Source organism: Uranotaenia lowii, chromosome 1, assembly GCF_029784155.1.
Source record: "Uranotaenia lowii strain MFRU-FL chromosome 1, ASM2978415v1, whole genome shotgun sequence".
In the NCBI taxonomy this organism is placed as follows: domain Eukaryota; kingdom Metazoa; phylum Arthropoda; class Insecta; order Diptera; family Culicidae; genus Uranotaenia; species Uranotaenia lowii.
In genome coordinates this window covers 134,907,166-134,979,254 of record NC_073691.1, presented here as the reverse complement: position 1 = coordinate 134,979,254, position 72,089 = coordinate 134,907,166, and the positions used below count along the sequence as shown (strand labels likewise).

At 37.7% G+C, this 72,089-nt stretch overlaps 4 protein-coding genes across 4 annotated transcripts; 2 read left to right on the top strand and 2 right to left on the bottom strand.

The window, feature by feature from the left end:
* Positions 1 to 22,778: 22,778 nt before the first annotated feature.
* Positions 22,779 to 33,088, bottom strand: LOC129737952 (uncharacterized). Its single transcript, XM_055729124.1, has 3 exons — positions 33,064 to 33,088; positions 23,117 to 23,649; positions 22,779 to 22,982 (listed from the first exon to the last, which is right to left on the bottom strand). The coding sequence occupies exons 1-3, from the start codon at positions 33,086 to 33,088 to the stop codon at positions 22,779 to 22,781; spliced, it is 762 nt and encodes a 253-aa protein (XP_055585099.1).
* Positions 33,089 to 39,603: 6,515 nt separating this feature from the next.
* On the bottom strand, positions 39,604 to 55,392 carry LOC129738745 (uncharacterized). Its single transcript, XM_055730005.1, has 3 exons — positions 54,549 to 55,392; positions 44,204 to 44,388; positions 39,604 to 40,457 (listed from the first exon to the last, which is right to left on the bottom strand). Exons 1-3 carry the CDS (start codon positions 54,863 to 54,865, stop codon positions 39,682 to 39,684), a joined length of 1,278 nt encoding a protein of 425 aa, XP_055585980.1. The 5' UTR covers positions 54,866 to 55,392; the 3' UTR covers positions 39,604 to 39,681.
* Positions 55,393 to 58,408: 3,016 nt separating this feature from the next.
* On the top strand, positions 58,409 to 60,445 carry LOC129737951 (uncharacterized). Its single transcript, XM_055729123.1, has one exon. The coding sequence runs from the start codon at positions 58,409 to 58,411 to the stop codon at positions 60,443 to 60,445; it is 2,037 nt and encodes a 678-aa protein (XP_055585098.1).
* A 17-nt stretch (positions 60,446 to 60,462) lies between these two features.
* LOC129737950 (uncharacterized) lies at positions 60,463 to 64,347 on the top strand. Its single transcript, XM_055729122.1, has 2 exons — positions 60,463 to 60,906; positions 61,093 to 64,347. The coding sequence occupies exons 1-2, from the start codon at positions 60,463 to 60,465 to the stop codon at positions 64,345 to 64,347; spliced, it is 3,699 nt and encodes a 1,232-aa protein (XP_055585097.1).
* The last annotated feature ends 7,742 nt before the right edge of the window (positions 64,348 to 72,089 follow it).

Genomic DNA, 72,089 nt, shown 5'->3' with positions numbered 1-72,089 from the left:
TTAGCAAAATTTATTTTTTTCTTATGCTTGCTAAAATATGAGTAAAATCAAAAAATATTTATTTTTAATGGGAGAGTTTCAGATATTAAAAAAATGAGACTTGATTTTTTATCTTCTTTTTTTTCATTTTTATTCACATTTCGAAAAGTGTCTTCCAGGCTTTTATCATAACCATGATGTTCGAAATATCTCCACCACTGAAATCTGAAAAACAGAAATAATTAAGTTTAGTGCATTTTTTTTATTTTATGTTTCGAAGAAAACAGCTTTTCATTGCTACCCGATAGCAACCATTTCCCTTATTTTGATTTTTTAATAGAAAGTAAGATTATATTAAAAAAAATGCAGCCACTTCGAAATATTATTTTGCATTTCTAAATCGATTTAATGCTTAAACTAAATTTAATTTATAGGGCTGTTCATATAACGGGATGAATCATCCAATAGGATGAAAATCCCTGAAAAAAAATTTAATTTATCTGAAAGATAATAATTGATATGCATGTTTCATTGTAGATTAACTGTAAAATGAAGTTATATGTGGTTTATGGTGCAAAATCTGATTTCAAATGATTTTTTAGACAACCTATTTTTTTGTTAGCTGATAGCAACAATTTTCCTTATTTAGGTTTTTCTATACCAAAAATAATTATTAAAATAAAATAATGCAGCCACTTCGAAATATTATTTTGCATTTCTTATTTTATTTGATGAAGGTATGTTAAATTCAAGGGGCTGAAGAAAGCAAACATTTCCGTACCAAGTTTTCAGTCAAGAAACCCGCAGGAAGAAGAAAATTGGCAACATGGCCGTCTTTATTGCAAAAATTTCAACCAGAGGCAGTTTTTCAATAATCCTCAAAATGATATCTGCGGCTCGGGAATGTCAATCAAAATATTCTTTGGTAACATTAATAAATTATGATTGGGCACAAAATGCAGAATTTTCAGCAAAATCCTTGTTAAAATTGATTCTAAATCTGCAGTATGACAACAACAGATGCGTTTGGCAACCAAAATGTTACCCTATTTAGAGTCTGTTATGGGGTGAAGTGTTTAGTTTCGGGAACCACACTGACGTTCTGGTACCAAAAATTTGGTACGGTGCGTTTGTATGCGATTTGACAGCTGGTTCAGTCCTCTGGTTAAATTGGAAGAATACCAAAATCGTTTCACGACTTCCCTTACCCCACTAAATCACCTGGAAGAGATTATGGCAATCCCTCTCATAAGGCGTCGTACACAAATTACGTAACGCATGTAGGGGGGGGGAGGGGGGTAAAGTCTGCGTTACTTGCTGTTACATAGGGGTGAGGGGGGGTACTTGGTTCAGTTACGTAACAAATGAATGGAAAAAAATGAAAAAAATTGTAATTTTCTTTTTTTGGCGATCAAATCTACGCACCCTTTGTTCGAAAGCGTCAATGCTGGTTAAGTATTGTGTAAAAAAAGTTTGATTCAGAAAAACCGTTTATGTGTTTGTGTGCGCACTGCGCGAATGTAACGAAATGAGCTTTGCTGTTTTGTTCATTTTACTGTCACGTCACCGACTGCAGCTTATTCAGTGTTTATGTGCAGTGTAACTGACTGTGTTCAATTTCCTCAAATAGAAAGAAGTGAATGTGGTAGATATAGGTGAAACAACAATAATATCAAGAAAAATGTTTAAAACTATTCACTTTCATATTCCGCGAACAATTATTTATTATATTTTATAATTGAGTTTCTTTGGCAACCCGGAATACGTTTTATCAGTGGGTTGTTGAATGAATTCATTGCGGAATATTGAACGAAACCAATTCATTCAAGCAGCTTTGAGTGTGTGAGTGAAGGAAGTTGGATGCAATTGAATGGAAAATTAACAGTCATTCTTTCGGCGTCTTTTGAAGAAGAAAGTTGTGTTGTGAGTGAGTAAAAAAAGAAAATTAATAAACCAATTCACCACAGTGAGTTTCATTGTTGTAATACAGTGGTTTTCAAAGTGGTCCGTACCGCCCCCTTGGGGGCGGTGAAGACCTTCAAGGGGGCGGTGAGAACGATTTTGATTTTTGGGGGGCGGTGAAAAGGCTCAGGGGGGCGGTGAGATGATATCTTAACTTTTTTTTTTTCATATGTATATATCTGCATAACTCGAATTTGCAATCAAAAATGCAAATTTGTTTTTATTCAGTGTATTGTCATTGAATGAAATCAGCAACACTGCAATGATGAATGAATTTTGTTCCATAATGATGACTGTTGGAAGGAAGAAGTAAGATATACATCGAGCTTCCTTTACCTATGTTTCGGCTTCTGGTTCGCTTCTTGCAGAAGTGGGAAAGCAATATACATCTCAATTTCCGTGAAGAGAGAGTGAGCATAGTTTTACTTTTTTGTCAATCATTGAGGACATACAAATACAGATCTAATATGCAATATTCATGCGTTCAGTTGCGTTGAGTTGAAATAAAAGGTGCCATTTTATGAAAGCGTGAAGTGAAGTGAACGACTTTATTTTCTCTGTGGAGGCTCTTAGCATCGTTTGATTACATATTTTATGACAGGTGAGTTATATAAGGTGTTTGAACGAATTGGAAATACAATGTATTTTATTTCATAGAGAAATAATGGCAGAATCAAAAAAGAAATGTCGTCAATACCATGTGGAATATTTAAAATTCGGATTCATTCCATCGCCTCGAAACCAGCAGCTGCCGATGTGTTTGATATGTCAACGTACATTATCAAATGAAGCAATGAAACCATCACGTTTGGAAGAGCATTTCACGAAAATGCATCCTGATAAAAAGAACAACGATTTGAAATACTTCATCAATCTTCGTGACAACTTCAACAGGAAACCAAATCTTTCAGGTATGTTATTACATTTTCTAGTTTTGTCATTTAAAGAATGTTTCTAAGTGCAGTACATATTTTTAGAAATGTTCTCAATTTCTTCTCAAAAGAATACTGATGGAATTCGAGCATCATACAATATTTCACTTATGATTGCCCAGTCAGGGAAACCTCATACAATTGGTGAAGATCTGATCTTACCAGCTGTAGGAGAAGTTTTGAAAACAGTACTTCGTCAGCCTGCTTCCGAAATTCTTAAAAAAATTCCTCTGAGTGATAACACGGTTCAAAGACGAATCGATGATATGGCCAACGATGTGGAAAGGTCGTTGTGTGATTTTCTGCGGAAAACACGTTTTTCCGTTCAGTTTGACGAATCGACGTTGCCGGGAAATGAATCTTTACTTTTAGCTTATGTCCGTTTTCCAAAAGGTGACCAGCTGCTCCAAGAGATGCTTTTTGCCAAGTGTCTCGATACCGACACCAAGGGTGAAACGATTTTTCAAGTCATTCGTGATTTTTTTGAGGATAAGGAAATTCCTTTCCAAAATATCTTATCGATTGCTACTGACGGGGCTCCAGCAATGGTAGGTCGTCATCAAGGATTAATTGCACATTTCAAAACAGTGAATCCCAATTTAATAGCTATCCACTGCGTAATTCATCGTCAACATCTGGTGGCAAAAAATTTAAGTGAAGGATTGCATCAATCGATGCAGGTGGCTATTAATGCGATCAATAAAATTAAACGTAGTGCATTAAATACCAGATTATTTGCTGAGTTCTGTAGTGATGCCGGAGAAGATTTCACGCGACTATTGATGCACACCGAAATACGCTGGTTATCAAAAGGAAATTGTTTAAAACGTCTTTATTCACTTTTTGACTCAGTTGTGGAATTTTTGCAGAACAAAGACAGTCTATTGAGCAAAAATTTAAAAGAAAGTAAAGTAGATATCGCATACTTAACCGATATTTACGAGAAATTCAACGAAAATAACCTAAAACTACAAGGAGATGATACAAATTTGATAAAAACAAAAACAGTTGTTACGGCGTTTTTGAACAAACTTGTGCTCTACAAACAAAATCTGGGCCGCAGGGAATTCACCCAGTTTGATCATTTGGCATCGTTTTCTCAAACAAAGAGAGTTGAGGATGAAAAACTCTTCTTATACTGCGAACATCTTAGAATTCTTCAAGAAGATTTGAAAAAACGGTTCAACGACATACTCAACCTAAGTATTCCTGCTTGGATTTTTGATCCGTTCAAATACGAAGGACATATGGAAGTGGCATTGCAAGAATCAATTGCCGAATTAATAGCAGATGAAGAATTGAAACCAAAATTTGATAGAGGGTATCAGAGTTTTTGGCTACAGGAATCAGTTCGGGAAAAATATCCATTGCTCTGGAAAACGGTAGAGTTGTATTTCATTGCATTTCCTTCATCCTACCTCGTAGAGCGTCCCGAGCAGACATTGATACCCGAATTGATAGCAAACTGAGATCATAATAAGGTGTCTACAGCAAACTGATAGCATTTTTTGCTGTAGAATTTTGAACGAGAGCAAAATTAGGCATAATTAAGGTCTCATATAATTTTATTTGACAGCAAACTGAGACCACATGTAGGTATCAACAGCAAATAATGAGCACAATTTGGTGTAGAATTTTAAATGATAGCAAAACTAGGCATAACTAAGGTCTCCATATATTTCATTAATAAAAATCTGAGACCAATATTATAGCATAATTTGCTGTACAACTAACCCAACAGCAAAATTCGGCATAATTGAGGAACACTTAATTTAAAAAAAAAAAAAAAGAAATCAAATTTGTAGCCTCATCTGGCAAATAATTTATTTAATTTTTTTCTTCATAGAAAGAAAACATTGATAGCAAAAATAGGCAATGATAAGCTATATTATGTATTTTTCACAGCAAAAATAAAATCATTCTATTTCGCACAAATTTATGTTGTGTTTGGAATACACAACGTGGTTTGTAGAATGGCAAACAATGAAATTGACTATGCGTTGGAAGGAAAACCTTATTTTATGCTCACAGAAAGTCAATTCTTAAAGTCAATTTCTCTTATGAGAATCTGAGGTAACACCTTAAACTAAAAATTAACTCATTCATTCAAATCCATTCATACGCCCCCCATCCATTCATGTTACAGAATCCATCTCTGCGAACTCCGACACTCATACTAAAAAAAAACAAACTAACTGGCAACCTGGGGGAGGAAGACTGAATAAAAAAAGAAAAAAAATCTTTCAAACGTCAAATTTCTCTCATCAATTTACCGACCAGTGCGAAGGTTCAAAATTTTACTTTCTTATTTAGTGATTTTCAATACTTGTTTGATGCTGTAAGGCACTTGTTTTGCATAAAACAATGATTCAATAAGTTTTTTTTGCTCTGGCAAATTCTTGCATGATCAGGCGTATTGAGTCGCTCAAATTTCGTTGAAGTTTTGGAAGCTGATAAATAAAAATTGTTTGATTATTGGTTGTTCTAAAAATAGCTTAAATAACAGATTTAGATTTTGGGTTGATCCCTTGGACCGAACAACATTTTTATATAATTCAAAGTTTATATTTACGACAGAGTTGACAGAATGGTATTGGATAATCTAGCTGGTGTATTCAATATCGATGTTTACTTTTGAATCTGCAGCAATTAACTCAAAAGACTTGAATTTAGTACCTAAACAACTGAGTTACATGACTCGCTACACGAAACTGATCATCGTAAGTTAAAATTTGTACGATTACAAATCTTTTCAACAATTGCTGGCTTTTTGCCGAACAGTAAAAAAACGATACAGAAAACCTCAGAAAACGATACAGCGAATTTCAGTCTTCCTCCCCCAGCTGGCAACCACAACCCAAACGTCAAACCATGATGAATCTAGATATGGTGGTCTCACTTTGGCAAAAAGTAGGCGAGGGTTGGATGCGGCGGTGGGGGCGAAACGCAGCCGAAATTTGACAGTTGGCTGTTGGCTGGGCTGGCTGGGATGCCAGGTGCTCTGATTTTTGTAAAACACGTAGTTTTGCCAATCATCAATTACTTTTTTCAGTATGGCTGAACGTGCAATTCGGCATGTGAGACCACCATACTAGATTCATCATGCGTCAAACCAAAATCAAAACAAACTCGCGAAAACTCGACGTGCGTTTCCGGATTTTTCTGCTGTTTCGACTGAAAAGCTGGACGTTCCTCGTACGGTGGCCGATAACTCGACCGGTGGACGGATAAACTGGTGTTCGGGGCTGCCGACTACACTGGACCAAGGACTGTCAGCTGTTTGTTTCGTTCCAACTATGGGGTGTAAGTTTGTCTTTTCCCTTCTTTTTTTTTAGCAATCACTACTGTGTTGCTGCTAGCGGGATTGAATTTGCGACAAGATCCGGATGATGCTGCGTGCGATGATCCGCATCAGCTATACCCGTGCTGAGAACGGTGATCCGGGTTGGTCTGGGTTGAGTTTCCCCCAGCTGAGAACGGTGAACTGGGTTCGAGAAAAATCTGGGCGAAGGAACGGGAGAACGACGAAATCAAGAACGGTTCTGGTTTCATGTAGCGGCTTAGTTGTATCGTAGAAGGTAAGTAAATGAAACTATCGGACATTAATTTAGTTTTTCCCATCTCCCAGGTTGCACTTTCGACAGCCGTAAAAGGACCTACAACTCGTGTTCTTGTGATGAACCATAGGAGCTTCGAAAATCAACAGAGGTGATGGAGGATGACTGGCTCGATCTTCATGGCCTATCTGTTCATTCGACGCCTAAGGGAAAAACTCACTAAAGTTGATGATGGCTGGAACCAAAAATCATCTGGAAAAATCGTGAGTGTTTTCCTTTTATTATTACTTATCTAGTTTAAGGATTATCTTATTATTCAGAGTAAGGGAACTAGGAAATTAATACTTTTTATAACTATTTAAAATTTTGCTTTTGGTTTTGTGCGGTTGCTTGATTCGCTTTTTACAACTCGCGCTGTTATTTTCCGAGGTTAAAGGATGCCGCTTATAAATTTCCCGTTAGTTTCCGGTACTCTCCACGCGAATAAACATCTTTACCCCTCGTGGGTGTGTTGAGATGTCGTTTTGTACACTATCGGTGGTTTTGAGACTTGATTCTTCTCGCGAGTCCTTCGATATTGTTGTTTTCCCGTAGATGTTTTTTTGTTTGTTCGTGAAAATTAGACACAAAGCAGGAATAGATGTATGTATAAAGAAAACACATGCATTTTATAAACTTGGTGGTTTTTGCTTAGATAATCTGTTTCTCACGCGTTGTCCTGCCCAAAGGCGCATTATTGTAGGCAAATTCTGTTTTTTATGCCAAAATTTAGGATTTTTATTTATACGTTCAGGCGGTTGGTCGACAAAAGAAATTTTTCTTGTTAATTGACGATACTAACTTGAATTGAAATTTTTATTGCTAAACATATATTGCTATCACGCCTGGAAAGTCATATTTGCTCTTATTTTGCTCGACATAATGTGGTACACAGCAAAAATGAGAGCAAAGATCTTCATTCTTAGCAAAGTGATGCATATTTTTGCTTTTTTCGATACCTCGTTTTTTTAATCCTTGAGAGTATATTGAGGTCAAATTTTGCTTTCATTGGAAATTGTTTGATGCTTTATATTGGCATCATTGTGCTTTCCAAGCTCTCAAAAAATGAGGTGTAGTTAGGGTCTCAGTTTTAGCAAATTTTGGTATCACTTTGCTAACCAAGTATTGAAATCTTTGCTCTCATTTTTGCTGTGTACCACCTTATGTCAACCAAAATGAAAGCAAGTTTGGCTCTCAAGGCGTGATAGCAAAATTTGCTATAATTTTGCCATAAAAGTCTGCTCGGGGTGGTTTCAGTATTGTAACTGATCTACTCACGAAGAAACGGAACAGACTCTTAATATCACAGAGAGGAGATCTTAGACTACGACTTACTCAACTAAAACCGGATCTAGATAGGTTGATCAGTGCAGTTCAAGCTCACCCGTCTCATTAACATGTATCTATGTACCAAGAGTAAAATAAAATGTTACTTTATATGTTGTTTTAACCCCAAAAATTTCTATTGAACCGAAAATTCCTCAGGGGGGCAGTGAGGTTATAAAAGTTGAAAAAGGGGGCGGTAGGTGAAAAAAGTTTGAAAACCACTGTTGTAATATAATCGCGTCATTAATTGCATCTCATTCAGTTTCCAGAAGACTGCAAAATGGATAAAAACGACCTGTTTCAACGCCTTTACAACGCTATCGTTAAAGCTAATCCTGAGCGCAGCAAGAAGAAGTGTCAGGATGAGGCGGTGTTTATCTGGAACAAATCCAAAGAAAATCCGGATACGCAGCAACAAGTGATTTCTGAACAACTCTCCGAAATTCAAAGAAAATCAACTCTGCAGAAAGGTTCGCTGCTCAAATTCTGGGGGCAGGCAAGTAAAAGTGCACCAAAGCATAAGGAAGTGCCTGTTACAGTGTTGGAATCAAATGTTGAATCTCCCAAAGCACCTCAGCCACCGGAAAATGATCAAGATGACACACCGGAACCAGCCAGAAAGCGCCCTGCATATGTTCAGGACAAATTAAAATCGGACCTCGCAAACCCCAATTCTGAGATCGTAAGTATACTCAATCTAAAAGTAATCTTATAGCTGAGTGAAAATCGAAATTTTGTCTACAGGTCAAACTCAGAGAAATGGAAGATTGCGGAATGCTCACGGAGGAAGACAAAGCAAAATTGACCGGGCATTTGAAGGAAGCTGAATTGAAAACCAAAACCCTGGCTCAAGAGCGCCAGCAGCGGTTCCGGGACGAGAAAAAGAAGGCTATGCAAAACCTACTCGAGCAGATTCCCGAAGCCAAGGATCATTTAAAACCACAAATCTCTGCAGGTCGACCAACGCTAGAAGATCGGCAGCCAGATTTGCTTAAAGCAATCGTGGACATTGCAATGCACGGATCAGCTGCTGCGGAAAAGCGCCAGGATGAGCGATATCGTAGCGTGAAGACGCTTACAGAACTGTCTGGAGCTCTGAAAAGCAAAGGATACCACATTAGCCGAATGGGTACGTACTTACGTTTGTTGCCTCATCGGGCCAACAGTACTGAGGGAAAGCGTCATGTACATACAGTGCCGGTGAAACTTCTAAAAGCAAAGAACGATTGTCACAAGGTACACACAGACGGGAAAGTTTGCACTGCAAGTATTAACATGCTGGAGCAAATTGCGTCGCTGTTGGGACCCAATGAGGTTTGTTTTTTGAGTCAGGATGACAAGGCACGTGTAGTTATGGGTCTCACAGCTGCAAATAAACAAGCACCGATTGTAATGCATCTCGAGTATCGGGTACGACTGCCGGACCACGATTTTGTCGTGGCTCCGAAACACAAACTGATTCCCTCAGTAATCGCCGGATGCATAATTAAACCTGGACAATAAGGCAGTAGTGAAGCTGTTGGGTACAGCGGACTCACATGCTTGCGGTGCGTTCAGGGAAACACTGTTCATCAACAGCTTTTTCCCATGGACTGGATTTCAACAGGGTGTGTGAACTACCAGAGTTCGATGAGATCATGCGTTATCAAGGAGAGATCAAGCCCATTGTTATTATTATCGTTGACGGCGGCCCAGATGAGAACCCCCGTTATAAAAAGGTGATTGATATGGCGATTCACCATTTCCGGGAATTGAACCTTGATGCAATGTTTATTGCAACCAATGCTCCCGGACGGAGTGCATTCAATCGCGTTGAGCGGTGCATGTCACCCCTCTCCCGGGAACTCTCAGGGTTGATTCTCCCTCACGACCACTATGGGTCACATTTGGACGCAAAACTGAGAACGAATGATCCGGAACTGGAAGCGAAGAATTTTAAATATGCTGGTGAAGCTTTGTCAGATGTTTGGAATGATTTGATGATCGATGGACATCCCGTTAAAGCAGAATACATTGAGCCCACTAACTCACAAATTGATTCTGCAGAATTAGAGCAATATTCACCCGAGTGGTTTGCTCGTCACGTAAGGACATCACAGTACTTCTTGCAAGTTGTCAAGTGTAACGACAGGAACTGCTGCAAGGAGCCAAGGAGCAGCTATTTCTGGGTTAACCAGCATCAATTCTTGCCTGCTCCAGTTCCTCTCCTGCAAACCCCGGATGGATTGAAAGCTCCAAACCCTACAGACGTGAACGTAAGCTTCCCATCGCTGTTTGTTCGGAACACTGTAATCTTGTCGAACATTCTTCCAAGGGCACTACTGGCTTACAAAGAACTTCCCTACGATGCATATTGCCCATCGCAGCAGTCCGTTTTGAAGGCAAGAATTTGCAAAACGTGTTCACTCTATTTTGCATCTCAAGTAATGCTCAAAGACCATCAAAAGGTGCATAAGACTGGAGTGCTTGAGAAACGCCGACACACCAAGACGATCGCAAGTCGAGAAAATGAGATGCTGGTGGAGGAGAATGATGAACTTGTTTGGACCGATGATGACTCCGACGTTGAACAATGCATTACATCAGATGTGGCGGAGGATTCAAATACCTTCCCTGTCGTCACAGTTGATGAGCACATGAATCCAACTTGGACCGAGGCTGTTTTTTAATTTTTTTTTTCTTTTGATATTTTTCACTTATACTAGACGTTTCAGAATAAAAATGCATCAAATAAACTTTTGTGTACTTTTACTGTTAATTTCAAAATTGAATATGGGGGGGGGGGGTATTTAGCGTTACGTAACTATAGAAGGGGGGTTCGATCAAACGTTACTTATTGTGACATAGGGGGGGGAGGGGGTCTAAATTCTAGATTGTTTGCGTTACGTAATTTGTGTACGACGCCTAACAGAAATCCGGTGCTTCCCATTACGACGTTGATGGTTTAATTATAAATTGTTGGAATGAAAGTGCAGATTTCCTGCGTTTTTTTCTATCACCGTACTGAAAACCGTACATTTTTACCGATTGGTGTACACTGATAAATCATTTCACACATTTTGCAAATTATTCTACACATTATCGGCAAATATATGGAGCTGTCAAAACGGTTTGTGATTTTTACACACCATACAGATTCGAAATTTACACATTATCCGGATCAGTCTTTATAAGATGAAAGTGTGTGAAATCACACTTGTTGTTTTCTCAATCAATTTGGTGTCAACCATAATACGTCGAAGAATTTATACGGTTGGATCGTCGTAACAAGTGAAATGTAAGTTGCCGCCATTATTCAAATCTATAAACATCATACTAATCAATTATTTTGTTCCTTATTCTAGATTTCGGACTCAGCCAACTGCTTGCTGTCAGTACCATTTGGCGAGGAATTGTTCGACAGAAACTTAAGAGGAGTTTTCAAAAACACAAAAAAAATATTTAGAATCCTCATTTAAATAAATAAAAGCACTTTAAAAATCACCAGCATTTTATTCGGTTCCAATCATTCATAAAAATAGCGGCCTTTTTCCATATTTCTTGATTTTACACATTTTCTTTTCTAAGCCCTCATTATTTCACACATTTTCCCGTTTTAAACGCTTTTTGCATAATGTGTGAAACGCTCACATTTCGTTTCTTAAGCGGTGTTTCACAAAAATGTGCAGCTGTACCTTCACACATTTAATGTGTTGGTCTACTTATTTCCAAAATGTGTGAAATTGCACACACTAATGTGTGAAGTATTTTGTCAGTGTAACCATCGCAATCAGATGAGCTGCTGCTTTCCAAAAAAAAATATTTTTAATGTTATGATCACAAGACAAAACCAATTTTTTTTAATTCACTTACCAGGAAAAATCAATAGAATATTTTTCGCTCCGCATTGGTCATGTTTGATTTCTCCGCGTCGTTTCTTTTGGCTCAGCGCTGCGGGTTGGCCTGGTAGTTTAACAACTTGAGACTTGAAGATGCAGGAATCAGTGCAAACATTCGCCCCAAACGATTGGTTTTCTCCCAGGAACAATCCGAACACACCATTCAAAACTTGGAATGGAATCGGAATAATAATTTTCCCGCATCCACCTACATCTTGGTGATGGGCCGGGAGATGGATTTGGATTGATAAAAACCAGCGAAATCTGCTTAGCATCTCGGGGAATCGAACTTTTGATGCCTTGACGGTAGTTTTTCATGTCTAGAAAACAAAATTTTATGTTGTTATCACATGACGAAATTTCGCTTTTGTTCAATCTGCACTTACCGGAAAAAATCACCAGAAATTGTACCAATCTTGCCTCTTGCCATACATATTTCCTCCTTGGCCTTGACGTTCATCTTCAGTCGGTACTGGCACGGGAATCGGAAAACTTAAATGCAGTTCCGGTAGAAAAAGGCAAAAAGGTGCCCCACACGAACATTTATTGTTGTCCTCCCGGTAGCGAACAGACCAGGTCAGTTTTAATGTCACTAACAACGACTGGTGGTAAACGGAACGCACCGGAACCGGATACAATTACGACTGCACAGATTCGAAGGAATCGGAATGGAAAACAAAACTTTTTCCACGCACCAAAATCGCGACCGATAGAAATGATGAGGGGAAAACAAAACAACAAACGACCGCGGTTTGTACCCAGAATAATTGTTTGAGTCCATGCTACTGTAAATGCTAAAGTTAGTAGCAAATGGGTGTTTTTTACTCAAATTTAGCTAAAGTCATGACAATATGGGAAAGTGCTAACTGAAGAGTAAAAATAATTTTTTGCTAACAGAAAGTAATGGTATATTTTTGCTAAGTTTAGCCTCGAAAGTTTTGTGTGTAGGGTTTTCATTTTAATATGCTAAATTACTCAGGATTGATGCATGGCTGATTTGGTTCAGAGAGCAAGGGCGCTGATGTATTGTAAGTTATGCTTAGTCAAGAGTTCGATTCCGGTTGAATCTGCAAAGAACCATTCGACAAAATAACATCAACTTAAGAAACGAGGAGTGAGGGAGAGATAGCGTTGGGGCAAAAAAGACGAAACATGAAATTATTTTTTTATTTGTTTTAGTTTTTCATCCAGTGGGTTGTACCCACTGAACTTTTTTTTTGACATTTCCGCATGGTTGTGTTTCGAAAGTAGGGTCAAGCCGTATATCGGCCGAAATACACGCCAAAAGTGGCCCTTGGGCAACCCTTTAGGGCATCCGCAGCAATCGCGAGTAAAGTGAAAATGCTCACGAATTTAATCACTTCCATACCGCACCGGGGGTTAGTATGAAGGTGAGCAAAATAGGGCCGTTGCCGTCGGGACCGACAAAATCTGCAAATTTGCTCACTAGAAAGGGGCGAGAGCAAACATGCACTGAAAAAATTTTACCGTTTTAAGCAGAATTGAACAAACGACGTCGCAGCGTGTAAATGTTAAAATTTGTATGAGATTAAAATTGAGGATGGACTTTTTTTTTAATAACCAGTTGAATTCGCAATTTCGTTAATTTTTTTCTGGTAGGAATTGAACGAGAAAGTGCAAATGCTGGTTCTGATGGTGAGTTATTTATTTTGTATTTTATATTGTTTTGGACTTTTTTCTTCCCTACCGATTCGGCTTTCGAAACGAGGTCTCCCAATAAGTTTGCAACTAACCCAGTCATTCGGAGCAGCAACTATTTCAGCCAGCACGTTGGATAGAAAAAGAAGTTGAAGATTTTTTAGAAAAGTATGTATTTTAATATAAATATAATAAACAAATAAAGTTGAATTTTAATTGAATTGTTTAGTTTGTTGAATATTGTTTTTCGGGTCCATGTGTTAGGAAATATAAGTGCCCGGTGTTTTGAAAGCAAAATCGAGCTTAACTCGAAAATATATTTTTATCTGAACTTATTTTATTCAGTCAAGTCGTCCTACAATTCAATAAGTTTTTAATCACAATCCAGCAAACGGGTGACACGGAATTGGAAACATCGGTAGGGAAACTCAAAAGCGGTGTCCTATAGATATGATGACGAAGTAAAGCGAAGCAAACATCCTGCTCGGAAGTTCTTGCTGCATCCGTCATCGGACCCGATTGCTGGTCGTCGAAGCCTTGCTGCTGCTGTACGGCATGTTCAACCAGGATGTAGACTTTGACGTCACGTTACGGATAGCAGCTAACCCGTCGAATAACTGCCAACAACCCCCAGGCCCTTTTAGCGAAAAAACTGACGACTCCGAAAATTTACTCGGTCCGTATTGATTTATAATTAAGATTTTCTTCAAAAGTTTTCTCAGTGCAATGCTAAATTTAAAAATAATTATGCTACCGCCCGGTGCGCGAAAGAGTGTTTATCCTAAAACCGGTCCGCTGAAATGAGCAAAACCGGGCCGCGTATACTCACTTATTGGTGCGTTTGCTCTTAGTCGAATATATTAAAGCCCTACAGTAAAAGTGCGGCAGACTGAATTTAGTACCGATTCGGCAGCACTGAAAAAGCTTCTGTAATCCTTCAACACTGCCAATAACGAAAACATTCGCATGACTTCTTGTTGATGTGCAACTGTGTCGCAGATTGTGAAGTTGATTTTCGTTTAGAGAATATTATTTAATTTGTTCTCCGTTGTGTCAATTGTTAAAATAAAAATTAAGTGCTTCTTTCCGTTTTGCTCCAATGAATTTTCTCAGCATTCTTGATTTATTTCAATTAAAAAATTGAAAGTCACAGTCACACAGATTGCAATACCTGCCACGAATTTGAAATGGTAAAAATGGTTATGCTCGATTGGAACGACTTTTGACAGTTCGATTGGAACTCCGCGATGACAGTCTGCCGCACTTTTATTTTAGGGCTTAAGAATATATAGCTTTCAGGCCATGTAAGGCATTTCTATATTCGACTATACGGCTGACTAAGGGCCAGTTTTTACGGCTTAATGGTTACTTGGGATGTTATATCTGCCGCTCTGAGGACCACTTGGCTCGAAAATGCCCGGAGCGTAAAGATTTTCAGATTCCGGTGGCATCAAACCACACCACTGTCGTGACCTATCGATTTTTTTAACACAAACTTTAAACACAACTTTACTCGTTTACAACTCTTTACAATCTGACTCCTAACCGCAAAGCCTCGTTCTCGGCCGATTCGAAAACTCTACATAGTTTTTAACGAGAGCTTCTCTCATTCACATTCACTTGCTCTGTTTTTCGCTCTCCAACTCTGTGTCATATTTCAATTCTAAAGCGTTCCTCTCTCCCAGGGAGAACTGCTCAAACGGTTATTAAGAGATAAACCATCAATAACGAAATACGCAATTTTTTTATCAACTGAAATCCTTATTCAAATTTTTGTTATTCTTATATCAATTACTATGAACATTATAAACATTAATATCTTTATCTATTTTTTTATTACTTTAACGCTATCCATCAATATTCTCTACATTCGCCTCCACTTCTACTGTATTCCGGAAAACACCTACAATTTCTACAATTTTTCAATAACCGAATTTAATTTATTTATATTTGTTTAACTTATACTTGCACTAAATGTATTGTGGCAATTGCAATTTGACGTACGTTTGACTTAATCTGCAATGATGTCACAAAAAATTAATTTAAATTTTGAACTGATTTTAGTTTTTCTTTAAAATGAGAAATTAATTATTCAAATTACCAAATACAATTATGTCAAAATTGATGAAAATCGTCGAAACTTGTCACTCTGCACTTATTCGTTTTTTTTATTCTTCACGTTTAATATATTTTTTACTTCGTTCTTTTTATTGTTTACTTTTTACACATTGCTTTGTTTCTTGCAAGGGGCTGAAAGAGAAGGAAATTTCCGAACTGACATTTCAGTACCGCACTGACGTTTTGGTACCAAAATGCCATTGAAATCAAAGGGGAACTGACGTTCTGGTTCCAAAAAGTCGGTACGGTCCGTTTGTATGTGATTTGACAGTTGCTTCAGTCCTTTGGTTTCTTGTACCACTTAACTCCCTACTCTACACGCTTTACTTTTTCAATTTTCAGCCTATCCTTCAGTCACCTTCAGCTTCACACTATTCTTCTATTCTACACACAAATTTTTTCTACGTTTGCTCTCATTCTAAACTTCTTTTAAATTCTTTAATTTCACATATTATTCAATTCATTTTTACACGTCACTTTTAATGTTTTTTTTGTTCTTAATTTTTTTTTACTTTTTTTTTATTCATAATTTTTTTTTTTTTAACTTTTTACACACTGCTTTTACTTTTTATAATTTACTTCACTTTGTTATCTTTGCTCTCCACTCCATGATTTTCACCCTTATACCGTTTTTTTAACGCCCTCCTTTGTCTTTCAACACTCTCCTTTCTTTGTGCTTTTAACCTCTTTATTATGTGCCCACTATTTTTTTCTTCAACAATATAATGTTTTCACTTTTTTTTTTGTTTCTCCATTTATTTTTGATTCGCCCTTAAGTTTTTTTTTGCTACTATTCGCTTATGAAGCTTTTTCCACTTTGTTCACTTCGTCCTTGACATTTTTCTATATGCTCTTGACACTTTAATGTTTACTACTTTTTTTAACCTTTAATCATCCTTCACTTTTTATTGTTGGTTTTTTTCTCTATTCCCTCTTTCTTCTTTGCTTTTTTTATTTCGTTCTTTAATTTTGTTAACTCACTCACTCTTTACATTCTATCGAATATATCATTCTCTTTACTCTTCATTCTTATCACTTTACTCTTGAATTTTTATTCTTTACTTTCCACTTTCACTCTTTACTCTCTATCTTTTTCATTTAAATCTTAACTATTTACTCTTTGTTTATTCAATCTTACTGTTTGTTCGTTATGCTTCAATTCCATCCTTACTTTTCACTCTATACGTTCTATTTATACCACTTGGATCTATGCTTGACTGTTAGTTCTCAACCTTTGACTCCGTTTTGACGCTTATTTCCTGATTTCCTTCATGATACTAAACACTTGACTATACTGGGATTTCGTACTATCTTTTATATATTTTTTTCTCTACTCTCAATTTTTTTAACACTTGAAAATGATCTGTACAGTCCCAAATCTTGATTACTGACTTTTTTTAAATTAATTTTTTATTTCACCCTATTTTTCAACACTCTGTACTTGTTAATTTTTGGTTGAGAACATCGTCTCCACCCGCTGGATTTTATTCAACTTTTTATTTTTTATCTCTTCACCTCATAACGTTAACTCATTAATTTTCACTTTTTATTATTTTGCTTTAATTTCTATTTAATTTTGCCCCATGGCTATTGGTTCTTTACTCTTTTCTCTCTTCTCTTTTTTAAAACTTTAGAATTTTCACTCTTCACTATTGACTCTTTATCCTTTTCTTTTCACTTTTACCTGTTTATTTTTTTTACTCTCATTTCTTTATTTTCTACTCTTTCAATGTTATTCTGCTTCATTTACTCTATTTTCATTCAATTTAACAGTTTGTTTATAAGGCTTCGATTTCACATTCACTTTTCACTCTTTACTTACTATTTATAACTCTTGGATTGAAGCTTGGCTCTTAGTTCTCAACCTTCGACTCTGTTTTATGATTAATTCTTGACTTTGACTTCATAATAAATATCCCTTGACTTTTTTTTGACTGATGGCTGATACTTGAACATAAACTGAATATTGTTTGTTAATAAGTTTTCTGTTTTTTTTACCTCTTGGCTCTTGATGGCGAATTCTTGAAACTGGAATTCCCGCTCTGAATTTTTAATTCAAGCCTTGACACTTGTGGGACAATTGCTTTTTTTTAATCTTGCATTTCTACTTTCGATAACGGAGTCTTCTTTTTAAGCTTGATTTTTTTTTTGAACCCATGCTTCTCATGACATCACTTATGAGTAGTCTTAACTCTTCACTCTCCAATCTCAATATTTTTCATTCTTCGTTCTTTGCTATAACCTTTTCATTCTTTACGCCCATCTTTGTTTCTCTATTCTATAACCTTCGCCTTTTTTCTTCTTTAATTATTTTTATTTTTTCACTTTTTTTTAATTTACATTATATTTTACCCACGGGATTTTGTTTTTTTTTGTACTCTAATCTCTCAAATCTTTTTTTTAAATTTTCTATAGAATACACTCTCTAGACTCTTTATTCTTCACGAATGTTCACTGTACTTCTTAACACTTTACTCATTAATCTCTTCTCTTTAATCTTTACTATTTCCATTTATTTATTCTTTACGTTGTTTTTTTTTTAATTCCACCCTCTTTGCATTTCACGCTGTTCTTACTGATTTCTGCTTATGAAGCTTCTCTCAACTCAAAAAAAAAAGTTTGACACTGTATCATGTCTATGGTATTCGTGTCGAATAAGTTCCATCAATACGAATTTTTTTTTTTTTTTTTTTTTTTTTTTGTTAACTTATTTCTCTCAACACTAGGTTTATTTTTATTTTTAAATTTTAAATAAAATATCATGTTGTTATGTTAACTCTTCAATTTTTGCTGTTCACTTCTTACTAATCACTTTTTTTACTTTTAATCCTTCAATTTTTGTCATTCACTCTTCTTTTTGCTTCACTTTTCCCTGTATACTTCATTTTTTCATTGTTCTCTATTCGTCGCTTAAGTTTCACCATACACTTTTCACTCTGTACTTTTTATTTATTCCTCTTGAATTGTTGACTCTTTGTTTTCAACTTTCAACTCCGTTTTGATATTTTATTCCTTATTTTCACTTCATAACTCTCAACACCTGACTTTTAACATTTAACACTTGAATATGAACTGTTGATTCTTGACTCTTAAAATGGCTCTACGTTTTTTTTTATTTTCTTCGTTATGTATTTGTTATTTGTTTTTCTTTCAAAGATTCTTTCCACTCTTTACTTTTAGCCATTGACTTTACTTTTTTTTTTCAAAAGGTCATCTTAGCCTCTTTCCACACTTTAGAATCATTATATTACTTTTCACTTTTTATAATTTTGCTTTTCGTTCTATTTTAACAAAGTTCTTTGAAATAACAGGTTACCTCATCCGCCATATTGGTTGGCAGATTTCCAGAATGATGACGTAGTTGTTATGAAAAATAGCGAGCATTGTATTGAATTCTACAGTTTTTCCTTCAAAAATATTTTTCATGCTAGTAATTTGTACGCCACTGTCCTCAAATGCATAAATTCGACTTCCCAGATTTATGAGCTTCTTCAAAAACTACGATTTGGTTTGTGGTTCTGCATAAAATGCGAATTAACCTCGGAAATATCTAAATTTTGGTGGAAATTGTAATTACTGGAAACTATTTCCAAGCATATCGTAAGCTTAAAAATGGAAAATATTGCAAGAAGACACATCTAATAGTCCGAATAAATCATTTAACACGCAAATTTCGAGTTCATTAACAGTAAAATGCTGAATTGATAAATCATCTTTTCTCGTAACTATTTTCTTTTTGAGTTTTGGAATGATTCCAAGCTCTATATTCAGTATATTTCATACTGAAATCAATTGTTTCGACACTACTTTTAGTTCCTTAACACTAATTACTGAACTTTTTTATGCAAATGACGATAAAACGTAGATTTATTTTTTATTCCCATGGAATGTATGAAGAATCTCATAACAACTACGTCATCATGCCCGGCGTGGGGGTACGTTCACGCATGATTACGGTACCCTATAATTCAAATACTCTGCTATTTTAAATTTTTATTTGATTCTTGACTCTTGAAATGACTCTACCTTTTTTTCTTTTCTATTTTCTTCGTTTTGTAATTGATATTTTTTTTCTTTTAAAGTTTCTTTCCACTCTTTACTTTTAGCCATTAACTTTACTTTTTTTTTGTCAAAAGGTCATCTAAGCCTTTTTTCACACTTATGAATCATTATATTACTTTTCCCTTTTAACAATTTTGCTTTTCGTTCTATTTTAAATTTTCACCATGGATCATAGTCCCGCGTTCTTGAAACTAGAATTCCGAGTATCCGCTCGAAACTTATAATTCTAGCTTTGATTTTAGTCCGTAAATTGATTATAAACTTTTAAATCATGCCTTTCTCCTTACCGTAAAGTGTTTTTTTAAACTCTTGATATGAAACTCATGATTCTTGGTCATTGACATACGATTGTTGACTCTTCTGATTCTTGATTCCTTATACGTGAATCTTAATTTTTCCACTCTACATTCCTCTTTCTTATCTAAAAACTCATGACTCATAATTCTTTACTATTGACTATTTATTGAAGAACAGAATTCGTTTTGATAAACTTAATTTTAACTAAGATCATTGTTGTCAACTAATGCAACCTGCTAGGACAGGACTTTTTTTTTGTTAAATGAACCTGTTGGGAATGTTATCCACCCAGAAACAGGACTTCATTTTCATCTTATTTAACTTAACCTGTTGGGACTGTTATTCACCCAGAAACAGGACTTTATTTTAGTTTTTTTTAACTGAACCTATTGGGACTGTAATTCACCCAAAAATAGGACGTCATTTTTTTTTAACTTAACCTGTTGGGACTGTGATTCACCCAAAACCAGGACTTCATTTTCATTTCAATTATTTTAATCTGTTTGGGACTGTGATTCATCCAGAAACAGGACTTTATTTTCGTTTTTATTTTATTGAACTAAACCTGTTGGGACTGTTATTCACCCAGAAACAGGACTTTATTTTAGTTTTTTTTTTTAAACTGAACCTGTTGGGACTGTTATTCACCCAAAAACAGGACTTATTTTTTTTTTTTTTTACTTAACCTGTTGGGACTGTGATTCACCCAAAAACAGGACTTCATTTTTTTTTTACTAAGCCTGTTGGAACTGTGATTCACCCAAAACCAGGACTTCATTATTATTTCAATTATCTTAACCTGTTTGGGACTGTGATTCACCCAGAAACAGGACTTTATTTTAGTTTTTTTTTTCAACTGAACCTGTTGGGACTGTTATTCACCCAAACACAGGACTTCATTTTTTTTCTACTTAACCTGTTGGGACTGTGATTCACCCAAAACCAGGAGTTCATTTCAACTATCTCAACCTGTTTGGGACTGTGATTCACCCAAAGCAGGACTTCGTTTTGAGATATTTCAAGTTTTAGATCAATATAACAAATACATTATTAAACCTCATTCGACAACTTTTTTTTTTAATTTATTTAACCAATATACAAATCCAATGATTATAACATTCGCTTTTCTCAGGAAACATTTTTTTTAACCGTTTAATTGATTTCGTTTTTCTCGGAGTAAGCTTAAATTAAGATTAAGTTATAATTAAAGTATCCCAGTTTTATACATTTAAACATTTTTTTTTTAAATTTCGCTCATTTTCCCATGAAAACCACGTCATTTAAGGACAACCATAAATCACACCAAACAAAAATGAAATGGTAAGAAAAACTAGATTATTCAATTCCGAGAAAAGTTTCCACATTCTACATCTCCTTGGTTTCAAACTATTTCTCCTTCAAAATCAGTAAACACAAAATTAATCAAACTACCTTCAACAACTACACACATAAGAGATTTCAATAAAAATTCAATAACTCAATTCGCTTTTGACCAAATAAAACTTTTTCGAAATTTGTTATGGTTCCGTTCAAAGTTTTCAGTTGCTTGAACGCCCATCGAACCCACAGTTGCTTTTCTAAACAGGTGCATCTCAGCGCAAAAATGCCATCCACTTACAACCGCATGTTTCATTTGATAAGACATTCCAAAATTTTACTTACATTGTCGGCCACTGAAGAACGTATTTTTTCTGTAAGTTCATTTCTCGGCACAAGTAACATATATCCTTTTTCGAACAACGCACTTAACAAATTCTTACTTTCATTTTAATTTTTTTTCGATAATTCACAATTACACAAGACCTGAGACAGTAAAGCACAACTGGCCGTAAACACCGATTGGGAGTCGCAACCACGCCATTGTCGTGACCTATCGATTTTTTTAACACAAACTTTAAACACAACTTTACTCGTTTACAACTCTTTACAATCTGACTCCTAACCGCAAAGCCTCGTTCTCGGCCGATTCGAAAACTCTACATAGTTTTTAACGAGAGCTTCTCTCATTCACATTCACTTGCTCTCTTTTTCGCTCTCCAACTCTGTGTCATATTTCAATTCTAAAGCGTTCCTCTCTCCCAGGGAGAACTGCTCAAACGGTTATTAAGAGATAAACCATCAATAACGAAATACGCAATTTTTTTATCAACTGAAATCCTTATTCAAATTTTTGTTATTCTTATATCAATTACTATGAACATTATAAACATTAATATCTTTATCTATTTTTTTATTACTTTAACGCTATCCATCAATATTCTCTACAACCACCTAATAAATAATGTGGTGTATCAGAAGATCGCCATCATCAAGGATACTCCAATCAGCGCTTTCATAGATCTGGGTAGCGAAAGGACAATTATCTTAGAAATAATCGCAAAGAAACTACTGTTAAATATTAAAACGGATACTTCCATTCTGAAGGGTTTTGGTGGAGGAGAGTGCAGAGTACTGGGAACTGCAACGGAGGCAATCGGACGGATTTACAAATGAAGTGGCTGTTCTTTTTGTTCCTGACGATGCGATGAAGTACGAAATGCTGATAGGAGACGATTTCTTTTGGAAAACGGGCGTTTCGGTTCAAAGAACAGCAGATGGATTGACAATACGATACGAGGAACCCGTAGTTTCGGCTGTGCAGGCCAGCAACCAAAATGTTTCCAAAAGCCCTCTGACAGTATGACTGCGGTCGAAAAATGATAAAGTTATATACATTCGAAAAAAGAAATTATCACTAAACACTCTAGCCTCGAATATCTTGTAATTTATTTGCAAGAAATCTTGCGTTTTTTTTATTAGCAACATGAACGAAATATGTCATTTTGGAGAAATTCTGAAGAATTCCGACTCAAATCCTTTCAACTATCAAAACACCAGTATGAGAAAGTAAGAAATTAAATTTTTTTATTAAGTTAAATTTCAATAAACAGAAATTAAATATTATTTTTTCGTACTAAATTTTTAAATCGTCATGCGCCTTCCAATGGGTCTCTGTAGTCGTAGTCTGGTCTCCTTCGTCTGTAGGCGAGATCACCTCCGTCTTCGTATTGGTCATCTTTGCGTTTGGGGTCGATGCTTCGCTGCCATCCACCGGAACCGTGTCCTCCGGAATGATCGTAAACCACGTGCTCCCCTCCGCCTCCTCCGCCGCTGGCTGCTTTTTTGAAACCGTTCTGCAAAGAAGGCAAACAAAATACCATCTGTCATTTGTCTGTTTCGGATTTTCGGCTTACCATCTTCAGTGATATCGATGGCCTCCACCTTGAGACATTTTGATTGAGTCAAAAATCGAGCCAAGGTTATTTACCAAAGTGGAAAAGATGAGCGCTATCTTGGCCATAATCAGAGCAACGGCAGCTAACATGGCAACCTTCCCCAGGACCAGCTGGGCCATCATGGCCATAAAAGCAACACCACCCATCATGTACATTCCACCTTGTTGTTTCTGTTTGTGCTTCTTGCCACGGCCTTCAGCCAAAGAACGATCTTCCGGGATTACCAGGCTGAATTGAAAGACACGCGAACTGATAAAGTCCCGAATCTTGGCCACAATCGCGTGCCAATCCGTTGGCGCCCTTTCGTCAACATCGGAAGCTAGAAAGTCGGGATTTTTCTTCACCACAAGATATCTGGACAGGCGGATTTCCCTGTCGCTCGCCATAAAATCGTTCAAACTTTGAACTGCAACATTTTTGAAACACTCCACTAGGCCAACTGAATTGAAACAATCTCTAAACTTGGTCATTGTTGAAACATGATCCACGATCAGCTCACTGGCCAAGCTTCTGCTTTCTTCGGTAGCGTTTATCACCATGCAATTCAAAGTAGTAACAGCGTTCCCTAAAATCAGAACTATCACAAAGGGTATCATTTTAAAACGATATTATAGAGAACCACTAAAAAAAACTACACTACATGTTTCGCGGAAACCGACACATTGACGATTATTTCGGAAACCTTATTGACAATCATCTTTTATAGAGTTCAATCGTGTCACCAAACTACGCATGCTTAAACATTTTCCTAACAATTAACTCCAGTTCCATTATGCCTAAAAAAAGTAAATGAACCAGATTTAAGGAGAAAAATATACCCAAAATACCGATTAGTACCAGGAAAACTTCCTATCGCACGCATGAAACCTTCCCAGCATAGTCGAAAGTGATCCGCAGTCGCGACCTCAAAATCATCAGACGGAAAATTGGTTTCCATCATCATCGGTGCAAGATAACAGCGAAGAGCTCAGCTGGAATATTTACCTGCTCAATGTATCAGCCTGTATGAATTAGTTTCTGTGCCGCGGGAAAGAAAACGAAACTCCCAAGCTGTTTTGCGCTGCGCTAACGATTAAACAGTCGTTAGTCAAATTCAAACAGTGCGTTTGTTTGTTGCTACGAAGATATTGTAATGCTGTTTATGGTACTTCTCAAAGAAATGAAGAAAAACCTCTCTCCTACATTTCTATAATGAGTTTTCTTAAATGTCTAAATTCAATATTTACAACTAAACGTATATTGCCAAAAACTAAACACACTTTTGAAACTATGCATCCAATTTCGAATCATTATTGAATACATTAAATTACCTACTGAAAAAAATATTTTTGATAAATAGAAAAATCTTTATTCATGTTTTAATAACTTTGAATGGTGATAAAGGGTGATACGGTCAAAATTTGGTCATCTGAAAAGCAGCATTTTCATAGCTTCCGGGACTGTCAACCAAGAAATTTACGTGAAAGTGTTCTTGAATAAACATCTGCTGCCTTTTCTGAAGAAACACGGTTGATCCGTACTGTTTTGGCTGGATTTGGCGTCTTGCCATTACGGTAAAAAGGCCATGGATTGGTACGCCGCCAACAACGTGCAGGTGGTTCCCATGGACAAGAACCCTCCCAACACGCCAGAGCTCCGCCCAATTGAGAAATACTGGGCTATTGTCAAGCGGAACCTAAAGATGATCAAAAAAACTGCTAAGGACGAGCAGCAGTTCAAGGCAAACTTGCTTTCTGCAGCGAAGAAAGTGGACAAGGTGGCTGTACAAAATCTGATGGCAGGGGTTAAGCGTAAGGCCTGGCAATTCGGATTTGGAAAAGCGGAAGCCTAACTGAATATTTTTTCTGAATTTTATACTAATTAAACTTGAAAAAGAAATTTAATTTGATTTTTTAAATAAACCATCACCGATTTACACGAGTTTTCCCGTGACCAAATTTTAACCGTATCACCCTTTACACGAAGAAATATTTGGATAATGCTTACAAGACATACAAAAATTGTAAAACTGAAAACTGAAAATATCGAAACACCCAATCTATAGGGGAGAGTGAGGATACTTGATCCCTGGGGATAGTTGATTCCTTAGCTATATCTCGAAACTGGAATGTCTTACAAAGATCAAATGTTCTAGAAAAATGTGCCAAAATAAGCAAAATAACAATGCTTGTAGTTTAAAAATTTTTAACAAAATAATTGTTTGAGTAATTGAACTTTGTTTGAAAAATTTCACAAAATGTAACTTGAAGATCTTTTTTCATCACTTTAAAATGTTCCTTACATGGGAAAATTATGAAAAAAATATTTGTTCCAATGTATCAATCGTTCGAGCGTAAAATGAACTTCATAATGCCATATCTTCAATGCAATGGAAAACTCTCAACTTTTTCCAGAAAAAGTTTCCTAAAATGTTGATTATGGGTACAATTGATCCCCTAGAGTTGGGTACAATTGATCCCCCTTCCAAACGGCATATTCTTCTTCTGAATTGATCGCTATGATTGCTGATTACGAAATTACTAATATTTATCCAAAAACTAATATTCATCAAACAATTGTCTGAAGAAAAGAGCAAAAATAATTAATTTTCTCTTAATTAAAAAAAAATAGCGCCTTTAAGTATGCAATGTTATTAGCGTTGAGACAAAGTTATAGAATTTTCTTCTTATGTCTGCTATAAATTGTGAAATGAGAACAAACATGACCAAAATAGTCAATTAACATTCTATCTTGGGGTTTTATTAGATTTTTATACAAGGTTTATTGCTTCCTGAATAAAAGATCAAGTCTCCTTCAATAGGGGATCAAGTCTCCCCTAACTTCAGAAAAATCGCAATTTTTTTACTCCCACGAAAATGCTTCTAGTTCATCAACGGGTTCAAGTATCGTTCTAATTTTTGGAGCATAGAAACTTGAAGTTACAAGCTGTCAGAAAACGTCAAAGACGGCGAGTTGCTAAATCTTTTCAGAAAGATATGGTGAAAATAAGAAAAGGGGATCAAGTATCCCCACTCTCCCCTATATATAAAAATGAATTTCTGTCTGTCTGTCTGTCTGTCTGTTCCCTATAGACGCAGAAACTACTGAACCGATTTACGTGAAACTTGGCAGGTGGGGGTATTAGAGGCCGGGGAAGGTTCCTATTATAGTTTGGGACCCCTCCCCTAAACAGGAAGGTGGGGAGGGGCCTCCCAAACAAAAGACAATTTTTTGCGTAACTCGAGAATCAATCAAGCAAATGGTATCAAATTTGACATGGGGTGGTATTTGGGAACGGGGAATATTTCAATGAATATAATGTACCCCTCCCTCCTCTCAGTCGGGTGATAGAAAGGGGGGAGGGGGGCTATCTTACATTTTTTCATATAATTCGAAAACTAATCAAGATATTGGAACCAAATTTGGCATGGGAAGGTATTTTGATACGAAAAATATTTCAATGATTATTTGAGACCCTTCCCTCTTTCTGTTGAAAGGGGGGGGGCTTCTTTCATATTTTTTACATAAATCAAAAACTAATAAAGCAAATGGAACCAAATTTGGCATGGGAGGGTATTTGGATACGAAAAATATTTCTATGATTATTTGAGACCCCTCCATCTGTCCAGTGAGGAGATATAAAGGGGGAGGGGCCTCTCTTATAATTTTTTACATAACTCAAAAACAAATTAAACAAATGGAATCAAATTTGGCATGGGCGGTAATTTTGAAACGTGTTATGTTCTAATGATTGTTTGAGACCCCTTCCTTCTTACAGCGGGGAGAAATGAAAGAGGGAGGGGAGTTTCATACAATTTTCACTGCATAACTCGAAAACTACAACAGCAAATAGAACCAAATTTGGCATGGAACGATATTTGGGTACAAGAAATGCTTCCATGAATATTTGGTACCCTCCACTCCTTCAAAGAGGTGAATGATAACGGAGAGGTTTCCCTTACAATTTTCAGTATAACTGGAGAGCTGATCGAGCTAATGGAAACATATTTGGCATGTGAGGGTATTTGGATACGAGAAATGTTTCTATTATAAATGGAAGCCCCACCTTTTTATCAGCGGAAAGATTTTTATCAACAGGGGATGATGGGAAGGACAAGGGGGCTCTCTTATCAGTTTTTAGCATAAACTCCAGAACTTATCAAACAAAAACAACCATATTTTATAAGTTAGATTGTTTGCATAATATTAATTTGAGACCCTCCTTTTTCAGAGCGAAGCTTAAAAAACAGGTCAAAATTATCAGAACTTATAGATCAAGATTCAGAAAATTAGTTTAGGTCATCTTTGTATTGCAATTCGAAACTCCAGCTGCAGCTCTCATTTCATAGCAATTGATTTTCAATTATGTTATAATCTGATACAAAATAATGCCAATAAAACAATAAAAATTTGAATAATTTCCGAAAATATCATTTGTTTTTGAAAGGTGTAGCAAAGCACACCGGGTCAGCTAGTAAAATATAATAAAACCTTAATTTTTAATATGTTACTTAAATTACACCGTTTATGATACATAACTCTACACCAGAAGCTACAGAACTGTGTTCTTAAACTTAGGTCATTGGAAATGCTTAGGGAAGAACGGGGATAATTGATCCCATTTTCATAGTATAATTATATCCATTAAAAAAAAAATAGATATTCTGCCAACATCGAATTTCAAATAACTATGCTACAAAAATTAGAAGAGTGTAAATTTTTTTGATTATTTTCTAGTTGAAGGAGTCTCGATCCTATTTTCAAGGATACTTTCTAGCAAACATAAAATCACATTAAAAATGATAACACAAGCCATTTAAAATGTTGCTACGAATCATAACTCTAACTAACGCAAGTACAATGTTGGAAAAATTGTTATTCGAAGTCGGATTAAATGGTTTAAATCGGATATTTTTAAAAGTCCGCCATGTTTGCAGATTTCATTCATTTTTTTTCTCCTGCATGGATCTAGTGAGAAAATAGCTTTGTTGTTCTCTCTGTGACCAGCAGTGCAAACAGATTGCTTAAAATTAGATAGTGTATTTGCAAGAATTGTCCAATGACAGAAGCAGCAAATATTGTCGCTGGCAACGATTGGCATGCGTTGAAAGAAAAAAAACTTGTGCTCTCTTGCATTCTTTTAGTATTTTTATGATGGTTTAATAGCATTGCGGTGAATTTTTTACTTCGAAAATTCTTGATAGAAGAATTACAGATTGAAATTAAATGACGGATAGACAAAGCAGATGCTTAATAGAAGAAAATTGAAAGATGTTGAAAATGAGCCAAGAGCATATTTTTATGGAAAGCTTCAAAGGTGCGTTTTAGACCCTTTGTCCCGCATCAGTTGAATGGCTGAGAGAAGTAATAGCGAGAGGCGCAATTACGTTCACCCATACATCCAACCCGATGGATTGGCAAAGCACGTGCTTCCCAATCGGACAAAAAGCCTAGACCGCATGGCTCTGGTGAAGCTTTCCTATTGCTGAGCCAGTTCAAGCGATGTGTTATTGGTTTTTTCAGATTCCGTTTTTATCGGCAGCGCTACTTATTGTTTTCACGCAAGTACCGTAAACGTCCCTACTTTTGCCAACTATTTTATTTTTTCAATTTTTTTCAATCTGTAATTCTTCTATCAAGAATTTTCGAAGTAAAAAATTCACCGCAATGCCATTAAACCATCATAAAAATAATAATCAACGGTGACTATTCGTTAAAAAGAATAGAATCATTTGGCTTTGGGAGGGTTAAATAAGGGGTAAATATTTCAAATACAGTTCAAAAAATAAAATAGTTGGCAAAAGTAGGGACGTTTACGGTACTTGCGTGAAAACAATAAGTAGCGCTGCCGATAAAAACGGAATCTGAAAAAACCATAACACATCGCTTGAACTGGCTCAGCAATAGGAAAGCTTCACCAGAGCCATGCGGTCTAGACTTTTTGTCCAATTGGGAAGCACGTGCTTTGCCAATCCATCGGGTTGGATGTATGGGTGAACGTAATTGCGCCTCTCGCTATTACTTCTCTCAGCCATTCAACTGATGCGGGACAAAGGGTCTAGAACGCACCTTTGAAGCTTTCCATAAAAATATGCTCTTGGCTCATTTTCAACATCTTTCAATTTTCTTCTATTAAGCATCTGCTTTGTCTATCCGTCATTTAATTTCAATCTGTAATTCTTCTATCAAGAATTTTCGAAGTAAAAAATTCACCGCAATGCCATTAAACCATCATAAAAATAATAATCAACGGTGACTATTCGTTAAAAAGAATTCTTTTAGTATGTATGAATAAGGAGTCGAATATCGTCCAATTCGTAAACTCTTATCGCTTTAGCCAGAATTTGAAAATATGTATGTGCTAGCTAACCCGGTAATCTTCGTTTTAGCCTTTACTAAGAAAATCGTTGGAAAATGTTTCACTTCATCTACACGTCTTTAACTTTTTCGTTCTCGTGAATCAATTTTCATGAAAATCGTCATAAAATTGTTCGAGCTGTGTCCCATTTCAAAATGATTTTGTATGGGAGCCCCCCTTTGATAAAAAGTGAGATTCTCGAAACTATTATATAAACCATCACTGACCCGGAAAACCATCGGACACCGAATTTCAATTCATTCCGACCGTCCGTTTATAGGTGATGGTGTTACATAGAAAACGTATCCATTTCAATATATAAGAGAGAACTGGCCGTCTTTTGCAATTTCTGACAGCGTATAATTTCAAGTTAAAATGCTCCAAAAGCTAGAACGATATATGATCTCGTAGATGAGCTAGGAGCATATTAGTGAGACTAAAAAAATTGTGATATTTTTAAAGTTACAGTAGACTTGATCCTTTACTAAAGGAACCTTGATTGCTTATTAAGAGTGCTCTGACCCTATGCAAAAATCTAATAATTTCCGAAGATAAAAGTTTGTAAGTATTAGAAAGAGAAAATTGTAAAAGTATGTCTTCTACCCAACTGTTATTGCATACTTTAAGGCGCAATTTTCTAGATTTTAGAAAAACGCAGTATTTTTAGCCCTTTTTAACAGATAATTACTCGATAAATGACAAAATTCCGAAAATATTTTTTTTAACAATCATTCATAGTTTACCAAATATCAGAGAAGTATTGCATCAGTACCTTTGTACCTATCATGAAGATATTGACATGGCTTTAAATTTTTAAATGAGCTTATGAGGTCTCCAAATGATTGGAAAATGTTATTTGTTTTTTCATTCTTTTCATTGAAAATTTTGTTATATTTGTATATCTTTTTAAAACGAGAGCTTTAACTTGAGATGCGAATTGCAATTCATAGAGAAAATGCAATGAAGGTGTAAAATCTTAAATTTAGACTTTTTTTGTGGGGAGGGATTCCGAACTGCCGTAGAAACATATTTTGCAAACTTATTATTTTTTGTTCTACATTTGGCTCCGTTTGCTTGATAGGCTTTTTAGCATGATATGATGATGATATGATTTGATATGTCGATCTTCTTCTTTGCTTAGTCCTAAATGATCATTAGAACGCATCAGGGCCGTAGAAAGAACCGACTCATGGGGGGGGGGGGGGGGGGGGGGTTGGTGACTAAGATTTACATATGATTTTCTGCCCAACAATTTTCGAACACAAAAAAAGCAAATTATGTTTGTAACTATATGGTTATTCATATTTAAGTACTTTGGCATCAAAAGTTTTCGTTTAAATCGTAACTTTAGAAAATTGGTCCTAAGCCTAAAAGGTCTGTTGTACGTCTCGGTGGTCGAGTGGTTAGCGTGGTAAGACGGTAATCGCTGGTCCACTGATGGCATGGGTTCGATTCCCATCTCGGTACTGGGTGTTAAATGTTAATCTTAAGTTGTCCGCGTCATTTATTCAGTCTGTAAAGCCTAAATCGGCTAAGACGGTGTATGTCTTTTAAAAAAAAAAAAAAAAAAAAAAAGAAAAAAAAGGTGAGCTTAATTCGCTTCCATCGATGGTTTACGATGGTTTAAACCTTTGAATTTGTTCAAGAGTCTGGTAGATCAAACTTAGTTGATTTGGGCATAAGATAATCTTTTTTTAGGAGAGTCTTCCTGTTCTTAAAAACAAAACTTATTCTATACTCAATCAAAGAAGCCCAATCTTCCAAACAATTTTGCAAATTTAACGATTTTAACCTTTGATGAAAATATATCAAATTTTCAAAAATAAAAAAGGAAGAAATAAAAATCATAAGTTTTTAGGGTTTCCTCGATGCAAACTTGAACTAAATTATTGATTTTAATATGAAATTTGACTTTTGAAAAAAACTGATTTCTGAAACATCAAATGCCAAATTTTGGTGTTTTTCATGTGTTAATATTGTTAAACAATACACTGGAAAAATATACATTTTGCTTAGATTTTTTAGGATGTTTCCATAACAGCAAATATTTTTCATAAAGAATCAATTCCATAATGAAAATCTTGTGGATGATTTTTTTTTACATAAAATTTGTGTTTTTCGAATGAAACAAAGAACTAGATGAAGAAATTCTAGCTTTTATTTTTGTTCAGAAACTTATTTTGCTTAAAAAAAATTGAAATCTAGAAATTGAATTTACAAGCAATTTTAACACATTAAGGACCACGATGAAATCTATAACTAGAAACACCGAAATTCGGCATTCTACATCTTCGAAAACCCTGGACAAAATTAAACAAATTGAGCATTTTTAAGTTCTCAAATTTTTTGTCGATTAATGTTCAGCACACTGTTAGCAAACGAAAAAAAAACTTGATATCTCATATTTGGTCTGCAATATGTTGAGTTCATAATTTCTTGAATTCCTCAACAATTTATGTTGATAATAAAATATATTTACAAGATAAACCTTTTTCTTAATTTTGAATCTGAGTTCTGAACCTGAATTCAAAAACTGCACTTTTATTTTTATATTAGCCACGTTTTAGAGCCCTCATTCATGAATCCATTATTAAAATTCTGTAGTTCAAATTTAATCTAAATTCACTATTTAAAAAAATATTAATTTTTAATTTGTATTGTGAATCAGAATTAAAATATGAATCTTTGGTACATCTGAATCTGACTTTTCAATTTTGGATTGCCATTTCGAAGCATAAAATTTTTGAATTTTGTGTAAGAATTAAACTCGGAATACTATTACCAAAATATTGAAAATGATCTCGAAAAGTATGATTTGAATTTGTATGAAATGCAAAACCGAGATTAAATCAAGATTTCAAAGCAGCTTATGATTTCTAATTTCTTACGATTATTCCAACTGAAAATCAAGAATCATGAACTGGATACAGAATCCAAAATACGAAAATAGGAATACAATTTCGGTTACGGAAATTATGGGATCAGAACCTCCGAAATGGGTTTAATTGATTCAAAATTTAATATTGAGACCTGCATTTCGATGAACAAGTAAGAAAACTTTGAAAGAATGTAGAAGAATTCTATTTTTGGGATGGATTTTTGAGGTTTCGGCATAAGTTTTTAGTTAAGATTGTTACTTTTTATAACCCTTACTCTATTATCATAATTTGGTTTTGAATTTAAAATTTTGAGTGTAGAGTAGAATACCTCGCTTACTGTTTTGAATCCTCATAAGGGGGGTTTACCCCCAAACCCCCCCCCCCCCCCCCATCGTTCCTACGGCCATGGAACGCATAGTAATTAAAACTTTCGATCGGGTTTGAGTAAAAAACGTGTACTGAAAATCGAATCGTTTCACTTAATTTGTCGCCAAAAACAGCAGAAAAGTTTGGTTGAAACCGACACAGTTCAAAATAAAGTCAAAAATTTCATTTTTCCATCGGGAAATGTTAATAAACCATTCATTTTCATGTGTAGATAAATTTGGAAATTTTTTTTTTCCCTTTTCCAAATTACAGAATTAATTTACTTTTCATTGTGAACATTGTGTTGTTGTTCGAAAAAGAAGAAGACTGTGGTTTTAGACGTTTGCTTTGGTTTACGCTCCTCCCAAAAAGCTTTCGATAAAGTTGAAAAACTCACCTGGTGTATCGCTTGTTGTACCCATTTTGGCTGGTAGTCGCTGCAATCTGTCGCCCACCTGGAAACAGCTATCGGACCTGCCGCAGGACTTGGATTTTACCGGATTTCGGTGCAGTATTCGACGAAAAATTTCTTACTCCGTTCTTATTCTATCGTAAACAAACGATTTCTGTCACCAGTCTATCGCAGAATTCTACCTCATTTGTTGAACCCGTTCCCGGTATCTGACACAGTCGGTTGTTTTTATTTTCGTGTGATACACTGCTGATCAAAAATTTGCGTATAAAGTGAAAATATTACACAATGGAAGATGAAATAAATATTTTCTGCTTCATATGCGAAAGTCTTGTTCAAGATTCAACCAAAGTGATTGAGTGCGTTCACTGTCATCGATCAGTACATTTTCGCTGTAAAAAAATTTATGGAAATAGCATTGCAAAGACGAAAAAAAATCCGTTTTTCTGTTCTCCGGAGTGCATCGACATGTTCACCCGTGTCACCCAAGCAGTGAATCGTGCCGATTCTGTTAGTGACGATATTCGCAAGCTGACGGAGTACGTTCGAGGGATCAAGGAGGACCAGTCATCTGTTCGCAGTGAAGTGCGGGACGAATTACTCAAGACCAGAGCAGTCGTTGATAGTTTGATGGAAACCAATAAGCACATTGAAGAATCTCAAGATTTTCTATCGAGCAAATTTGAAGAGCTTAGAGGGAATTTTAAAAGTATTGGAAAGGCTATCAAGGAAATGCAATACGATAATGAGAAGCTGAAGAACACCGTCAATGTATGGCAACAGAAGCATTACGACTTGGCTAGTAAAGTGGATAAATTAGAAACCGAATTGGATAAAGCCAACAGATCAGCATTGGAGAAAAATGCCATCGTGCTGGGATTACCGACGAGCGCGCAGGAGAATACAATGGATACAGTGAAAAAACTAGCAACTACAATCGGATGTCCACTGAAAGATGGCGATGTCGCCGAGGCGAAAAGGTTATTGAGCAAAAATTCATCGATGAGAACTGCACCAATACTTGTTACGTTTTAGCGTGCACAAACCAAAGAGTTACTTTTTCAAAAGAAACGTGAACACGGAGTTCTGCAGGCATCGCAGATCGATGAGATTTATGCGGGATCTTCGAACAAAGTGACAATTCGAGATGAATTGACTACTCTCGGGAAAGAGTTGCTGTCGGAAGCGAAAAGCATGCAGAGTGAGCTCGGCATAAAGTTTGTTTGGCCTGGACGAGATGGAAAAATCCTGTTCAAGCGCCATGAAGGGGCAAAAATTGAACAAATTGGGAACCGGAATGATATACGCATGCTTGCAAAATCGACACAGAAGCGCTGTTTGAATCACTCACTCGACATGGAAACGTCAAACACCACACTTCCGGAAATGTCTTCCCCAAAACGTGTTGCTGGGTTCAGAGAAATGTAAAAAATCAACATTGTTCCTATTTGTTCCTGTATAAAATTATAATAATGAATGAACCAAATAAAAATATATTACACGATTCGTTAAATTCTCTATATACTAATAACCGAAACAAAAACAATCGTCACTTCTTAAGAGTTCTGCAACTTAACATCAGAGGCCTAAATGATCCAGATAAGTTGGATTCCTTAAAAATGTTGTTAGAAGAATTCCCTGCGTCTATTGATGTCTTAGTTCTTGGTGAGACATGGTTGAAAAAGGAGAAAAAATACTTGGCCACTGTTGATGGATATCGTAGCTTCCTTTCATGTCGTCCAGATTCTAGCAGTGGTGGACTTGCTGTTCTTGTAAAAGAGTCCCTTATTGTCTCAGAGATCGAAAATTTACATATTGATGGCTTTCATTATATACACATACGTCTCAAACCAGGTTGCTCGCCAATCGACGTCCACGCAGTTTACCGACCTCCTTCTCAAAATGTACAGTTTTTTCTCGACAAACTTGATTCCGTATTTGCATCCTTGAAGTCAAATTCCCATTTTTTGCTGGTAGGTGACATGAACATTCCAGTCAATAAAACGAATTGCCCCGTAGTCGACCAATACGTAGATCTTCTAAGCTGTTACGGATGTCGAGTGTCGAATACGTTTATAACCCGTCCAGCAAGCTGTAACATTCTCGATCACGTTGTTTGCCCAGATTCATTATTCGAACAAATGTTAAATGAAACAGTTTCACTCGATATTAGCGACCACAGCATGGTTTTGACCACCCTGAATCTAAAAAAATCGATAGTTCACCGCAAGTTGGAAAAAGTAGTGGTGCAGCACGAAAAGCTTAACGAAGCGTTCCGTGTAGCGTTTTATAACCTTCAAGCAAACAGCCCTGCCGAGAAACTAGACAAGCTCAGTACATTGTATGGTCAACTAAAAGAAAAATACTCAAAAACGATATCTATCGAAGCCAAGGTCAAAGGATATTGCCCGTGGATGTCGCTAGACGTGTGGAATCTGAGGCGAGTAAAAGAAAAAGCTCTTGCACGTAGCAAAAAGTACCCTGCTAACGATGAACTCAAAAATACTTTGATGCTAGTATCGAAAAACCTCATTCGTGCCAAAGCTGAGGCAAAGAAAATTTATTATCAGAAACTATTCCAAAACTCGAATCAGAAAGTTATGTGGAAAAACCTGAATCACTTGATAGGAGCGAATGAATCGAAAAGAGAGATGATAAAGTTAGAGCTAAATGGATTGGTAACGGAGGAAGGAAAACCCGTAGCCAATGCATTCAATAACTATTTCTGTAACATTGGGACTCAGCTCGCGGCCACTATCCCAAGAAATGTCCATAGTAATGAATATCGATACATTGGAAGTGGAAATAGTATCTATCTTCAACCAGCTACAGAACAAGAAATTGTTCTGAAAATTAGCAAGCTTGATTCTTCTAAAAGTCCGGGACCAGATGGGATTCCAGTGCACTTTGTCAAAGCAAATCACATCCTTCTGGCTCCTTTGTTAAAGGATATTTTCAACGACTGCATACAGAACGGTGTATTCCCAGAGTTCCTGAAAATGGCACGAGTTCTACCGATCTTTAAAGCAGGAAATAAAACGGATCGTAGTAACTATCGACCAATTTCAATACTATCGGTCTTTAGTAAGATCCTAGAACAGCTTATAGCAGATCGTGTCACGCAATTTCTAAATCACCATAAACTACTGTATAGCTATCAATACGGATTTCGAGAAGGATCGAGTACTCAAACAGCAGCAACCGAATTAGTTGATGCCATTCACAATGCTCTGGATAATCGCAAGTTCATGGGCGTGCTATTCTTGGACCTGAAAAAGGCTTTTGACACCATCGATCACACAATTCTCCTTCGAAAACTGGATGCTCATGGAATCAGGGGTAACGCGAACTCTCTACTTGCTAGTTACCTAGCTAACAGAAGGCAATACGTTCAAGTCAATAAAGCAACAAGTGATCTAGGAGAACTTCCAGTTGGGGTTCCTCAAGGAAGCAACCTAGGGCCTCTCCTGTTTATCATCTATCTTAACGATTTGCATGAGTTAAATTTGTATGGTAAACCCAGACTGTTTGCTGACGATACATCGTTATCATACGAACACGCCGACGTTACGACAATAACTTCCCAAATGTCAACTGATTTGGAAAAGCTGAAAGCATTTTTCGACGCCAATCTTCTCTCGCTGAACCTAGATAAAACCAAATATATGATCTTCAGATCAACAAATCGCCTGTCTGCGGACCACTCTCAGTTAAGAATTGATCAAACCACGATTGAACAAGTTAAAACGTTTAAGTATCTGGGTCTTAACTTTGACGAGCGTATAAGATGGAACGTGCACGTAAATGGCCTTCGAAAAGAATTAAGTTCAATACACAGTATCATCTGGAAAATATCGAGGTTCGTACCAACCAAACAGTTAACTTGTTTATACCATGCTTTTGTGCAAGCCAAATTGCAATACATGGTTTCGATTTGGGGATCAGCTAGGAAAAGTGACATCAAACCACTTCAGGCTATGCAGAACCGTTGCCTGAAAGCTGTGTACAAACGACCCAAACTGTACTCAACCCACAGCCTATTTCAAGAAGCCTCGCAGTCGATACTACCAATAGCCGCATTAAGAGAACTCCAAAGTGTCATTCAGATCCACAACAAGCTACATAATCTGCTTTTCCACCATAACCAACCAATTCAGTATTTGAGGCACAGGTTTCCCACAAGATCAAGGAGAAACCTAGTACACAGAAGAGCCAATACGGAGAAGATGAAGAGATCACCCGAATATTATAGCAAATTGAAGTATAATAACCTCCCAGGATTTTTGAAGCTCGTAACGAACAAACTCAGCTTCAAACGCCAAGTGAAAGCCTAGTAGTCAATGGGGAATGAAGGAAGGATTGTTAGTAAGATATTTTCTAGAATCAATCAACAACCTTTTGTCCCGTTATATTCCAAAAACAAGTTTTGAAAAATTCTGGAAAAAGGTAAGTCAATATCACCAACTATAGAAACCGTCTATACGTCTGCGAATCTATATTCAAATATCCAAGGAAAGGGTTGTGTTAGTAAGGAGAGGGTTATAGATCAGGATCCATTTTTGTAAATGGTGCGATCGTGTTTTCCTACACCTTCTATGCTCCTAGATATTTTCTAAGGAAACTCCTAATTCTATCCATGAGGCAGTAATAAGCTTTAAGAGCTGTTTTGAAAATATTTTGTACGGAAATTTGATAACAGTATAGAAGAGCTTTTTCTAAATCTTCTCTAAGCTAACTTGTTTTCCTAGTCGTTAATCCTGTAACACTGATGTATTTCCAAAACTCCTTTTCAGAATTAGGTTCTTAAATAGTAATTTTATTGAGAATAGAAGATAGAAATGCGAAGCACCTGTTGCAATGTATTCGGGTGTACAGCCTTATATTCCGCATACTCGGCTATTTCCCTTAGCAGATGCATTTTCCCCCGAAATACGCGAGCATGTTAGCGCGTACCCCTTCGAACCTCGGACAGTTAAACACTACGTGCTCTGGTGTCTCTACTGTGTCAAAACAGGTGTCGTGTCCTGCGCTTTTTCGCGACCCGGAATGTCCTTCCGTTAATCCGAACAATGTCAGAATCCCGAACGTCTAAAGCAAGCGTCGAAACTAGAATGGCAGATAAAGCTACGTTCAAATAAATTCGAAATCGTTTGTCCTTTTTCATCACACCTCTCTCTTTTATTCTCCCATATTTTCAAGCAAAAGCTCTTTCCCAAAGCTTCGAACAGAAAATGAAATCTTCGTTCAAAACACTGATACAAATCGATTCATGATACTATTTTGAAATAGTTCAAGATCCGATCATTCAGCATAATATTTTTTTTCTATCTTTTCTCATTCACTACAACACGTTGGGCAGAATGGCGAGGCCACGTGTTCAAAGTTCAAACCGATGGCGGTACTGCATGAAGCATCCGTGACCAGTCAAGAACTGTGTCCTGCAGAAATCTCACCTGTCAGTTGGAAATCGAGGCCTCTCTGGCATGTTTCTGCACATCGGGCATGTGCCTGTACTCGTTCGTAGCAGAAGATATCTTCCTCTAGCAAGTCCGAGATGAGCACCACCACATCAGTAGCTACCGAGGACACTGTTCGGTATACGCTGATCACTCGCAGGTTCATCAGCCGCTGCACACTGCAGAGCTTTTGCAGATTACACTGCCTGTTCAAAACTGCCTTCCAGGCTGCCGCTCCGTACCGCAAAATGGCCGAGGTCACACTGAGAGGGCTGCTGTCGCCATTGCTGCTTTTTTACGGGCGTAGTCGACGTGGGCCGTAAAGCTCAGCCGATCGTCGATCATCACCCCCAGGTACTTTATCGCACGCTTCCTGCTGCAATCGTTCCATATTGTGCTATAAAATCAGGTTTGTGATCAGCACCATCTCGGTCTTGTGGTGAGCCAATCGCTACTGTAGCAGAACCTCTTCGGTTGATGGGCCCGATGCCAGGAGAACCACGTCGTCTGCTTTTACGGGATGAATCATCCAATAGGATGAAAATCCCTGAAAAAAAAACCACGTCGTCTGCGAATCCCACAATTCTCACTCCCGTGGGGAGGCACAGTCTCAGCAGTTCGTCGTAAACGATGTTCCACAATACAGGGCCAAGTATCGATACTTGTGGATCTCCTGCCGAGACACTCACTGTTTCCAGTCCCTCGCTGGTTCTACACTGTAGTTTGCGATTACGGAAGTAACACTCCACCATCCTACAGATATATGCCGGCATCCTCATACGAATGAGCGACGACACAATCGCTGCCCAACTAACGTCTAACAGTTCTTATTACTGTTGATTATTGATACACTTGTTTATATTAAGTCCATTATTATTGTATTTTTACCACAGATGAATTTATACTATAGATTCAACATTCTCAGCTGGATTTCGTTTTCATTCTATGATCGAAAGACCTTTCATCAACCACAAACTTTATTATCTCACTTTTAAGTTAATCTTATCAAGAAACAAAGATATAAAAAAATCTTATTCTAGTACATTTTTTGGTAATAAATATTTGGCATAATTTAGTAAATGCTGAAACGCACTCAAAATTGCATTCGAAAAATGAAATAAATGTTTCGTTTTGTTCTCTTAAAACACTATGATTCATCGGACCATGCAAAGTTACGGTACCCTGAAGTCATCGGAAGTGACCTACCGCTTCGGTCTGCATTATCCGACGTCACAAAAGTATATCCGTCGCCCTTGCTCTTCGCGGAAGCTGGTGCTGCACCACTGCTCGGATCCTTGCTCTCATTTCCCTTCGCATCCTTACCTTGTTCTGTTTCGTAAAACTTTCGTTCAAAAAGCCTTGTGGTGCGATCCTTCAGCATTTGCTGTTTCTCAAATTCATAGAACTTGTCCACCAGTGACGAAGCCTGGGACTCCAAACGTTCGTCCAAATTCAGATACTTGTCCTTCTTTTTGTAGTAACCTCCACTAGTTCCCTCATCGTTCTGACTGCCATGATGATGATTACCGCCATGATGATTGCTTCCCAAACTGCCATGATCATTTCCGTATCCGGGTCGATGGTTGCTAACACTATCACTTTGGCTGCTGGCCGCATAATGATGGTCCCAATCGGGTTTGTCGTGAAGTGCCTCTCCATATCGGAACGGTCTATGGGAAAAGCCATACCCGGAAAGGCCACTAGCACCACCTAGTCCTCCGTACGGGAAACCCAATCCAATGCCGGGCGAAAAGATGCTGCCATAACCGAATAAGCCCGAAACGAAGAGAGCTATTTTTCCCAGTATCAAAGCTTTCTTGCTCAGAAGAATTAGCCCGCCGAAAACCAGCGGCAGCAGGGTGGCGAGATTGAATTTCAGCCCCAGCAGGAAGGGAACAACAAAGTTTCGTGTCAATATGCGAGCTGTGTGGTGAGAAAACAGAGAAAGTGGTGAAAGTATTATGGTTGAGCTTTTAGAGTATTATGGCATTTATTGGGTGGCAAATGAAAGCTCCGGATAACTGTTTCCCTATAGCTTTGAAAATTATGTATTTCAAATGGGGTGGTTCTTTCTGTGGTGAGGAATGTAAATAGTTTGCAAAAACTAATAAAAAATTGATGCACGTTTACCAAGGGTTTGAGGTTTTAAGTTAATGATGGGCAATAATTAATTGATTCAAATATTTTTTTCGATTGTCATGACCACTAGTTTTGGTGTTACTAACATAGTCAAAATAAAACAGTGGGTATTCTGAGAGCTTTTCGATCGACAATTGCTCTCGCTAAGTTCTTTTGGAGGCATATGGAGGATCAAACCGATGAAAATTTTAAAATGCATGGAGTAACTTCTGTGTTCGTTTATACCGACCTTGAAGTGTCCGACCTAGCAACTTTTTTTAAAACCACCGTCTACTAAAATTTGTCGGTTCTCCTCCAGTCGGTCAATGAGTAGCCTTATAAACATTCCACCAATGAAAACGTTTGAGTTAAAGACTATTACGTACAGTGAGGGGCAAAATAAAGTGTCCAAATTATTTTTTTTCAATTTCTTTTATTTTTCTGGTTAAAATTCAACGAAAATGCATCGTAATCATTTTTTAAATATTGTTTATTATGTTCTTTTCAATTTTTGTTAATGTTGCGCTGTTAAAAAAAAAGTTTTTCTGATAGAAAAAAAACAATTAATATTCCAAAAAAAAAAACAGGGGCAAAATAAAGTGTCCAGATCGGTACAGCTTCAAATTGATTCAAACTGAAGGCAAACAAGAAGGATTTAATAATGGGTATGGCCTCCTTCGGCCTTCAACACCTCCTGCAAGTGCTTCGGTATACTTTCAACAAGGTTGTGCAAGTGTTGTGGGTCGAGTTCCTCCCACGCATGCTCCATGGCATCAAAATAAGTATTTTTAATTTGTCACACCAGTCTTATCAATCAGAGCATCGAGGATGGCCCACAGATTTTCGATGGGGTTCAGATCAGGACTTTGTGGGGGCCATTCAAGGGGTTTGATGCGGCAGGAACGGGAAAATGACTTCATCAGATTGGTAAGTTGAAAGTATTGTAAGTTGAAAGTATTGTTATATTCGCCGAAGTCAAGTGAGATGTATTTTTCATCGTATACCTACCAAACTTGCGGTCATGACACATAATTTTTATTTGCAGTGTTTCCAAACAACATTTGTCATGGTATGACAAGTGTTACATAACATAAATTGTATTTTTATGTGCTTCTACTCAATCAATAAAGGAACTTATTGGTCCTAGGAGAAAAAATATTAGTTGGTTGTTTTATAATGAATTCACAGCAATTTACAACAATTAAAAAAAACGTGATCGTTACATATAATTTTTCGCCTGGAGTCTTCAATGAAGTATTACAGTAAAGTGACTTTTATAAAAAATGTTTTTTTTATTAGCTCCCCTTTTCGTCTGGAGTCAAATAAAAAATCCAAATGTGTTTTGTTCTTAAAACAAAGAACCTGAGTTCTCAAAATTCAGAAAAACCATGAACTTTAGTAACTGAATAAACAACACAAGGCTTGAAAATCTTAATGAAATGAATCTGGGAAAAATAAGATTAAAAACATAGAAATATTCATGTTAAGAAAATCACTCAATGATATTAGCAACTCAACTATGAGATCCTTTTTATAATATTTTGAAAATGATCATTTGGAAAATGATATGCTGAATTCAGGAAATTTACTTCAATGGTAAAAAGGATTCAAATTTACCTTTTTTGTCGACCGGTTTCGGGCTCGATGTTTCCCATCTACAGAACGATGTCGGACCGTTCACACGAAGAAATTACTAGCAGGATCATACCACGAGTGTCGTAGTATTCGTCGAAAGAAGGTTCCTTTATGAGATTTTTCTTTTGGTGAAGGTGAAAAGCGGCGACATAATTGGTGGGTCATCTGCGTTCATTAGCGGTTTCTCGGAAGTACTAATGAACATTGACTTCCATGCGTTCAAATGTGAGGCTTTTCTTACACATTTCCTATAGATCACTTTTCCAAATTTATGGAGTGATCCATTTCCGTTGCGTGGGCGGCTACGCTGGATTCATTGGCCCTGTTGTTGTCTACGGCATTCTTATGTTCTTTAAGTCGAACTTTAAATTTGCGACGAGTTTGGCCAATGTAAACAGCTGGGTAACTCGATTATATCCCAATTACCCGAAAACTTTTGCCCATAAATTTTTCCCAGAATGACAAATTCCCGAAATCAAACCCCAGAATGAACCATTTCCCAGAAAAAAATTCCCCAGAATGCACTATTTGCAAGAATTTTTTTTTCTCAAAATGGACCATTTCCCAGAGTTTATTTTCCCCAGAATGGAACATTTCCCACAATGGCACAAATCCCAGATTTTTTCCTCTAGTATTTTTATTTGCTTTTTTTCTAATTCTTGTAAATTTCATTTGATTCGAAATTTATTTTTTCAAGATGATTTTTTATATGAAACTACAGGTTTGAAATTTTCCATATAAATTTATTTTAGTTAGATTAAATATTGTGCTTTGTTTATGGTTTGGGTACTTTAATTGATTTAATGCCAACCTTTCAACTCCATTTCCGCGAGCTTTGATCACAGGACTTTAAAACTTGCAGGATGTAAACAATGCACTATGAACTAAATCCACCCAAATTTTCATTAAATTCTACCCATCAATTAAAAAGTAAGAGCAATTTCAAAGTACGGCAATTTCATCGTGGACATCCTCTAGCTTATTGAAAAGTTAACGATGCTATTTAAATCGCTATCATAATATCATTTAAAAAAAAAAAATTATAAAAAATGCAGTATGTCCGACGTCAATGAATATTGAGAACTTTTGGGGAAATTATACATCGTTTTTCTGTTTTATTCTGATTTTTTCTCTAAGCAAGTGTTATGGGTTTACGGAAAAGGATTACATCAGTTCTTGTCATAAAAACGAACCGTGATATCATAACATTTTCAATTATTATTTTTTTCAATGTTGAATAGAGACAATTGTTTAGTTGTTCCGAAAAAATTTTTCTTCAACTTGATTCCGTTAGTCCTTGATTGAGTTGAGTTTTTTTGGTTTTAAAATCACTTTTGTCAATAAATTAAAAATAAAGAAGAACTTTGAACATGAATTTTCGAACACTCATTAAAGTTAGGGTTAACGGTTGGAGTTGGAGTTAATCAAAATCATTGTTTTGAACCCAAAATCACTCTCATATTAAATTTGGTTTTATGGAATAATAAGATCTTAAGCTATACAACAAAATCAATATGGAACATCTCTCGTTCACAAATATCTTTCCATGCCATATTTAATCCATTTACTTGATTATTTCTTGAGTTTGCTAACAAAATTGTGTCCCTAATCTTATGTACTCACTGGAAGGAAGGTGGTTTCTCAAAGAATCATAGAACCATTTCTCCTATTGAAATACTTTTCCGATGTGTCATAAACTAAATTTAGAATTATTTTTTCTTGAATTAATTTTCGGTTTGTTATAAGCAATCAACCCGGGAGTTAGCATTTTTTTTATCGCGCTTTTCTTTTTCCATAGGCCGCCCCAAAGCAACACCCACTATACTGCACCCACCGAAAGCTTTCGTTCAACAACCCAAGGCCAAACTTTCTTCACCATAATCCCATCGAAAAGCTCATGTTCATTCTCTCCTCACCTGTAGACTTTTCCTCGTGAAAGCTTCTCTCGTCATTCAGCACACCGGGATCCATCACGAATTCGAGCACTCCGTTGGCGCCGAGGGTGGGCCCAATTTTCAGCTTCAATCCTGGGTAGATGATGCCCATGTCCCACATCAGCTGCCGCTGAGATATCATGGCACCAGCGTTCTCCAGGATTCCGCTAGATATGTTTAAAAAATAAAAATAAATTTTTTTTAGTAGTAAGTGTTCCTTCAAAGGAAAATTAGTGTTATATACATAGTTTTTCACTAGGGGTGCACGGATTCACCGCATTTCATCAAACATTGGACTTTTTGCAAATTTTTAAACAGCATTTTGACAAATCTTAACTTAACCAAAGTCAAACCATGTCTTGCATGTTGAGACATAACGATTTTTCATTTTAGTTCCGTGTTTTCATTCCTGAAAAAGAAATATTTCAATATCTTGAAATATTATTATTTATTTATTTATCATTTAAAAACAGGTTTTGGCAATCGTTTATTTTTCTAATAAGATGGTATTTGGATCATCAACCAAGAAATTGGTATGCCAGGCGTACTGGGTTCGATTCCCGATATGGACAAGAAAACTTTTGGATTCGAATCCCATAAGTAGCCGACAGGTAAGATGTGTTTCCTCTTGTAACTAACTGTATAATAATAATATTCTATCAGTTGGCAGCTGGCCAGGTTTTTACAAGGGTGCCGGAATACCTGTAAGTAAACTTGCATTGGAGATTTGTCGAACCTAATAATCTAAGAATGCATGTGAACACATACTTAGGAAAAAATTGCGGTGAATCCGTGCACCCATGGTGGATAACCAACATATACAAAATATTTTGTGGACCCATGTTGAAATATCATTTAAGTTATTCAGTTTCATAGCTTATGTCTTCAGATTTGAATAAATAAGTACACAATTCATAATTATTTTACTCATACTAGTTTAGTATAGTGAACCTACATTAAAGAGAAGCGATGTCTCAAACACAAAACTCCAATCGATACAAAAGAACTTTCCAATGTTCCATTTTCTTATATTTTAACGAAATTTTTCAACTCAATCATTGAAACAGGCAGCTTTCCTGAGTGCCTTAAAATAGCCAAAGTTACTCCTATTTTTAAGTCAGGTGATTCGGATGATGCTAATAACTACCGGCCAATTTCAACTCTTAGTGTTTTCAGTAAGGTGTTTGAGAAATTAATGTTAAAAAGAATTATACATTTTCTTGATCAAAACAATATTCTTTATAAACTACAATACGGTTTTAGACCTGGATCTGGCACACTCGTTGAAATCTCTGAGTTAGTTGACTTTATAATTAAGGAAAGCGATTCGAAAAATATAGTTGGTGCATTTTTTTTAAATATGTCTTTATTCGTAACAATTCATCATTACATTTATATTACATTATTTCATTATATTAGGTGTTCAGTTCAATAATGAACTGTCCAGAGCCCTATTGTTCATTAATCACTAAAATTTATTTATTCGACTTAAATTTGCTGAGCACAATCAAGAATTTTTGTGTAGGAGAACATCCTGTACTGTCAAAAAAAATTTTAAACTTACAACTAAAAACTATCCTAAAATTAAATTAATTATATAGAGAACGAATCTCTGCAATGGAAGACTGCATCGATTTGCCTCTGAAGTTGGAGATAATTTTGTTGGCCATCTCTTCGATAGATTCCATGCCCGCAATCCGATGAAGATCTTCTGTGCTGTGCCAAGGTGAAGCCGCAAAATCATTTTCAGAACCTTGTTTTGAATCCTCTGGATGGCTTTTTTCCTCGTCGCGCAGCAGCTAGACCAAATCGGAACTGCATACATTATCGCTGGTCGGAACACTTGCTGATAAATAAGCATCTTATTCTTTAGGCAAAGTCGGGATTTTCTGTTGATGAGAGAATAAAGAGATTTAGTGTATTTATTACATTTAGATTGAATATCTTCAATGTGATTTTTAAAAGTAAGATTCCGATCAAGTGTGAGTCCCAAGTACTTCACGTGATCAGACCATTCTAATGAAACCCCATTAAAAGTTATGGAAAAATTTTCATTAGGTTTTAAAAATTGAGCTCTTGGCTTATGGGGAAATAAAATAAGTTGAGTTTTGGAAGCGTTAGGAGAAATTTTCCACATTTTCAAGTAATTCAAAAAGAAATTTAAATTTTGTTGCAATCTACTGCGTACCACCCGTAAATTTCGACCTTTAGCTGAAAGCAAGGTATCGTCAGCAAACAATCTTCTACCCTTTCCTTCTGGTACATCAGGAAGATCAGAAGTGAAAATATTGTATAAAATTGGCCCAAGTATACTACCCTGAGGGACACCAGCTCAAATTGGTGTCCATTCAGAGCATGAATTTTTATAGCTTACTTGTAAGGTTCGGCTAGTCAAATAATTTTGAATAATTTTGGTGAGATGTACAGGAAAATAAAATCGAGCTAAATTACTACTAAACCTTTGTGGCAAACACTGTCAAAAGCTTTTTCAATATCAAGAAGAGCAACACCAGTTGAATAACCTTCAGATTTGCTAGCGTTAATCATATAAGTTACACTCAAAAGTTGATGTGTAGTAGAATGTCCCTGACGAAAACCAAATTGTTCATCAGGGAAAATAGAATTCTGATTAATGTGAATCATCATTCTATTCAAAATAACTCTCTCAAATAGTTTACTTAAAGAAGGAAGCAAACTAATTGGTCGATAACTTGAAGGCTCTGAAGCACTTTTTCCAGGTTTTAAATTTGGAGTTACTTTGGCATTTTTCCATTTATTGGGAAAATTAGCCAAGTGAAAACATTTATTGAAGATTTTAACTAAAAAATTTAAAGTGCTTCCAGGCAACTTTTTAATAAGAATATAGAAAATCCCATCTTCCCCCGGGGGTTTCATATTTTTAAATTTTTTGAAAATCAATTGAAGTTCATCAATATTTGTCTCACAAGAACTTTCAAATACATTTTGTTTAGAAAGAATTTCATCAAATTCAAGGGAAATTTGAGCATCAATTGGACTTATAACGTTTAAATTAGAATCATGAGCAGACTCAAATTGTTGGGCCAATTTTTGAGCTTTTTCTGCGTTAGTTAAAAGAAGTTTATCTCCATCTTTCAAAGTAGGAATTGGCTTCTGGGGCTTTTTCAGAATTTTAGTTAATTTCCAAAATGGCTTTGAGTAGGGTTTTAAGTCCTCTACTGCTTTTGAAAAATTTTTCACTACGAATAAAATTCAAACGACGTTTAATTTCTATTTTGAGGTCGCAATAAATAAATTTCAAATAAGGATCCCTAGTACGTTGATATTGGCGTCGACGAATGTTTTTCAGTCGTATCAAAAACTGAAGATCATCATCAATTAAAGGTTGATTAAATTTATGTTTAACTTTGGGTATTGAAGCGGCTTTAGCATTGACTATTGAAGTTGTCAAATTTTCTACAGCCAAATCAATATCTTCTATTGAATTAAGTGGAACGTTAACATCCAAATTACGTTCAATAAAATTCTTATATCGCTCCCAGTCAGCTTTTTGAAAGTTAAAAGTTGATTTTAAAGGGTTTTCAATGGGACTTTGGGATAAAGAACAAGTTACTGGAAGGTGGTCTGAATCGAGGTCCGCATGAGTAACTAATTGACTACAATGCTCGCCTAAATCCGTTAGAACCAAATCAATTGTGGAAGGATTTCTAATCGAAGAGAAACAAGTATGCCTATAAGGACCTGCAGAGCAGTCAGCAGAAGTGAAATACAAATACAAATACAAATACACCCCCACCTTGTCGATCAAGTCGATCATTTCGCAAAATTTTAAAGAAAGCGTTGCTTTTCAAGTTATTGTCTGGTTTAAAAAAAGTTTCAGTGATGGCAGCAATATGCATGTTTTGAGTTTTCAAAAATAAAAAGAATTCATCTTGGTTAGCCAGCAAATATCTAGCATTCTAATTCATAATATTTAAACATCTATTTGGATCCATGAAGGAAGTACCGTAAAGACATAATAATTTTGTTAGCATAATTAAAAGAAGTTTGGAAAGCTTCAAACATTGAATTTGCTTTCAACATAAGTTGCATCATTTCCATTAAATTTTGATGCAAAAGTTTTAATTTTTCCTCAGTAATCTCACCCAAATCAACAAAATTGTTGGGATCAGAAAATGAAGGAGAAGAACAGGTATTTGAATTTGAATTTCGGGGACTTTCCCAAGCCTTGGCATGAACGTTGAGACTTGGTTTTTTCCCATTTTTATTATTTATGCCTGGAGAGGGCAACCCATTTTCAACCACCTCTGAGAACGATAAACAACGAGTCTGTGGCGCAGAATCAGCACAGGTAACATTAAAATCACTTCGGGTATTACCCAGCCGTGATTCCAATGTAGGCCGGGGCTGACCGCAAACAGGCAGGTTGTTTGCCGGCCTGAAACGTGAAGACGAAAAAGAGGAAGGAGGAGAAGAAAATTTTCTGACAACTTTGGGATTTTTCCTTGAAGCGATAATTTTTGCCCTAACGGGACAGTCGAATTCGAGGAATGATTACCTGCGCAATTCGCACACTTGAAAAATTCTGTTTGTGGTTTACCACCACCAAAAAGGCATTTAGGGGCCGTTCAGATACCACGTGGACAGAAAAATGAGTTTTTTGACCCCCTCCTCCCCCTCCGTGGACAAGCGTGGACATTTGGCAAACCCCTACCCCCCTCCAAGGATGTCCACGTGGACACATTTGAAAATGTTTTTTTTTGAAATACCTATAATTTGACAGTTAGAAAACACCACTCTTTGCCTTTTTGTTATAGAAGTGGCTGATTTTGTAAAACCGAATAAAAATTTAATGATATAAAAAAATTAAAAAATATTAAATTTCTTAATCATCATATTTATCACTTGCTTTCAAGTAACTACTTATTGGAATTTTGTTTATCGCCGCGCTTTAATGTGAATTGAATCATCGACGTTTTTCGGCGGATTTTAGAATCAAAACGTTATTACCAGTTGTCCAGACGTTTCGAGCTACTATGGCTTTTGCTCCTCTTCAGTGGACACTAAAATTATATTTTAAACAATGAGTGTTTAACTAAATTTACAATATTTAAAATCTTACAAACTACTGGCCTTCGTCTATACTAGTTTGATTCGGGACATTTTGTTTTGATTTTCGTTTACATTTGTATGTTAGTGTTTGTGACAATTTTTTAATTACAGTGTCGTAAGCTGTCTTAAAATTACAGGAGTCTATCTGCCTATTGACTACATTGTTGTCACCTCTAATCTTAATGTAAAAAGTTTTAGCTGTGATTTTTGCATTATGCAATTTTGCAATTATTATGCAATTTTCCGGATTTTCAAATAAAATATCCAAATTATAATTGAATTTCAATTTAAATGATCAGGACATCGAAACAATCTAAAAAAAAAAAAATTGTTTAACCCAAGTTTAAGCTGTACTCGTTCTGGCTTCTGTCTTCTGTCAGTTTTGTCATCAATATTCGCTCAATGTTTCATAAAGGCGAATCTAGCGGTTTACTGAAATTTCATAAAATGCAATCAAAATCTATTTATTTTTCAAATCTTAATCTTCTGGTTTATGTATTTAAATTTCTTACATTTGCAGTCTCAGCCTTTTGAAGTTTTACGCTAGGATAATCAAATCAATCCTGTTAACCCTTCATTTCATGATTTTTTATTTTTTCTTGAAAAAATTCTCAATAGTGCGCAATGATGAGTACATGAAGTTAAAAACTAAGAAAAAATATAATTTTCACACATTTCGAGTATTTAGCCAAAATATTAATTGTTGCAAATTTGCAACAACATGAAATGGTTAATAACCATTTATACCATTTTGTTCCTCACACAAGACAGCTAGAACTTAATGTTTACTCTTAGTTAATCTTGCACTAACCATAGTTTTAGCTCAAAAACTTCGTAAACCCAGTGTCTGGACACCATTTAGCTGAGGGTAGAACCTATGTATGCTGGTTATCCACCATGGGTGCACGGATTCACCGCAGTTTCTACCTAAGTATGTGCTTACATCTATTATTGAGATTATCTAAGTAGATCGACAAATCTCCAGTTCTTTTTCAGTAACTTCATTTTTTGTGAAAGATTCTATGTGGTTTTATGATCTTCGTGTTCATGGTTCTTAAGCGCAATATACAACAATCTAAAAAAAAAGTTCATTCTCGGCTGACAACAACGAATTGAAAAACTTTTATAACAGAAAAGGTGATTATTGTACATATTATACTTATTTGCAAAGAACCAAGTAACTTGAAAATCAGGAAATACAAATTGTTGAAGAAACAATTTGCATTGTTTATTGAAACACCAATAATAAAAAAAAACAAAAAAAAAACAATATTTTCAATATTTCCCAGTAAATAAAACCCATGGATAAAATACCTTTAAAATTCACTCATATAACTTTGGTTGATTTTTTTTAAATCATAGGTTTATTTATTAAGGCAATTTACTTATAAGTTTCATTTTGCCGAGTGGAGCACTATTTAATCCATATTAGTAGAGGAAGGAGCCGTTATAGTTGCGGTGACTCAACTGTTAACTTTGATTCTAATTTGGAAAAGGGAAGGGGAACGTTTAGGGTTCAATATCGAAAACGATTTTCCGATGGTACACATTCAGAATAGTTAACGGAATTATAAGTAGAACTAAAATGAAACTGCTATTTCACCATCATGCACCGTTTCCTTATCACATTCGTTCTGAAAATATTAATACTGTAAACATTAATACTGTTTAAATGATAAAAAGTAATTGAATCACATTATGAAACTCATGTTACAAACTAGTGTACTACATTGTATAATGTTGAGAACATAGAATGCATTTGCATTTAAAAATTCAATGTACTAGTATGGAAAAAAGTATGTTAATAATTAATTTACTAAAAATGCGAAAATATTTATTTCGAACCCAGAAAATCTTTCCCGGGGATCACAATATAATATTTAAAATCATAGAAACTCAGCGCTCGTTGTATTTGAAAAATTATAGATTCAAACTATTACTACAAAAACTTCAACTACTCAAAAGTCACAAATTTGTACTGAATGTGACCCTTCGGAAATATATTATCGAACTTAATAATCTGAGCATACATTTGAAAAAAGAAACTGCGGTGAATCCGTGCACCCATGGTGGATAACCAACATACAACATACATACATATGTGACCCTTTAGAAATACAATTTTTCAACCTTTATGCAGGATTTCTAACGAGGTTTCGTAATTAATGCCATTGTTTTTTAATTTTATGATACGAATGGTTGATGATCTAGTCAAAAGGATTTTTAACTGTTTTTTTTCCATATTTCTACAGTTGGTGGCCATTTTGTTCAGTTAGAGGATAATGGATCTGCATTGCTTAATTGTCTCGATAATATGATAATATAACGTTAAATAATAATACTTTCATCGGAAAACATATACACATATACAAACGATGAAACTTACGAAAACACACTTTGTAGCCCATATACGTAACTAAAGGTGCAACCGTTGCATGATGTTGCAAATTTGCAACAATTAATAAAAGGCCATTATATCAGACAAAAATTAAAAAAAAATCTCCAAATTGTATTCAATTGTGTTAATTGCATTACTGAGAATGCAAAAATATTTTTTCCAGTCAAATTTTTTTTTCCTCGGTGCGAATTGGACTAGGTCAAAATTCTGAAAAATAGGCCTTTTTTAACATTTCATATTTTTCAGATTGAAGTTGGTCTAGTTTGTACATATATACTCGGAAAGTCATTTTTTTTAAATTGAACCGTATCTTGAAGTTAGAAATATGATTGCCAGCTCGAGCTCGAGCGTTACGAATTGTGACATAGGGGAGGGGGGGAGGTATGCTCCTCGTTACGTAACGATTTTTTCCTTAAAAATTTCAGTTTAATCGCAGCTATTTTGAAGTAATGCAATTTTTGCAGAATGATAAACAAACCAAAACCAGCTTAAAATTTGTAAGCTTCATGATTAAACTGGTTTGTAACCTTTCCTCTTTAATGATTCTGAGATAGACTCTTTTAACTGTGTATGGGATATCCAAGAAATAATCGCTAGAAAATGTGTACAATTACCCCCAAGAACTCAATTCATCCTTAAGACGGAAATTTTACTATTTTTCTTAGTTTGCAAAAAGGCAATTTTGGTTATTCCGACGAGTATTACTAAGTGGAGTATATTTTGCATAACAAGTTATGCTCTTTGAACAAAATAGATTAAAGAAGGTAGATCATCAGTTAACAAGCACACAACAACTATTAATAAGACAATCATATTATTCTATCAGAGAGTTATCATCAATGAGTACTAAGAAGCGATTTGGATAGATATTAATTCCGTTTCGAAGAAAGTTACAAAAATGTATGTTAAAGTCTTTTCTTACCATAGAAAATTATTCAAAAACATGAAAAGATGGGGGGGGGGTTACTATCAGCGTTACGTAATTTTCATAGGGGGGTACGTTGAAGCGTGACGATTTGTGACATACGGGGGGGAGGGGGTCAAAAAGTGCAGTTTTTGCGTTACGTAATTTATGGATGCCGCCTTAGCTTTGTCACTGTTCCGAATCTTCCAATTTTTAATGGCACGCAAGAAGTAATCCCAATGGATGTCCGTAAGAATTGAGGGGAAGAGGTAATACACGTTCTTGTTCCGGAACTCCATACGGTCGCCAAATCGGGACGATCAATTACCAGATGTAAATACGGGAATTCAGAGCGGACGATCCGTTTTATTTAACGCCGATGTTTCTGAATTTCTCCTGCACTCATATGTTCGGCTGTGAAGTTGCTCGAAACCATACACTTTCATTTTTGATCACTAGCGATGATTATTCCACATTTCTTCTAACCAACCCAATTCTCTGCATGTTCGTATACCGACAAATCCTAAAAATAACATTGAAAACATTTTTGCGTAACAGTTCACAAAATAATTGCAAGTTTTCAAAATAACACTACGGAGCCGACATTGCAATGGGGTTTGCATATGGTTGGACAAAGCCAATATTAGGCACACAAATTTACATCATTAAGACTTATTTTTAGGTTGAGACGTGATGTATTGTTGCGAACATGTAAGTTAGACGTGGAAGATGTTAAATTAGATCATATTTGAATATAGATCAAACAAAATTATGTCTCGAAGCGTTTCTGGCTCATGGACATGTATTAAATCTATCATAACTTTAACAAATCTTGATGAAATTCCGCCAAAATTTGACCGAAAGTTCGATTATAGTTGAGCAACAAAACGGATCAAAAAAATTGGGAGTCAAGTGCTTGAAGCGCCGCACAGCGGTCAATCCGAGAACTTTTTCTTCAAATTTTCATGACTTCGCATCGAAAATCAATAATTTCATAACGAACGACACACTTCTGCCCACCATAAATCAACTAGGGCTCATTGTCTTGAATGTAAATTTCAAATGAAACCAAAAGCAAGCGAAAAAAATTTATCTTGTTTGAGTTATAGGGTTGTGAATTTTACCAGTCATTTTGATTGGTCACGGTCTGAGTGTCCGTGGCGAAATTTTTCTCGCTTATTTAAAGAGCTAGTGAAATAAAAAATACACAGTTTTGTAGAGATTCAAAGTTCATGAAAAGTCGTATTTTTTGCAAATTTTTAAAGCGAAGTATTTAAAAGGTATTCAACAAACAAAGTGTCCAACCAGTCATTTTGACTGGTGCGGTCTTTCTAGTGTTAAGCCGTAGTCTAAGGGGCCTCTACCCTACTATGTACATTAGGGTGTCCCAAAATTGCATAATGTCTGGAAATCTGGGGGCTCACCCTCCAAATGGTAGATAAAGATATGCAGAACCAACTTTTGTATAAGGCTGACTAAAAAAAATCATGTATAGAGGTTCCGCAAGCGCGATCTTTGAAAAAAGTCCACTTTCAAAATATTTGATTTAAAATAAATTCTGGCTCCAAAAATTTTCACAATACTTATATATTTTATATTTTTTGGGTTAAAATCTACACGCAAAACATGAAAATCGAACCAAGTTTGTAGCAAAATTTAAAATAAGCAAGTATTTTCAAGAAAAATTTATTTTTGGTCCAGAAATTTAGTATTCAACTGATCAAAATGTGTACCAAGCGTTAAATGTTTTTAACAGCAATGCCATTAAAAGATTCGAGTTTTTGTGCCCTTAAACTTTGCCGAACAAAGCATGTTGTTTGTTGTAGTGAGTAAGACTTAGTAAGTCTTATGAAAATTATACTAAGCATTTGCCTGAGTGAACAAATAATACATTGGAGCAGCCCGAAACGCTGCAATTCGTAAACAGCACTCACCGGAAATCCAACGGATCGTGGTCAATAATGTTTGGAAGGATTCTGGCCGACGGGTTTGTGTCATCCTTGATCATCATAATGCCTCCGGCCAGCGTCAAATTGTTTGCCTCCTCTAGGAATTGCAGCGAGGCAATAGCCTGCTGGCCAGCACACTGCAGAAGGCCTGCGTTCGGGGTCGTTTTGATGCAGTAATCAAATGTTTCCAACTCGACGGGTTCATTTAGCCTGGAATCAGCACGTTTAATAACGGACATCATCACGACGGACATGGCACACCAAGCTCCGGCCAATCCGAACAAGTTCACTGGGGCAAACATGCTGTAAGGCCACTTTAAGGTTCAGTTTAATGACACGGAATGGATAATGAAAAGTAGAACAATTTTCTTCTCTCTTGCTGTGGTCCAGTTTCCTTACAGCATCATCAACAAACACTCCTCCTGTTCCTGCTGCACGTTTATTTTAACCAGGCACCTTCACCCAAGGCGTTTACATCCTTTGAACATGGTTTCTTGCTTTTATTTCAAGGCAACAGATGACAAAAAAGTTTTCACTCTGTTATTTTCCACTCATTCAACCCCATGAGCATCAAGTGATTAAAATCGCTCCTAGTGGTTCACTACAAAGCTAAGGTTGACCCTCTTCAGGCTAGAAGAAAAAGGTAACCTCTCAGATTGTGCAATCTTTAACTGGATCCTTTTCTCCACCACCAGAAGATGCTGTGCTCAGCTGACAGCTCTATTCAGACACTTAACACTTGCGGCTTATCAGAATCTTTGAAACTGGAGAACTTTCCGAGCTCCCGGTCACTAATTGCTCCCTCTTGGCAAACAAATTTGCTTGTTCACGGTTGAAATTTTGCACGAAAACTGAAAATCCTTCTGAGGGTACCAGTTGTATATATAATAATGCAATCTTTCCAGCACAAAGTTTTCCTGCGGAGATCCATAGCCGAAAATTTCGGTTGGCACGGTTTAGGGTGAATTGGGAAACCGGCAAAGGGGGTGAGAACTAAACAATGGCGGGTTTTCCGTGGTTCCATGAGCACTGCCACCGTCACAGATCCGCCGAGATGGAACCGTAATGGCTTTGCGAATCTGGTTGGCATAGTGCGAGACTTCATTATGCCCGGTGATTTACTTAGCTAAGCGAATAGTGGGTGGAGGCAAAGATGTGGTGGCCACCTCGTGGGAAAAAGTTACTTGTCAACAGAGGAAACCTCAGCCAATCTCTGCCAGTGTTTGACGAACTGTTAACCACAACTGTTGATCCAATTTAAGTGTCATACCGAACTACCCTTTCGTTGTTTAGAACTTGCTTTTGTTTTGCAGTAACTGACTAACCATATAATTTCATGAGGGTAATGCAATAATTAAGCGACTACGACAAAGGCATATTTATCGAGTAGGTACAACTATTTGATCTCACGAAAATTACATAAATGTTATAATTTGAACAGAATATTAACATTTACTAGAACATGCAAAATACAGGATAAACTTTATTTTAGTACTTATTATGAATGTGATATAAATGAAATAGGGTGAAAATAAAGTTGCTTAACTTTTTTAAAAATTCTTCAAAATTGCAACCCTGCTTAATTCACTTACTTACTTAATGATCCCGCGCCGATCCACCGGTGCATAGGGCCGCGGTAGCGTCTTCGCCTGGTCCCAGTCAAGATTCTCGTCGACAGTTCGGTTTTCAGCGGCTAGGCTTCGCCGCCACAAGTTTCTGGGTCTGCCTCTTCTTCGATGACCTTCTGGATTCCAATCTAGCGCCTCTCTGCAAATCTCGTTTTCATCTTTCCGCAGCATGTGCCCAATCCATCTCCACTTACGTTCCCGAATCTCGATTTCTAGCGCCCTTTGATGACACCGGCGTTGTAGTTCCTCATTTGAGATCCAGTTGTCAGGCCACCAAGCGCGGATGATATTCCGTAGGCAGCGGTTTACAAATATTTACTTGCAGTTTTCGCGTCGTTACCACATATGTGCACCAAGTTTCACACCCGTACAACAATACGGATTTGACGTTTGAGTTGGAGATTCGGATTTTTGTTCGTAGAGAGATCTGGCGTAACCGCCAGATGTTTCGGAGACTCGCAAATGCAAATCGGGCCTTTCTGATCCGGGTTTCGATGTCTTTCTGGGTACCACCATCAGGCGTTATCTGGCTTCCAAGATATTGGAAGCACTCCACTTTCTCAACTTGCTGCCCAGCTACCATGAAACTGGAGGGATTTGCTGTGTTGATCTCCATCGACTTGGTCTTTCCGACATTGACTTTGAGCCCTGCTGAACTCTCGGTGAGGTCGTCGAGTTTGCTCTGCATATCCGGTTGTGATTGGGCGAGCAAATCAATATCGTCAGCCAGGTCAAGGTCGTTCAGTTGCTCCATTATTGAAGGATTCCACGGCAATCCTCGGTTCGGTGCACAGTCGATCGATCCAGTCAGAATTTCATCCATTACGATGAGAAAAAGTAGCGGTGATAAGATACATCCTTGTCTCACTCGTCCAGCAGTTACCGAGATTGGTTCGGACAAGACACCATCGTGCAAAACCTTGCACGAAAATGCCTCGTATTGTGCTTCGATGAGATGGACTAGTTTCTCAGGGACCCCTCGTCGCCTTAGAGCCGCCCAGATGTTTTCATGGTTAAGTCGGTCGAATGCTTTTTCTAAATCAACGAACACCAGCAGAAGACAGTCCTTGAATTCGTTGATTTGTTCCAGTATGATCCGTAGCGTTGTGATGTGGTCCACACATGATCGTCCGGATCGGAATCCAGTTTGTTGCCGTCGGAGTGTAGCGTCAATTTTCTCCTGGATCCTGTTCCGGATCACTTTGCAGAGTACTTTGAGGGTTGTTCAGATCAACGTTATGCCTCGCCAGTTACCGCACTCTGTCAGGTCTTCTTTCTTCGGGACCTCTACGAGTCGGCCGGGAATGTTGCAGTATCCCAGATGTCAGCGAAAAGACGGTGCAACATTTGTGCTGACAGGGCAGGGTCGGCTTTCAGCATTTCAGCAGGGATGCAATCGAACCCAGGTGCTTTGTTGGATTTCATGTTTTTGATTGCCGCTTATATTACAGCCAGCGAAGGCGCTTCCGAGTTGACGCCATTTATCCGACTTTCTGTTGGCGCTTCGAGCTGCGGATTCTGTTGGCCATCACTATTCGTGACTCGGAAGAGTTGTTCGAAGTGCTCAGTCCATCGTTTGAGCTGTACTGTTTGATCGGTCAATAACTGACCTGCTCGGTCTTTCAGCGGTATTCTCGCATTAGTCCTTGCACCACTGAGGCGGCGAGAAATGTCATAAAGTAATCAGTGTGACGACGGGGTCCCTCGTCGCCGCAACACTTCTGCACGCGGCGCTGCACTGGCTGTCACATCTGACGTACGCGAGAAGAAAAGTCATCCGTGAAACAGGATAGAAAAATTGTTAAGTCATAGTTAAACCAGAAGGTAGATTCTCGACTTTTCGTTCAATTAAAATTAAATAGTTCCCTAGTTCATCGCAGTTCAAACTTTGCTAAATTTATTTAGTTCTGATAATTCTCGGTCGTAAGTACCTTTGCTACCTAGGAGTTTTTTATTGTATTCAGCTAACAGTGAATATATTATCCAGGCACAGAAATATCGCGTGGGAATAGCCGACTCACTTCCGATCAAGCTAAAGGTTGCACCGTAAAATGTAAGAATTTCTTTTCCGTAAATGAAAATATCATATTATAATAAATACGAAATTTACAGCTCGAAGCTGACCAACCTATTTGCGTCTGCTAACCTGAACCGGTGATAACTTAACCTCTTTCAACCTAACAAATCTTCGAGATTTTACGTTTTGAGGTTACGGAAATGAATGATCGTGCCAATACCAAAACTTTCGACTGCCAGTCGTGCGATCGACCCAACTCAGCCGAAGATGAGATGGTGCAATGTTGTATCTGCAAATTGTGGCAACATTTTGGATGTGCAGGAGTCGATTCCCGGGTGAAAGATCCGGAGGTGAAATACGTCTGTAAGATGTGCGCTGCTAGCCAGAACACTTCCGAAAAACCTTCGGGAAAGGACAAATCCAAATCTAAGTCCGGTAAGTCTGCTCTCGGGTCTCGCCGAAAGAAGCCGCTAACGGATATTCCGGAGAGTGTTTCATCCAGTACTCGAGCTGCAATTATGACGCAGCAGCTGAAAATGGTCGAGGAGGAACAAATACTTCAGGAGCAGGAATTGGCAGAAAAAAGGGAGCAAAAACGGCGTGAGCGGGAGGAATCCGAACGCCAGCTTCAGGAAAAAAAGAAGCTCGCCGAAGAAGAGAAAGCACTTCGAAATAAACAACTGCAGGAAGAAGCGGAGATGAGTAAGTTAGAGCAGAAGCTGAGGAGAGAATCGCTTGACAAACGGAACCAGATCGTCAAGGCGCTCGCTACCAGCACCCATTGTGGTTCAATTTTGGGATCCGTCACCAGTTCCAACCGCGATTCACGATCGAAAGTCCAGAGTTGGTTGGACAAATCGGAAGCCGCAAAACAGGAAGAGTTTCATTCGGATATGGGCCTCCAGGTTTCCCCCATATCCGCAGCCCATCGTTCAGCGATATCGGTCTGCTCCAGAATTCCTGTCCCCACGAACAATTCCTTTATAAGATCCCACATCCTCAATTCTAAATCTCAAACTCCGGCTGTCTCTAATCGACCAGTTGCTCCGCGCACCAGACTCTCTCAAGAACAAATAGCCGCGCGTCAGGTTCTAGGAAAGGAACATCTTATCTTCGATGGAAACCCGGAAGAATGGCCAATTTTTATCAGCCATTTCGAGCAGTCGACAATTGACTGTGGTTTTACGGATACGGAGAACATGCTTCGGCTACAAAAATGTTTGCGTGGTCCAGCGTATGAAGCCGTAAGAAGTCGTCTTTATCTCCCTTCAGACGTGCCGCTCGTGATATCGACCTTACGAACATTTTTCGGCCGACCTGTGCTTGTCATCAAATCGCTGCTGAATAAAATCCATCAAGTACCACCACCAAAACTGGATCGCCTTGACACTTTGATGCATTTCGCACTAGCAGTGCAAAATTTCGTCGGCTCGCTGATTGCTGGTGAACAGAGGGAGTATCTTGCAGACCCGATTCTCGTGCAGGAGCTTGTCGAAAAGCTTCCTGTCCCATGGCAAATGGAGTGGGCTGCTTTCGAAATTCAACACCAGTCCGTCACGTTAGAAACGTTTGGCGAATTTATGTCTGTATTGATGACCATGGCCAGTAGAGTCTCTTTCAAAAGTCCGAGCTTTGGAAACATTACCCAATCGGATTCGAATAAGCGTAAGCCGAAAGAAACGGGACTATTGTATACCCACGCACCCGGATCGGATGCACCGAAAGTGACAGATGTTGCTTTGCAAGTTCGCCATCAACAAAGTAAGCCTTGCTTCTGTTGCGGACGTGAGGGACATCGGGTAGCTGAGTGCCCACAATTTAAAGCAGCCAGCGTGGACGAGCGTTGTAAATTAGTCCAGCTAAAGAAACTATGTAGAACTTGCTTGAATAGTCACGGAAAGTGGCCTTGCCGGTCCTGGACAGGATGCGGAGTTGAAGGATGTCGCCATAAACACCACACACTTCTCCATCCATCAACCAACAACAACCAGAATATCAGTTTTTCCGCCAGTCACGTGTCCTCGGAAGATTTGACCTGGGCACTTTTCAGAGTGGTTCCGGTTGTCCTCTACGGAAAGAGTCGCTCTCAACTGATCTTCGCCTTCATCGATGAGGGCTCGTCTTACACCCTGATAGAAGAATCCGTTGCTAATCAACTCGACTTGGATGGCCCTAAGCAGCCGCTCACTTTGCAGTGGACTGGGAATGTAACCCGGGATGCTGTTCCTCCCGGCTAGTGTCGCAGCTAGTGGAAATGAATATTTCCGCGAAAAGTTCTACTCGCCAGTACCAACTGAACCATGTTCGCACTGTTCGTCGTCTAATGATCCCCTCGCAAACTTTAAAATATCGTGAGCTGTCACGCCGCTTCCCTCACCTACGTGGCCTTCCGGTAGAAGATTTTGAACTCGTTCAGCCACAATTGCTGATAGGTCTGGACAATCTACGACTTTGTGTACCATTGAAGCTCCGTGAAGGCGGCCCAAAGGATCCGATCGGGGCAAAGTGCAGATTGGGTTGGAGTATATACGGATGTGTTTCTGGAAATCCGACCACACCAGCCGTCTTAAATCTACACCTCGGGGCGATATCCGATCCAGATAGGGAGATGAACGAACAACTGCGTGATTACTTCGAACTGGAAAGTTCCGGTGTAAAGATTCCGAACAGTATTCTTGACACCGAAGATGATAAACGGGCGAGGCAACTCCTGCAAGAAACAACACGACGATTGGAATCAGGTATCGGATTCGAGACTGGACTTCTTTGGAAGACTGACGACCTGAATTTTCCTGACAGCTACCCCATGGCTTCCCGTAGGGAAGAGTGCTTGGAAAGATGATTTGCACGGGACCCACAACTGGAGGCAAAAGTTCGTGAGCAGATAGCAGACTACGTGCGTAAAGGGTATGCGCATCAAGCCACATTGGAAGAGCTGACGTCTGTTGCACCGGAACGTGTGTGGTATCTCCCTCTGGGCGTCGTGACCAATGCTAAGAAGCCAGGAAAGATCAGATTAATCTGGGATGCGGCAGCCAAGGTTGGTGGAACATCTTTCAACTCGAACCTTCTCAAGGGGCCAGACCTCTTAACCCCACTTCTGCAAGTTCTCTACCAGTTCCGCCAGTTCCCTGTAGCAGTGTGCGGCGATTTGATGGAAATGTTCCATCAAATCAAGATTCGATTTCCCGATTGCCAATCTCAACGGTTCCTCTTCCGTGAGCACCCAACGGCGAAGCCAAAGGTCTACATCATGGACGTGGCCACATTCGGTTCTACGTGTTCCCCGTCTTCAGCCCAATTCATCAAAAATCTCAACGCCCAAGAGCTCGCTTCAGAGTATCCTCGCGCAGCTGTAGCCATTGCAAACAACACCTACGTAGATGATTACTTGGGCAGTTTCATGTCGATTGACGAAGCGGTGGAGGTCGTAAATGAGATAAAGCTGGTGCATTCCAAGGGCGGTTTCACGCTACGACGCTTCTTATCCAACGAAGCGGAAGTCTTGCGAGGAATCGCAGAGTTTGCTGAAGTCGAAGACAAGGTTCTTACTTTGGAGAGAGGGGAGAAGTCAGAATCGGTGCTGGGAATCAAGTGGCTGCCGAAAGACGACGTTTTCATCTATTCATTTGCACTTCGAGATGACCTCAAACAAATCCTGAACGAGCAGCACATTCCTACTAAACGCGAGGTCCTCAAAGTAGTAATGAGCTTATTCGACCCCCTCGGTTTCATCTCGTTTTTCTTAGTGCATGGGAAAATCCTCATGCAGGATATCTGGGCCCGAGGAACGCAGTGGGACGAAAATGTTCCGCATGATCTCTACGTGCGATGGCGAGAATGGACGAATCTGTTTCCAGACTTAGACAAAGTACAAATCCCACGATGTTACTTTCCATCTTCATTCCCTAAGAATCTCGAGAATCTGCAAATACATGTCTTCGTAGACGCGAGTGAGGCTGCTTTCTCTAGCGTGGCCTATTTTCGCTTGGAAATGGATGGAGCGGTTGAAGTTGCTTTCGTTGGATCCAAAACTAAGGTGGCTCCACTCAAGACAGTCTCAATTCCTCGACTCGAACTAAAATCCGCTGTTCTAGGAACACGTCTCCTGAATTCTATATCAAGCCAACACACCTTTCGCATAGGCCACCGATACATGTGGAGTGACGCAGGAGTCTGCCTAGCGTGGATTCGTTCCAAGGATCACCGAAAATATCACCAATTTGTTTCCGTACGGGTCGGTGAAATTCTAATGTCAACGGATCCCAGAGACTGGAGATGGGTTCCATCAAAAATGAATGTGGCTGATCAAGCAACCAAGTGGAAAGAAGGACCACAACTATCGATGCAGAATCCGTGGTTCCGGGCACCAGAGTTCTTGTACGAACCCGAGAAACAATGGCCGAAAGAGCGCACTGTCCAGACAACAAGTGAAGACCTTCGAACAGTGCACTTAAACCTTGGGCACTTCTCTCCAAATCCTGCAATCATCGACACAACTCGCTTCGACTCCTGGGCTAAATTGCTTCGAACCACGGCCTTTACATTCCGCTATATTGACAACTTCAAACGGGACCTAGTCGGTGAACCATTGGAGCTCAGATTGCTCACCCAGAAAGAACTCGAACGCGCTGAACGCCTGCTTTGGAGAATTGCTCAAGCAGAATCGTATCCCGAGGAGATTGCGCTACTTTCCGAAACACAAGGCCCCCCTGAAAGTCGTCACAGTGTCGTCAAGAAGTCCAGCACCATCTACAAGTATTGGCCGTTCCTGGATGAGCATGGTGTTTTGCGAATGCGTGGCCGTATCGGTGCTGCGCCATTCGCACCGACAGAAGCTAAGTTTCCCACGATTCTCCCCCGAAAGAACTATATTACATTTTTGATTGTCGACAGATATCATCGTCGTTTCCGACATGCAAATCGGGAAACCATCGTCAACGAGATCCGACAACGTTTCGAGATTCCCAAGCTGAGGTCCCTCGTCTACAAGGTGGCGCAGAAGTGTTCCTGGTGCCAGGTGATGAAGGCCCGGCCGAAACCGCCGGCCATGGCACCACTTCCAAAATTCCGGCTGACAGCATTCGTGCGCCCTTTCACATCGGTAGGCTTAGACTATTTCGGGCCAGTTCTCGTGAAGGTGGGCAGACGCAATGAAAAACGCTGGGTGGCCCTCTTCACGTGCCTGACCATCCGTGCTGTACACTTAGAGGTGGTTCATTCGCTAAGCACGGAATCTTGTATAATGGCAGTTCGCCGTTTCGTTGCGCGTCGTGGTCCGCCGAAGGAGTTCTGGACGGACAACGCTACTTGCTTCCAAGGTGCCAGCAACATTTTGAAAGAGGAGATCGCTGCAAAGACCAACGCCCTGGCTCTCACATTTACCAGCGCCGAAACTAGCTGGAAGTTTATTCCGCCGGCCACTCCACACATGGGCGGAGCGTGGGAGAGGCTGGTCCGCTCAATCAAGGTAGCGAGCGGTGCTATTTTGGAAGCTTCTCGCAAACCGGACGACGAAACGCTGGAAACCATCTTCTACGAAGCCGAAGCAATGGTCAACAGCCGACCACTCACCTACATTCCGTTGGAGTCGGCCGACCAAGAAGCGTTGACCCCAAATCACTTTATATTGGGCAGTTCAACTGGAGCGAAGATTCTACCGACGGAACCCGTCGACCACCGAACAACACTCCGCAGCAGTTGGAAGCTGGCGCAATATATAACCGATCAATTCTGGACTAGGTGGCTGAAAGAATATTTGCCCATGATCTCTCGTAGAACGAAATGGTTTGAAGAAACCAAGGATCTGGAAGTCGGTGATTTGGTTATTATGCCTGACGGTGGGCTAAGGAACCGGTGGATCCGAGGTAGAGTGGAGCAAGTATTTCCTGGACGAGACGGCAGAGTGAGAGAGGCTTTAGTTCGAACGACTTCGGGTACCTTCAGGAAGGCAGCCTCTAAACTGGCTGTTTTAGACGTCGCCGAAAGATGTGAACCTGAAGCAGTGGTTCCAGATTTGCACCAAGGTTCACGGGCGGGGGGATGTGACGACGGGGTCCCTCGTCGCCGCAACACTTCTGCACGCGGCGCTGCACTGGCTGTCACATCTGACGTACGCGAGAAGAAAAGTCATCCGTGAAACAGGATAGAAAAACTGTTAAGTCATAGTTAAACCAGAAGGTAGATTCTCGACTTTTCGTTCAATTAAAATTAAATAGTTCCCTAGTTCATCGCAGTTCAAACTTTGCTAAATTTATTTAGTTCTGATAATTCTCGGTCGTAAGTACCTTTGCTACCTAGGAGTTTTTTATTGTATTCAGCTAACAGTGAATATATTATCCAGGCACAGAAATATCGCGTGGGAATAGCCGACTCACTTCCGATCAAGCTAAAGGTTGCACCGTAAATTGTAAGAATTTCTTTTCCGTAAATGAAAATATCATATTATAATAAATACGAAATTTACAGCTCGAAGCTGACCAACCTATTTGCGTCTGCTAACCTGAACCGGTGACAACTTAACCTCTTTCAACCTAACAATCAGATATCTCCATTGGCGTCGGCTTTTTCTCCCTCTTTGGCTTTCTCTTGTCTCGTCTACAAGCTCGTTTAACTGCCTTTTCCAGCTCCGCATATCGTAAGCGGGCGGGTGTTTTGGCTGACCCGTTACATGCCTGCTCAATTCCGACTTTTGTATTCCTCCGATAATCGTCCATCCTCCAAGTTTCGTCCGACATCCATTCCCTTCTTCTTCCACAAATTTTACCAAGAGTACCATGGCTCGTCGTGATAAAGGCATTCTTGATTCCACACCACTGTTCTTCTACTGTTTCGTCTGTCAGCAATTCCGTGGCTCGGGATTCTAGCTGTTCAACGTATGTCCTTTTCACCTCTGGATTCTCCAACCGGCGGACGTCGTATCGACACCCGACTTTCTCCTCACGCCGTTGGACACGCGCAACTCTTAGTCGTATCTCGCCAAGGACGAGGTGATGGTCAGATGCAATGTCTGCGCTTCGTTTGTTGCGGACATCAAGAAGGCTCCTTCTCCATTTTCGGCTGATGCAAATGTGGTCAATTTGATTTTCAGTTCTACCATCTCGGGATACCCAAGTGACCTTATGTGCTGGTCGATGGAGGAAGAGCGATCCTTCGATCACCTAGTTGTTGTTGCCACAAAATTCTACAAACAGCTCTCCGTTTTCGCTCATCTGTCCTAGAACATGGCGCCCAATGATGCGCTCAAGGTCCTGATTGTCGGAGCCAATCTTTGCGTTGAAGTCGCCCAAATTTGAATGTCACCCTTCGGAATTTTCTTTAACCACGCTGTTCAGTTGACTGTAAAACTGCGCTTTCTCCTGCAAGTCGGCAACGACAGTTGGCGCATAACACTGGACCTACGATTATTCTTTCGTTTATCGGTTCTCATCTAATGAGGGCCGCGTAGGCCTGCGGGCTTAACAGGAAACCAACTCCTCGTTCCCGAGTAGCATGTTGTCCTCGTATGCCAGAGTAAAGCAGTACTTGCCCGGACTGTGTCTTGTGTTCTCCAGTGTTAGGCCAACGGACTTCGCTCAGTCCCAGAATTTCAAGCTTGAGGCGGCTAGCCTCTCTAGCAAGTTGTGCCAGTTTGCCTTGTTTGGCAAGGGTTAAAACGTTTCAGGTTCCAATTCGTGTCCGTGTTTTCATGCTAAAAGTCGTCGCCAAAGTTCCAGGTCGGTCATTTCTTTCGGATTCCGTAACAATTTTTTCATTCGGGAGCAGTAGGTTGTTAGCCTAAAGTCCCTATCCCGCTATGGGGCTACCATCTTGGACATAGTTGGCGGGAGCCGCATTTCATAAATTCAGCCGCTCGCTGCGAGACAGACGCTGTTTAATCCGCCCCTGACCTGGAGAACAGACGCTCGGTTGTTGTTGCACGCTGCCCCTGACTTGAGGAACAGACGCGTGCGACCTTCTCAATCTGCATGCGACCAAAGCATCCACCGGGGTTGGGTACCCGATCTCCGCTTAGGTTACTCGCATCCCAGCCGGTACCACGGGGAGGTAGAGATAGGAGTTGTGAATAAGAGGTGATATGACCACTATGGGGTCTCGTGTTGCACATTATCCACCATTTACCAGCCAAAATGCCAAACCCTGCTTAAAAAAATTCATCGAATCGAACAACCTGAATAACATGTAACATTCTATGAAGCCTTGGCAATAACATCAAACGTAAAAAACATCTGCTGTTAACGCTTATCGAAACTGTTATGTAACTGAAGAAACCACGCAACGTCAAAAGGAGCATCATGCAACTGCGGGGTTAGATGCAACATTTGTGTACCCCAGCACTCATTCATTTTTTATATTTACGAAATGTGATAACATTGTTTCTCAAATCTTCAGCTAGCTTTTTACTTTTTTAGTGCTCATAGAAAAGTTCCAAAATCAAGCTATAAATGTACAATTTTTGACATTTTTCGATACCATAAAAAACTTTATCCAGTAAGACCAATACCATCCAGTGTTTTTTAATAAATAATTTAATGAATCTGACTGAGATAAATAAATACAAACATAAAATCAAAGTGATCCTTGTACATAAATCTTGTTTTCGTATGTTCGAATATGATTGTTTTGCATCACGATTTTTTTTTAAATTAAATTTCATTCAGCGTTAATATTTCATTATTTAATACATTCCCGAGCACAGGTTCAAGTATGGAACCCTGTGGAACACCCGCTCTGGTAGGACAGTAGATCGAAACCCGGTTTCGGTTTCGAGGGTCAAGACGCGGTTTCCGAAAAATCTTCCTATTATACTCTAGAGAGTATGAGGAACACGCATTCTATGAGGCCCTTGCAAGCCCCCTGCAATAGCTTCTCAGCTAGCTTTGCTGAAGGCATTTTTTATGTCGATCGTCACAATTGCGCAATGATGAACACCTGTCCTCTCTTTTGATATGCAGGTTTCACGTACCTACTCTGTCACCATTGTCTTTGCCATTTTTTAATGCCAGGCAGACCAAAAAAATCTATGATTTCGCGAAAAAAAAATCATTTTTTTTGTGATTTTATCTGAAAGTTCTGTGATGGTTTTCTTTGATGGAAATAGAAAATTTTCTTTAGGTCTTTTTCAAGTCTTGCTCAAGTTCGTCGACCAAAATTCGCTGGTTTTCATCCGGGTTGTCAATAAGAAGCATTATAAACATTCCACCGTTGAAAACGGTTGAAATTTCAGGAAATGTTGCGAGTTGCGAGTATTTCTGGAAATGTTGCGAGCTACGGACTATTTTCTGAGTAAAAAAAATTACATCGATTTGTGCTTCCTCAAAGTAGGTATTTGTTTGTTCTGTTTACTGCTATGACAACATGCTTGATGTAAATCAACAAAGGAATTTTCATATTTTTGAAACATGCCATGTTTTCAATAGTCCGATCATCAATTGTTAACCTCAGTTGTTTTTTTTTTTCAAAGTTTGAAATAATTTGAAGTTGGTAACGCTTGGCTACGAAAGTTTTAATCAGATTTTCCGAAATTTTATCTCTAAATTTGTTACTACGATCTGAATTTTTCCCTCTTATAAGCTTCATAAGTCCTTCAGTTATGCCAAATATATATGTTTTAATGGTATAAATGCCCCATCCTCTCCCCCACTTAATGAGGCTAGGGTCTATCTACATATAACGTCACATGCCATATATGTTTGATAAGAGTTTTCGAGTTACGTCAAATTAAATAAGGATAAAACCTGTTCCCTTCTCTCAGTCTGTCTCAAACTATTTGTACACTAAATAACTACCGTTCTTATACAATATGGTCCTTTTTGCTTCATAAGTTCTCGATTTATGCCAAAGAAAAAAACATCTAGTTAGAGAGCCCCCTTGTATTTTCTATCACCTTTTGCTGGAAGAAGATCGGATTCTTCGATAATCATAACAATTTTTTCGTGTTCTTAGTTTAAACAACAAAATGTGTATCGTTTTACTCTCCCCTTTCCAAGCTGCCAGGCAGAAGGGTCTATACTCTATAACAATCATACGGACATATCTCATACCAAAATACATTCCCATGCCATACTTGAGTCCATTTGCTTGATTAGTGCTCAATTTAGGCAAATCAAATTGTGTTGGAGCCCCTTCTTTTTTAGAAGGAGGGTGGTGTGTCAAGTATTCATGGAACGATTTCTTGTACCCAAATAATTTCCCATGTAAAATTTGGTACATTTGTTACATAAATTCTCGGGTTATGCAAAAAAAATGTTTAAATTCCAAACTTTGGAAGCTTCTTTTCTTCCTATATCCCGATCCTTTCCTCTTACTGGTAGAAAAAGGGGGTTTAAAAAATCCCAGAAAAGTTTCTCGGAATTCAATCTCATGCCAAATATGTTTCTATTTGCTTGATTAATTTTTGAGTAATACATTTGTAAGGGAGTCCCATCTCCTTTCTTTTTTCTCTATTGTGTGGAAGGAATAAAATTTAATATTTATAGAAATATTTCTCGTACTCAAATACCTTTCATGTCAAATTTGGTTCCATTTCTTTGATTTGTTCTCGAGTTTTGTATAAATCGTAAGAGAGCCCCCTTTTCTCCTTTCAAACTCTCCGTTGACTGAAGCTAGAGAGAGTTACTTAATATTCCTAGAAACGTTTCTCGTACCTAAATACCATTCCATGCCACATTTGGTTTTATTTACATCATCAGTACTCGAGTTATTCAAACATGTTTCTTTTCTCTACCCCTTCCAGATTTAGGGCGTGGTCTCAATCCACAATAGGGATCATCCTCAGTCGGTTTAACTGAAATCAGTTAACTTTTTTTTCTTTTTTATAGCAATTTTACCCATTAAGGGGCAACAGCAGGGTTATATGAAACCTGTGTATACCACAACAATTATTCAATTTTTATTTCAATATAATGTAATAGTGTTTTAATTAAAAGATAACTAAATGGTGATCACATAGTTTCTCACAATGATAGATTGTTTTTTTTAAACAAATTTATACTCATAGAAAATTGAAAAAAAAAATCGAGCAATAGATGTACACATTTTTACATTTTTCGATACCGTTAAAAGCTTTGGCTTTGGATTGGCTGAATGATATCACCTACAAACTTTATATTGCTTTTATTATCCTACACCAACACTGTTGGTGTAAAAATATTTTTCATACAGACCTCAATTTATTTCAATAAATATTTTTTATAATTCAGTTACAAGTCTGGGCTAAAATGCATCAATATGCGAATCAAAGTCAACCTTTTAAATTTCTTCATATGCTGGAATATGTTTGTTTTGCAGCACGTGTTTGTAATTTCAAAATTTCTACCAGCCATATATTTAGTTTAATGATTTCGGCAAGTAGAATTTTGTTTAGTATTTTACTCCTAAATGTACATGAAACTTAAGCTTTTTTTTTAATAACGTTTTTGACAGAAAAATGATAAATTTAATTCGAACAAAATAAAAATTTACTGCAATTGGGGCTTTATGCGTTATGACATAACAAATATATTGAAAACTATAAATTTTAAAATATTGTCATTTAATAAAACATTTAAAACAAAGTTTGTTGCAACTTATCTACCCCTTTCTCTTAGTAGGGTGAAAATTGCTTTTTTTTGTAAATTTAAATATAACTGATGAATCCAATCATTTTTCTGAATACGACAAATTTATGTCCTATCAACCTTACAGCTTTTGGTGTACAAGCGTTATGAATACTAATGTTCGACAGTGTACCTATAGATATGTATTTTTTCATCACAAAATACCCAATGTGTTATTTTCTGCAGCGTTTTTCCAATGATTAAATTTAAGTCGGGCCGGCTTTAGGATCAATTTTAAATGTTTTTCATGGAACTAAAAAATTTGAAGTGTTTTTTTTTTAATCTACCGCACAACAAAACCACGAAACCTCAATATTTTCAAGAAAAAAAAGCGTTTATCTGAGGCAGCATTCGTTCGACCCATTGACCTTTATTTCGTTTGAAGGGTCACACAAAGTGTATCAAATGGATACCGGTATCTAGGTTAGTGTTATAATTATGCACTATCATAGGCCCTTCTCATGTAAAAGACATGAAGGTTGAAGGGACTTAAGCGAATTGGTCAAAGGGCATTGACTGAAGTTTGGAAAACAACTCCCACGCAATAAAAGCTATAAAAAGTTATTAAAAACCAAAACCGTGCCCTAGTCATCTGAATTGACGCAACTTTCGGTCTTTTATGTTTTCAAACGGTCAAGGGATGAGCGAAAGGCGTGCACTTTTTTTTTAAATGTTTTTGTTGGTGGGAAAAATGAGTCTGCTTTTTTCCGTCAGCAAGTTGCGTAATACGCGAGTAGTGTTGTTATATTGCTTCTTCTCCGGCGGACAATTCAAGTATCACGTCGCAAAAAGTTCCGTGAAAGGCGCAGAAATTTTTGGCATTCGCGAATTGCCATTGTTTGCCACGCTGATGCTGATTTGCAGAATCGAAATTATGATCTACGAACTCAGCGCAGTCGGTAAGCCATCAGTCAGCTGGTTTTTTTTTGCGTACGCTTTCAAGTTGCAATTTTCCTTGTTTCGCAATGGTTTTCTTTTCAATGGTGGACAGCGGGCGGAGAAAAAAAAACACTGAGAAAAACATGAGAGGATCTGCCCAAGCCGACTGAAAGTCTGATCCACAAACTAATTTTGATGACTCACGAAGTTACGCTGGTAAAACAATCGCTGACCCAAATCTGAGACAGGAAGTTGGTTGAAAATTTGCAAACATTGTGAAACACGCCAAAATTATTATCCAACTTGAAATCGCATGATTTTGTAGGGAACCCATTAAGTAATATCAATCACTTTTGTTTTTATTTGGGTTAAAGGAATATGTCGTTCATATTAATACAACATAACTCAGATTTTCTGTGATAAGTAGAAATTCATGCAGATACTCAAAGAATCGTAAACCAACACTTGCGTAAGTAGGATTGAACAATTGGCGGAAATGGTAATGGTGATGATGCAATTATTCACTCCTTTACAACCCGAATGATAGATCCCAATCACAATTCTCATCCATTACCACTAGTAGGTAGTGATCTTTACTGACGAGGCATTAAAACAACGCACATCATTCAACCGAGTTAACGAGACTTGGACTACTGGCATTATGAAGTGTAGGTTAAACAAAATTAAAGCACATTCGCAACAGTTTTCGCAAGAAGAAAGGACTGAGTCTGCAAAAGAAACAGAGCAATAATCACTGAGTCCATTCCAAACAAATGAAAACGAAGAAAAGGTGACTGAGCCACTTTTATTCAAATGAACTTATGCCTTTTGCAATCAAGCCACTAAATAATACTACACACTACGAAAAAAATCTGTAAAATCACATCACATGTGATGTAAATAAAAAGGAGCATCATATATGACGGAATTTTCAGTGCTAGTTGGAAATTACACGTCAGTGAAATTTTGCAACGTGTAAAATAAAAATGATGTAAAATTTTGCAACGTGTAAAATAAAAATGATGTCAATTATAATCTCACTGAATATTGGAAGAGAAACTTCCCAATTGGAATTTATTTTGTTTTATTTTTTGTTTATATGATTCAACAATGGAATTTTCTCATCTCTTTATAAAAATTAAACCTTTTTATAACTAATTTAATTTATTTTACTTAGCGACAAACATTTTTTAGCACACATTTTTTTTTATTAGGATTCTAAGTTGATTAACGTGGAGCCGCTTCCGGAACCGCATCCCTGCTTCACGAAGATCTCCGGGAAGCTCACTCGCGGGAAAACTGCTTAAACTTTGGTGCACGACTTGACTTGACACTTAATTTGTTTACATTTATCTATGATCCTGTTCTTGACAGTTCATAATTTTACATGACATTATCATGTTCA

Bases quoted from the DNA above. Each gene is read 5' to 3' on its own strand.
- LOC129737952 (XM_055729124.1), bottom strand. From the start codon at position 33,088: ATGGGTACAACAAGCGATACACCAG. The intron at 23,650-33,063 runs GTGAGTTTTTCA...TTCTGATTTTAG, and splicing joins TACAACAAGCGATACACCAG to GGAACGCTGTTACTACTTTG. The intron at 22,983-23,116 runs GTAAATAACCTT...CCTTCTTTGCAG, and splicing joins CGCTCATCTTTTCCACTTTG to AACGGTTTCAAAAAAGCAGC.
- LOC129738745 (XM_055730005.1), bottom strand. From the start codon at position 54,865: ATGTTTGCCCCAGTGAACTTGTTCGGATTGGCCGGAGCTTGGTGTGCC. The intron at 44,389-54,548 runs GTGAGTGCTGTT...AAACATATCTAG, and splicing joins CACGATCCGTTGGATTTCCG to CGGAATCCTGGAGAACGCTG. The intron at 40,458-44,203 runs GTGAGGAGAGAA...CTCACCACACAG, and splicing joins TCACGAGGAAAAGTCTACAG to CTCGCATATTGACACGAAAC.
- LOC129737951 (XM_055729123.1), top strand. From the start codon at position 58,409: ATGAATGATCGTGCCAATACCAAAACTTTCGACTGCCAGTCGTGCGAT.
- LOC129737950 (XM_055729122.1), top strand. From the start codon at position 60,463: ATGAATATTTCCGCGAAAAGTTCTACTCGCCAGTACCAACTGAACCAT. The intron at 60,907-61,092 runs GCGAGGCAACTC...GTTCGTGAGCAG, and splicing joins ACACCGAAGATGATAAACGG to ATAGCAGACTACGTGCGTAA.